This window comes from Podarcis erhardii (assembly GCF_964252035.2).
Source record: "Podarcis erhardii genome assembly, chromosome: 2".
NCBI lineage: Eukaryota > Metazoa > Chordata > Lepidosauria > Squamata > Lacertidae > Podarcis > Podarcis erhardii.
Window position 1 is genome coordinate 71,592,913 of NC_138498.1, and position 71,427 is coordinate 71,664,339.

A 71,427-nucleotide genomic window follows, 5' to 3' on the forward strand; every position below is an offset into this window, starting at 1 on the left:
TTATATCCTGCACTCCTGCTTTTTATGGGATCCAGTGTGTGCTTCGTTGTGGCCATGGCACTAAATGATAAATATATTATTTCCTTATGATAACATCCTTCAAGTTAACTAATAATCATTGTTAACTAATCTCCCCAGTGTTTACATTTTACTCTGTTGTGTTTGGTTGGGTAATTGCTGGCAGCAGGGGGAGAGACATATCCCAAGCAGGGACAGGAGGCAGCGATTGCCACCAACTTGGATGGCTTTAAAAGAAGATTAGACAAATTCATGGAGGAGAGGTAGCTGTCAGTGGCCATGAGGGATGTGTTCAACCTCCCTTGTCAGAAACATTGTGCCTCTGAATATCAGTTGCTGGGAGCCACAGGTATGCTGTTGGGCCTATGGCCTGCTTGCAGGCTTCCCATCAGCATATGGTTGGCCAACAGGATACTAAGTAAATGGACCACTGGCCTGATCCAGCAGGCTCACTTTGTGTTCTCCTACGCAATCCTTAACCTGGCTCTCCACAGCTAGGAGAACACATACTCTGAGATCAGAACTGGATGCCTTCAGAAAGCAAGCATATTTGTTTCCCACCTGTAGGAGAAGCATCAGGAAGATTAAAAGCTCAGGAGGTCTATCTATCTTTTTTTGGTTTCCTTTGTGCACAATTGTCTTGACTGTTCACACCTTCTTGTCACTCTCAAGAGGTGGCTTGTGAAACATTCATAGTGCAGGGATCTGTCACAGCAGGTGACACTTCTAAGGCCAGAGAACAAAATTAAGTTTTAAAAGCAGCTGCCAGGTGCCAGCAGGGGTGGGCTGTGAGCTGTTGCTGCTAATGTACTAGCAGATGTGAACAAGTCAAGTGTTCCCTTCGCTGGCCTGTCACAGCAAGAGAATAATATTGCTCCAACACTGTGCAGGAGCTCTGGATTTGGCTGTTAACTTCCTTTGCCCCCTGGGGCCTGCATTGAAACCATGCTGCATCACAGTGTAAGAAGACAACTGTCAGTCCCCCGTGCGCACACACACACACACACACACACACACACACACACACACACACACTGATGCCCCTGCTCTCTCTCTCACTGTGTGGTGCAGATCTCTTGAGACTTTAACATTTCAAACTGCAGATGAGGACACTGTTTGAATTCCACTCCCTGCCAGTTTATTTACAGGTCAAGAGGTCAGGACTTTACTACCTTTCCTTATCAGAACAAGGTAAGAGGTTGAGGCCATATTTTTCCGATTATTGACAGCATCCAGGAATTCAGAGTGATTCTCATTATATTGCATTTGTATCTACTTCTTGAATGTTTGCTGTTATCATTACATAACACATTCAAGTTATGCAATCTAAGCGTGATGAGCTTAGTGCTTTATGGAGACATGTCAAGCTACGTTTTGCTATGGCATCATTGTGCCAGCCTGCAAGGAAGTGAGATTGGATAAAAGGGTCAGGCTCAAGCAAAGGATTGATGTTGGATAGTTTAACTTAAGCAGGTAGAGTGAGAGGGTATAGTTTGAAGATAAGGAGGACTGGGCCTGGTCAGTGCCTTGATGCGAACTCCACATATACCTCCTTGGGTTCTAGGTTAGAAGAAGGGCAGAATAGAAATGTTAAGAAACGATGAATAAATGAAATGTCATCAAGTAACCTTCAGTTAAGTAGGAAGTTCTACGAGTCTTTCTTGGTTTCCCCCCCTTTTTTAAAGGAGGGATTTATAGCACTCCTTGTTTATTTGCAGGTTACTTAATGAGTTATCGGATATTGACTTGTGTGATCATTCCCACAGCCTATCATACCAACAAGGTTTGGCTGTTGCAAAAATACTTAAGTGTTCAATCAACATGATTGGCTGAACTTTCTTTGGTGCTCTTGAATTTAAAATTTGCCAGGCCTGAGCTTTCTAAGGGTCAATGTAAGTTCCTAGGGAGCTTTTCCTCATACAGGGCTCCTTCCTTTCACTTTGTTGCTTTGGTCTGTAATATATTTGCATGGAGATTGGCTTTTGTTTCTAAGACTTTGGATGCGACAGCTCTCTATTTGAAACCAGATGCATCCGTTCACCACATCACGACCATTACCATGGCAACAGAATTAGGCTTTGAAGAGAGAGTGAGGACCATTCTTCTGCGTTACTGGTGAGGACACAGAATGTGTGTCACTGCACTTGCCTGGGAGTAGTTTGAAGACCCACACAATCTACTTCTGTGTGCTCAGGGAATAAGTCCTTTAGGAGCACGAATATCTGGAGGGTATTTAGCTGAAATGTGCTGGAGGAAATGTGCTCAGTTTCCCACTGAGACCCTGGCTCTATATTGTCAGCAAACAGGCTGCTGTCTGTCTGGTAGAGCTGACCTAGAAACCAGCACAAGACACAGTACATAGCGATAAAGCACAAAACTTTACAATAAAAACCATATTAAAAAGTTTAAAACAAACATCAATTAACCATGGTGGAAGAATGTATTCTTAATTGCCTGCACAGGCCTGGTGGAATAGAAAACCATTCAACAGACATTTAAAATTTGGTACAGAAGGCACCTGTTTGATCTCTAGTGGCAGGGAGTTCCACAGGACTGGGCTGCTGATGCTTTAGGCTTGCTTTCTTGCTGTTGTCAAATGAGCCTCACCAACTCAGCAAACTACCAATGACACTCCTGTGGAAGATCTCAGTGAAAGAGTGGGGGTAGGTATTTACCCTCTGGGCTGGATTGCTCTGCAGTCCCAGTTTCCAGTCCTGCCCCTGACCCAATTTAGAGCACTGTAAATTTTCCAGCCCTGACAAAAAGAAAGACAACTATCTCATTCTTCTAGACAAAAGAGTAGGTCTGGATGTGGTTTAAAGTATATCTTGACATCTCAGGGCTCTCTATAGTCCTTGGATAAGTGATGAGGTGTTGCTTTGATTAGCTTGGGAACTGAAGGAGGACTGGGCATTCTTGATTTCAGTAGGTCCCATGCCAGGGTACAATGCAGTCTCCCCCAACCTGGTACCCTTCAGATGCTTTTATACAACTCTCATCAGCCCCAGCCAGCGGTCTGAGAAGATGGGAATTGTGTTCCAGAACATCTGGAGGGAACCAGGATGGTATAAGGGGTGAAGGCCCTCCTTTGTCTGTCTCAGAAGAAAGTTTTGATGGGAAACTTTCAAGTATACTTTGTGTTGAAGTTCCACAATCACTCAGTTACAACAATCCTAGAATCTGCCATGTAACAATGATCCGGGTGGAATCTACACACATGTAAAACGAAGTTGTGAAAATGCTTTCCCCCCCAAAAAACGTTTTGAAAAATATATTGAATTTGCCATAGCTCACCATTGCCATCTAGTGTCATATTTGTATAATGCCCTTTAGCTGAGTCCCAGATGAGCACAAAACTGCTGTGGCAAATGTAGAGATTAGCACCAACTGAATTTGTCCCAGTGGAAACCCAGGTATCTTGGAATTTGGCCTAGACAGGAGCAGAGTCTTCATCCTTCTTCTCACCACTGTTTATTTGCCTTGTTTTATTTTCCACCCTCCCTTTCTCCCCAATGGCTGTGATTTTGCATCTCTCTGGTAGCAGGTATGGTAAGTGGCTGGCTGGCTTTTTTCAGCTAAGACAGGACAAACACCAAAGCTTTCACTGGCTCCCTCAGGAGGATGTAATGGGTTTCTTCAGCATCATTAACTTGTTATCTTAAGGGGGGACAGACTTGCTCCTAAGTGCAATGCCCTGTTCCCTCTGAGCAGGCCTGGAGTGGAGAGGCACCTACTTTTCCTGGGCATCCAGCAGAAGCAATAGGGCAGCTTCACCAGCAATCTGGAAATAGACTTAACAGCCTGATTCTATGCAGGCTTAAGAGCACCTAAACACATTCATTTTAATGGGCTTAGGGGCACAACTGACTCAGCAGGGGTTGAGCTGTAGGTCTCCCAGCTGTTGATTAGAATGCTTGTTGAATAATATTATAGCATGGGACATTGAAAACAACCAGTTTTCCCTCCCCACTTTTAACCCATGTGCTTTGACGTTTAGAGCCACCACATTGTGAAAACTGACATACACAGTGAACTGTGTAGCCAATATTAATTGAGATAGGGAGATTTTTTTGGAGCTTATTTAATGTGCATTGACTGCTTAGGTAGGGAACTTTTGGCCTTCCAGATGTGTTGGACTCCCAGGAGCCCCAGCAGCAGAGACAATAGTGAGAAATAGCAGAACAACATCTGGAGGGCCACAGATCCCCCCTTCCTGGTTTAGAACATTAGATATTGTATTCCTATGGGAAATGTATGTGCATCTGCACAAACACACACACACACACACACAAACAAACACAGTGAGCTATTAAAATAAATAAGAGGATAAAGAGATTGCAGAGAATTTGAACGAATTATTTGCATCTGTCTCCACAACAGAAGAGATAGCACAGGTCCCAGTGTCTGAACTAATTTTTTGCAAGAAGGGATTCTGTGGAACTGATACAAATAGTGGTGACAAGAGACAAAGTTCTAGACCTAATAGACAAAATAAAAAAAACTGAAAAATCACTGAGTCCAGATGGCATCCACCTGAGAGCTCCTGTGGATCAGCAATTAGTTAAGTAACAGGAAGCAGAGAGTAGGAATAAATGGAAAACCCCAACAGAGGAATGTAGAAACAGAGTCTCCAAGAATTAATATTAGAACCTGTGTTTTTAAACTCATTAATAAACCATCTTGAGTTGGGGTGAGCAGTGAGGTGGTGAAGTTTACTGATGTTACTAAATTGTTCAAGGCAGCTAAAATAAAAACAAAAAGGATTGTGAAGCATTTCAAAGGGACCACTTCAAACCGAGTGAATGGATGATAAAATAGCAGATACAGTTTCATGCAAACAAGTGTCAAGTGATCCATGTCACAGCAAAATACCTCGATGTCAAAGATAAGGTCATGGGGTCTGAAATGGCAGCGACTGCCCTAGAATGAGACCTTAGGGTCAAAGTGGATAGATTGATGAAGAAGTCGACTCAGTGTGAAAAAGGTAAATTCCATACTAGACATCATCTGGAAATGAAATGAAAATAAAACTGCTGGTTTCACTATGCCATCAATGGTGTGACAGCATTTGGAATACTACATGCAGTGAGCTCACCTCAAGAAAGGAAAAAGGTTCCCCAAACAGCATCAGACTGATCAAGGGGATGGAGCAACTCTGCCATGAGGAAAGGTTGCAAAATTTGGGGTTTTTTAGTTTAGAGAGAACGCAAGTCAGAGGAGGCGTGAAAGGAGTTTATAAAATTATGCATGGCATGGAGAAAGTGACCACAGAAAAGTTATTATCCCTCTCTCACAACACTAGACCTCATGGACACTGAATGAAGTTGAATGTTGGAAGGTTTGGGACAAGCAAAAAGAAAGTGTGTATTCTCTTTAAAGCCTTAAACGGCCTCGGCCCAGTATGCCTGAAGGAGCGTCTCCATCCCTATCGTTCAATCCGGACACTGAGGTCCAGCACTGAGGGCCTTCTGGCAGTTCCCTCACTGCGAGAAGCAAAGCTACAGGGAACCAGGCAGAGGGCCTTCTCGGTAGTGGCGCCCGCCCTGTGAAACGCCCCCCATCAGATGTCAAAGAGATAAACAACTACCTGACATTTAGAAGACAACTGAAGGCAGCCCTGTTCAGGGAAGTTTTTAATGTGTGACATTTTGATGTATTTTTAATCTTTGTTGGAAGCCGCCCAGAGTGGCTGGGGAAACCCAGCCAGATGGGCGGGGTACAAATAATAAATTATTATTATTATTATTATTATTATTATTATTATTATTATTATTACATGGTGCATAGATAAACTATGGAGCTTGTAGCAAAGGCCACTAACCTGGATGGCTTTAGAAGAGGATTAGACAAATTCACGGGGGGTAAGTCCATCAATTATTACTGGTAACGATGGCTATATATTACCTCCAGTGTCAGAGACAGTATGTCTCCAAATACCGGTTACTGGAGAGCAACACTGGGGAAGCCTTATTTGACTCATGTCCTGCTTGCAGGTTTTCCATGTTGGCCACTCTGAAAACTGGATGACAAACTGGATAGGTTTTTGATCTGATCCCGCAGGACTCTTCTTAAGTTCTTATTTATGTTAATCCTTCTTCACCTTGAGGATGGACAGGGCTGCCAAGTGTTCCCTGCTGCTGTAACCCTCTAAGACCTCTTCCCAGCTGTGAGCCTCGGACTCCCCCTATGCATTCTTATGAGATTATGGTGGTTTGTAAGTTATTCTGTCCCCGTCCTCCACTCCCTTGTCCTTTATCCTGCTTTAATATTAGTAAATGAGCACTTCGTTGGCTCTCCCTGACAATTATTTTGATATATACACATTACCTGTGTGCATCCCGAGAGCTGCCTGGCTGGTAATTAGCTCGGTAACTCAGAGGAAACAGAGAGGGCAAAGCCTTTATGCTGCTTGAATTCAGGTTTGCAAGGCAGCAAAAGGAAGGCCGAGGCTGACTCAACAGGAGGCCTGAGTCAGGGCTAATGCTTGGCCTCACAGCTTTGCATCCACACATAAATCTCTTAACATGGCTTAGGAGAACTTTAGCAGTAGAATATAGCCAGGTTGACCAGACAGAAGAGAATACTTAAAAGATGTGAAAATACGAACAAGAGAGCTGGACACTAAGGTCACATATACAACATATATTCAACACACATTTGAAGCAAGCAACTCCCCCACCCCACAAGAAGCCTGGGAACTGTAGTATGTTACAGGTGTGGGAAACTATAGTTCTATAAGGGGAAAACTACAGTTCTCAAGGTTTGTTTTAGAGGAAATCTTGTGCTTTCAGTGTTCTGATACAGTGCAAAATGAATATGCAGACTGCTTCTGGGTGCAGTTCTGGAGATGCCCATAAGTGGGTTACCCAAACACTTTATGCTAAGGATTTATAAGTTTGAGTTGTGGCCCCAGGCCCCTTACCATTGCACTGCAGCAAATTAGCAGAAGAAGAGAGCAAAAGGGAATATATAGGAGCAAACAATGTAGAGCACAGTGTATGATGGTGCCTCTTTGGCTGTTGTAACACAACCTGCTGCTTACACTGCAGGGGTTGAGCTAGCTGCTTGTCCATTACTTCTTGTATGGTAGTACAGTAAGTCTTACAGCAATAGTTTTACTTCCAAACACAAGATAGGAGAAACATGTTAGGTTTGAAGGGGGTCACCTTACCCAAGGAAATACTCACAAAGGATGCCCCAGTTTTTGGAAGCTTCATAAATCCTGTCCATTTTACAGTCCCTCCATTCCCAGAAATGGGCTGCAACCATACTTGATATGTGGTATCATTTCTAGCATTGCTCCCAAGATGGTCATCAGCATTTCTGTTCTGTTACAAAGTACTGCCTAGCATGCAAATGGTTTGCAGTCATCTACAAATTCATCCTCAGAGGGATCTTCTCTTTCTCCTTACAGTGGTACCTTGGTTCTCAAACAGCTTGGAACCCAAACACTGCAAACCCAGAAGTAAGTGTTCTGGTTTGCAAACTTTTTTCAGAAGCTGAACATGCCCCATTTTGAGTGTTAAGCTTCTGATTTGAGTACCACACTTCCATTTTGAATGTTACACTGAGGTCTGTCTGTTTTTGCTATTTATTTTGCATTTTTGTGGCTCTTTTTGTTTTGTTTTTGTGACTGTGTGGAACCCAGTTCACCTACTGATTGATTGATTGTGTGACTGAAGTAGATTGTTTATTGCTTTCATTTTATGGATCAATGGTCACGTTAAATAGTAAAATTCATGTTAAATTGCTGTTTTAGGGGTTATTTTTAAAAGTCTTGAACGGATTAATCCATTTTGCATTACTTTCTATGGGAAAGCACACCTTGGTTTTGGAACGCTTTGGTTTTGGAACAGACTTCTGGAATGGATTAAGTTTGAGAATGAAGGTACCACTGTATTATATTTCAGTTTAACGGATGGCATCATTCTCCCTGTCCAGCAAATCCTCTCCACTTCCCAGTGGGGAGGAGTTGCAGTGGACCACGTGGCCACCCACTCCCCTCCGGGAGCAGGGGACAAAGTGCCGTGTCCCCTGGAGGTTCCCAGCCACGTCCTTTGCCTGCCAGCCAATCCGCTGGCTGGGGACGTGGCTGGGCCCCATTTAAACTGAGGCACAACCTGGAGCGCTTCCTCTTGGCTCACTTCCTCGATCTCCCACTCTCCCTCCCTATTTTCAGGTTTTGAATTTGGCCTTGCTATGGACCTCAGTTGGTCACCGTTGAGGGGCCTCTTAGGAACTTTTCCACTTGGCAAATTGGCATGGGCCATTTGGTTTTCACCTACCTCTTAGCAATTGTCACAACTTTGTAAGGTTTGGCGGTTAGGCATTGGTTGATCTTATGATGGGGGAGGGGAGGTGTGGCCATCACCTGCCCCTCCAAGCTTAAGGGTATCCCATTAAAGGAATCCGGGGGTGTGGATCTTGTCCAAAGACCGGGGCTGGGCAAGGGCCATGCTACGACCCTGTCGGGAACCCATTGGTTTGCATCGACAGGGCTCCCCCTACTGGACCCTTACTGGTTGACCCTTACTGGACTCCCTGCATGATGGGCAGGAGTCAGATATAATCGGGTCAATTTCAATGCCTAAGCCAATAGTGCTCACATTCTGTAACCAATAAAGTTGTGGCCTAAATTTGCCCAATAACATTAACCTAATATCTGTGTCCTTGTGTCTTATTCATCAACGCGGGGGTGGTCTCGGGGTCTCGACATGCAAGAGACATCCCAGGGCAGATGCACAGCCACTGAGGATGCAGATGTGCCATGGGATAGACAGGTGTACCCAACCTGGGGATACTTATTGGGACTCCAGCTGGGTGCTTTCTCTTTGTGAAGGAGAAGAGAATGCACATCCCTGTCCAAACAATCAACTGCTGGACTAGCTGTAAGACTGGACAATTGGAGACACAGTGCTAAATCAGGAACTATTCATTTTACAGCTATTATGAAAATCCAGGGAGAGCTTAGACTGGTGCATTACAAGCAAGAAGACACTTGGCTTAGCTTGTCTTGTTGGCTGAGTCCATGAGACAGCGAAACAGCACTGACTCATGCGCTAGCAGCATGTACATGACTAAAGTACAGCAGCTCTTCCAAACTGCTGTAAAGCAGCCCGAGGTTCATAGTGCTTCCATGAAGTTCTTTATGGTGGCACCACCGCTGCTGAAAAATGCAGTAATTTACAACAGTGCCCACGACTAGAGCTGAAGGGAAGCCATAGCGGGTTGCCAAAAGTCACCAAAGCTATGTCCAAAATGCAACTTGACTCTAACAGTTTCTGAAATGCAATAGCTGGTGCCTACCTACCAGACTAGACAAGAGGGATTCATCTACCTGCCACTGCTAGTTCACTTATGGTTCTGGTTAAGGAAAATACCTCACTACTGAAAATGGGAGAAACACAATTTAGAAAAATAGAAATGTCAAGGTAATAGTCCCCTGCCTAAAAATGGGCTATTATCTACTTTTACTCCTTAACAGAGTGATGGCTTTTTCAATGGAAAAAAAAAGTTTTGCTCTTTTTGAATGTAGATGTTGACTAGAATGTGTTAACTGTGTATATTAATTATACATTTAATTTTTAAAGTGTCTCTTTTCTGCTCTCCATCCCACATTAAGAACATTTGCACAAATAGTGCAAAAGAGACTCAAAAATGCCCTTACAGTCATGTGCAAGAAAATGTTCTCCATCATATCAAAAGCAACTCTAAAGATGTTCATCCAGTTGTATTTTAAAATGACAGAGGCATTAAAATTTCCCTTTTGTCTTAACTGTTTCTGACAAAGAGTCCCTGATCTCTTCTTTAATTGGAGATGTTGCTGAAGGCTAATGTATTAAATGAGACTGATTTTTCTCCCCAGGATATGTCACTCCAACTAAAAGTGTACAAGCAAGTAGAAGTGTTTTTTTGCAAAAGCCATTCCAGACCCATCACTCCCAAACAGCACATCCATTTAAGATGGTTGTTTATGCGAAGCAGAGATGGTGAACTTTTGGTCTTCCAGATGCTGCGGGACTCTAACTCCCATCAGCCCCTGCCAGGGATGATGGGAGTTGTACCAGCAAAATCTAGAGCAGCTTTTGCCAACCTGGTACCTTCCGGATGTTGTTGAACTCAGTGCTAGCTAGGCTGATGGTGTTGTGATCCAAGAACATCTGGAGCACAGCAGGTTGGCAAAGACTGATGGAGTGTGCCATGGGTTCCCAATCCCTGCTGTAAATAAACTGATATGTGGACTAATGGTGCACAATGCTGATTTGGGGGAAGCCGGACGAGAGAGCCAATTTCAGATTCAGAGAGTAATGGCTCAAACTTGGGTTCAGAGTGGGGACACTCTTGCAGCAGTAACCCTCAGTGGAAAACAGTTCCCTATTTTCCTCCTTGCTCCTGTCAGACTGTAAACACAAACCTGAATGTTCGCAGTACAAACAAACAAAATAAAATAAAAACTCCCTCTCAGGCATGTGTGAGCTTAAAAGCTTTCATGGCTCCGCTTGGTATAAATAGCCCTGCTTGCTTCTTACAATGGTTGGCTGGCAACTAAAGCAACACACGGCTGCTTGAGACATCAGCTGGAGTTTTGCAGTTAAAGGTGCAATGCTATGCAACTTTAACATCCAAAGTAGGTATTGTAAGCCAGCCTTTCTCCTTCAGGAGGTTAAAAAAAATATTCTCCTCTAGGCTGGAGTTTCATAGCAGGGGAAGAGATCCTTTTCAAAAGCCACCAGCTGCAGAGTGTGCAGTTAAGATACAGCAAGGAAAAGGAACATGACCTGTTTTGTGCCCTTGCTTGGTAGCTGGGACATTTGATACCAAGCCATCACAAATAAATGCAGACAATATTGTGAATACATTAATTAGTATTAGTATTAGGAGACAACCCTCCTGCATAGTTCACTGTTCTTGAGATGTTGACAGCAAATCTGACATTTCCCGTAAAAGAGGCCCATGTGGTTGAACAACCCATGGGTATGGTGTACAGGGGAGCTCAAATTTGTGCATCCTGAATATTTATCAGGACAACAACAACAGTAAAAAGTAACCTTTAATGGAAACAAATAACTTTCCATTGAGGCTTTGTACCTACTTCAGAGTTCTTTAGTTCAGGTTCCAGAAAGAGCAGGTGCTTTCAAAACCCTGCAGCTAATTTCATCTGTGTTAGTAGCATGCTTGAAGAGAATTCTGCCAAGGCAAAATATGAACTTTTCAACATGCACAAATGAATGATAAGTCATGAGAAGGAATGTAACTAGATCTTGGAGCCCGCTGTGTAAGTACCCCTGCTTTCTGTCAACTCGTACTTAGGCCAATATGTTCTGCAGTTTCTGAGCAGTAGAGCTCTAAATATCATCGGGGGTGAATTATCAGAGCATCATCACTGGCACAGAATAGATCTCTAATTAATTGCTCTCCAAACATAAACGCAGCTGTTTTCCAATAAATTTAAATATGACACCATCTGTCCAAATCTGGATTACAATACCTTACTCCACATCATTTGATCTAATACATTGAAGGCCTCAGGAAGTGCTGAAAATACTCACCATTTTTTATACCCCAAGATGCTGAGGAAGTAACTGGAGAGAGAAACATTTTCTGTTCGTCATGAAATAGTCTTGAGAATGTTTATAACTGAGAGGCTTTTAAGCATTGTGTCATGGATAAAATGGTGCAAAATGAAAGAAACTGAGTGTGATGTCCTAAGCTCAGGGTGGACAGCCTGTGGCTTGAGGAATGTATGCAGCTATCAGCCTAATTTTATGTGGCCCTGAGTATAAATTCATGTGGATGACAAGAGGTGTATAGATACTATACATCTAAACTGCATTTACTCCCTCCCAAAGAATCCTGGGAACTGGAGTTGGCCACTCACAGTTCCCAATACTTTTAAGAAACTACGTTTCCCAGGAATCTTGGGAGGGGTGCTTTAAATGTATGGTGTGTACACAACCAAGGAGTGAGAAAACAAGAAAAAGGATGGACATGTAAGAGGGTAAAGGAGTATTGGTAAATGATTTATAATGAATGGGAAAAAAATGTTTAAAATTACCTTCCCTCCAAAACCAGAGTCCTTTCTGTTGGGGATAATTCAGAATGAAATTCCCAGGTGTCAGAAAAGGTTATTTATTTGTGCGACAACTGTGGCCCATGTTTTCTTAGCCTCAAAATGGAAAATGAGTGAGGACCCAACCAAAGAAGATTGAAAACTTAAGTTGACAGAATATGTGTAACTTGAAGACTTAACATATGGAATAAGAGAACAAGAAGAACATATGGTATATTTAAAGAAGATTGGAAAACATTTATTGACTATATGGAGAATAATTGTGTACAGCTGAAACCGCTGGCAGCATTAAGATAAATTCAACAGTGTAAATAAGTTTTGATGGATGTAATAATGGAAAACTGATTGGTAGAGTTTTTGTAAAATATTCAGGGATATAATATATGTAAAATGAACCATGAAAAGAGAGGAAGGGAAGTCATTGATATCTTAAGTATGTGAAATGTTTATCTGAAATGGTAAAACAGAAAATTTAATAAAAATCATGTATATAAAAAAGAGAAAGGGGGTTGGCAGGAAGAGAGAGAGGAAGAAGGAGACAGAGAAGGAATATGGGTTGCCTCAGCCACCGCTGGCTCTGACAGATTACTCCTGAGGGAATGTGGCCCTTCAACAACAGCAAAAAGTTCCCCCTCCTGTCCTTAAGGAATAAAACTCCAGCAAAGTATGAAAGTTCAAATTCAACTTTTAAATTCTGAATGTGATTACATGTGAGGATTTGCCAAACATGCCTTCCTCTTAGCTTGTTTCTCACTTTTGTCCGGAGTTGTGCTTCTTCAAAGTCCATGACGCCTTTGGTAGAGGCTATTCACCAACTGGAGTGCTCGTACACCAGTGCTTCCCAATTATCTGTGCTTTTACTGCATTTTTTTTTTAAAAAAAGATTTGTCTTGAAAGTGTGAATGAGACAAATGTGTTTTCAAAATACATGTAATTACACAGGCAGAGAGCCAGAATAAGTTCTAGCTTTCTTTGAGTTTCCCACAATAATGTATGATGTTGTCCAGAGTAGCAAAACCAGCAACAAGACTGAAAGGGAATCAGGATGAAAGTCATAGATGAAGACTGGAATAGGGCAAGAGGTGTGAATCCCTGTGCAAAAAGAATCCTTCCCAGTTCAAAACAGCAATCTGAAGGGACATTATGAGATTTCATATTGAGAACTCGTATCTAGAAGCATAGTGTGGATACAGAGATAATACAGGATTTGAAAGGTGTAGGAAGATTCCTTTTACTGATAGATAATATTTATCTATGGGGATTTTAACTGGGAATCTGTTTATGAGAAAGACCTGATGAGCCCAGAAACACTGGATGTGTATCTGAGGACTGGAATTAGGGGACACTGGCTGCTCACTGGGTACCACACAGCCCAGCCCAGCCTCTTCTCAGCTCCAGCAGCACTGGCAGGTTCCCGCCTGCTCATCATGGACCTGCTGCTACACTTTCCTGAGCAGGAAAGTGACTAAATATTGAACAAAGGTTTGGCTGGAGTTTTATCCTCTAAATAAATCACAGGCTTGAGCGGCCGTCAACAGAACCTCGTTGTGCTGAGCTAAGGAAATCAGCTGTGCTTTGCCTTTGATCTTCCCTTGCAGCTCTACTCTCCCTTCTCTTGGTCTGTGGCATTAGAATAAATAGTTTGGTAAATTAGTTTGCTTTGTACTTTTATCACAGAACACAGAAGTACTTTTCATCATCTCTCTCCCCCCGCCCCCATCCTCGAGCTCCTCTCTCCTCTCTGCTCCATTCCTAAACAGCCAAGCCTTGAAAGAAAAGTGGCCTAACTTATCTGCTGAGTGCCCATTGAACGTGAAGCCTGTATGAGTCAGGACCCCATCTCTCCCTCTCCTGTTTCCCTGCCTTCATGTATTATAGATGGCTTGGCTGTCAGAGAGCCCAGCTCACTGCCTCAATAATTGATGCGCTGCAGCTCCTACCTTCTGCGGGCTCCTGGGTGCCTGCCACAGCCATAGCTGCACACTAGTTCTGGGGGACTTACTTATCCATGGCTACTTGCAAAGAGAGTGAGCAGGATAACAGTAAAGAAGCAAGCTCGGGCACGAGCTCTCATCAGAATGCAGAGATTTTGCAAAGGGAGCACCCAAGGTTGCTGGACTTTCAGCAGAGTTGATGGGGATGGTCTGAAGTTCTATCTCTTCCTCTCCTAGAGCCTGATGGAGCGGCTGCTGATGGATGGCGCTTGAGGGAGGAGTCTGGATGAAGATGGTCTTTCTGAGTGGAGCAGATGGAGAGGGCTAGTCATAGTACACAGAAATATGTAACTTGCAGCCAAGAGCCAGTCAGGAAACGATACCTGGGAGGCAGACAGAAGGTGCCTCAGCTTCTCGAGACTCAGCCCACCTACTTAGCTGAAGTGTTAGAGGAACAGCAAGGATAGATTGCAGCAGCCCAGTATTCAAGCTCTCTGCCTCTTCAGGTTTTGTTTTTCCCCATCTTCAGATTTCATCACATTTTTCACCACGCCCTCCTAATCTGGCTCCCTCGTCAGCTTTGTAAAAGTCTGCTTTCACAGCATTTGTTGCACGATCCCATGCATGCTTACTCTGAAAAAAGTTTCATTGTGTTAAATGGAGCTTCTTCTCGAATAAGTGTGCATAGGACTGAAGTCATAGTCTTGTTTTATTTTCAACACACCAAGAGCAAGTACAGATAATCCCCATAAAGAAAACCACTTGAGACTGAGGGATGGAAAGTAGACAACATGTAAGCGCCCCTATCTGGAGCCCTGTGTGAGAGAGAGTTCACCCAGCACTGAGTTGATGGGCTCCTCAATGCCAAGTATCCATAGATACATCCCATTGTGGTAGTCAGTTGCGAGAGAAGGGATTTCTCAGAGTGGAGCAGCAGGACCTTGGACAGCACTGAGATGGAAACTTGCTCCCAAAGATATCAAGTCCAGCTGAGATCCACACTAGAAACTATACCATTGGGCAACTGGCAACTGTATGAATGGATGTTAAAGAAATTAATAAATAGTGGTGGGGGGGATCTAGATATGGATCCTGTTGAGGGGAATAGGTACTTTGCCCCTTACTGAGGTCTTGACAGGCCCCACACCTGATTTCTGCATTAGGAAGATGGCTCCTACTGATCCTTATCCTACATTGACCTTTCCATTGGAAAAAAGCTCTTGTGGGTACCCCAAACTGAACCAGAACCACATCAAGGGGCAAAGGGTCCAAATCTGGGTCTACTTACTCTAAAATCAGCATCAGCCTCAGAATCATTATCCACCCTTATTTTAGTTCCTAATTGTGCAAATGGTGTCACATCTAGTTTGACCCTGAGCCCATATATTCTCTCCTAGGCTGACTACCAATCCTAGGTCCCACAGACTCCGGGGTGCATAAAGAGGTCTTTCTATTGCCTGGTGCTTTGTACCACATTGATCTTCAGTTGTCTTTAGTTAGCATTGTCGTATTCACCTGGTGTGGGGTAGAGTGGAGATCCATGAAGTCAGGGGTACTGCTTTCTTGAGGGGCCCCAGCCTGAAGCTTTCGAGCTCAGCAAGCTCCATCCCAGGGACTGGGATCAGGTGTGGTGTCAGCTTCTGCGTTTGGCATCTCTCTGGCTTGTGACACCAGACTCCAGGGTTCTCTGGGGCTTTGAGGTACCTCTTCTTCTGAAACAATGCTCTGATCACTGCTCCAAGGTGGGGCCATGGCACTCAAACACCTACTATTCAGATCAATGCTATCTCTACACTCTGGACTAAAGTTTGGTCCTATTAGAACAACTGAATGCAACCAGTTCTCCAGAATGTTTGTTGATTATTCTGACAGCTAACGAAGAAAATAGGTATGTATCCTTTGGAATGTAAATTATGCCTTCAATTTTAATCCAGAAAAAAATGCCCCAGGCAGGTATAGAATGTTATGAAAATATGCTGTGAAGTAGTGGGTATCAGGTGGAATCCGCAATCATGGGGTGGTTAATATGGGGATAATCTTTTACTGGTATGCCTTTCAACTGCAGTGCTTTAATCTTGTCTAGCACTAGCAGCATAGTCAGGATGAATGAAGCATTTGTAAAAATAGCCCATGAGCCCATACGGTTACTTACCAGAAGAAACTGGCTTTGTAGTCAGATTCTTGATTCTAAGACTGCTGCCATTTTTTAAAAGGAAAGTTGTTTCATTAACCCATTTAGAACAGAATTGCCTACGACATGACTCAGACGGGTTGCCCTGATTCTGAAAGTCAATGTGTGTAATGTTCACTGTCATGATCTCTGCAGTGCTACAGCTCAGGGATAAAGCATTAGGAGGACTTGGGCAGGCCTAATTCAAGCCTTGGTACTGCCTGCTAGGGGATCTGAAGACAGTAGTTCTAGCAAAGAGAACCACTTCCAGTCATAATGCACAGTACATGGGCCATTTGCCTGACTCTGTATGAGACAGCTAATGATATATCCTTTATCATTTCTTGTACTGTAGAACAGAACAGGCCCAAGCAGCATTGGAAAGCTTGCTGATTTTATTATTCTAATAAGACGAATTAACCACAGGAGCTCTTGAAAGCAGTGAATATAATGGAAAATCTATAATCTTAAAAACCATTGTAAACAGTTAAAACCATTAATAGGATTGGAATAACACTTCTGGCTTAATGGTGAATTTTGGACACAATGGAGAGGTAAAATATTTGATTATTATAAAAGATGCAGGGGGGAAATGATTAACAATAGGACCCACAAAACGGAGGAGGGAAGTCCAGGAGATTCCTTAGAATCTTGTTTCTATGTTGTATGTTGGAGATGTGACTGCAAATTTTTAATCTGAAGAACCAAATAAATAAATTTTTATATATAAATGAAAGCAGTGAATATACTAGCAGTATTTTTAAACAAAACTAAACAAAACAAACAGCAATTTAATTGCAGGGATTTGTCCCAGAAACTATGGTCTGTTACATTATAGGGTCCCTTCATACCTTCCCATGGTGATGGCCCATGATTCTGCAGTAATGCTTGAATGCCAAGACAGATAGGATAAAGTGCTTCATCACACAGTGCACAGTTAAAGTATGGAACAAACTCCTACAGGAAGTGGCAGTGGCCAACAACTTGGATGGCTTTAAAAGAAGATTGGACTAATTCATGGAGGATGAGACTATCAATGATGACTAACTTTGATGGCTATGTTCTGTCTCCATGGTTGGAAGCAGTGATGTTCTGAATACCAGTTGCTGGAAACCACAGGAAGGGAGAGGGCTCTTGTTCTCGGGTCCTGCTTCTAGGTTTCCCACAGACATCTGGTTGGCCACTGTGAGAACAGGATGCTGGATAAGGTGAGCCATTGGTCTGATTCAGCAAGCTGTCCTTATGCTCTAAAGCCAGCGCAACCTGACCAGGAGATCCACACACAAAACATGTCCTTTCCACATGTTTCTGGCTTCTAAACATTATTCAGGAAGCTAGCTGCCTTCTACTGACTCAAATCATTGGTCCAGCTTGTTCAGTATTCTCTACCCCAAATGTGAGTCTCCATATGTTTTTGGACTACAAGCAGTGCTTTTTTTCTTTAAAAATGTTTAGGGGTACTCTCATTTTGACTCAAGAAAATCAGCATTTTATTGTTCAAATCGGGGAAGATAAATACAGTACATGGACAAAAGTACAAAGATTCACAAAATGTTTAGGGGTATGCATACCCCTGCGTCTCCCCAGAATAAAAGCACTGACTACAAGTCCCATCATCCCTGACCACTGATCCTGCTAGCTAGGGATGATGGGAGTTGTATTTTAAAAACAGCTGGAGACCCAAGTTTGGGAAACCCTGGTCTAGACTGACTAGCAGGATTCCATACAGGGTTTCCTCCCAGCCCTACTGGCAGGTGTCAGGGACTGAACCTGAGACCTTCTGCATGCAAAGCAGCTGTTCTACCACTGAGCTACAACTTTCTCCCGTTGCTGCCAGTGGTGTGTGATGACCCTGTAACAGAAAAGTGCCTCCTCTACGGATGCAGTAAATGCAAGAGCTGCCTCCTGGCCATCTGACTGAGACAGGGAGTTTTTATTTATTTTATTTTTTTTAATAAATATTTATTAAAGTTTTTAAATATAAATGCACAAATAATAAACAATCTTACTTCTATCACAGACATAATTTCATCACTTCTTTGGACTCCCTCGCGTCTCCCGCTCCCATTTACATCGTTAAAAGTTTTTTCCAAACAAATTATCAACTTGTTTACAATCTCATGTCCACACATTCAAATATGATCTAGCACTTCTTCCAAAAAATTTTATATTTTCTTTAGTCTCACTTATCATCAAATTTCAAATCTAATTTAGTGGTGGCCAATTTTTTATAATCTAGCATCCTTCTTAACATTCAACCAAATTACAATGTTTTTGTAGATACTTCTTGAATTTCTCCCAGTCTTCCTCCATCTTCTCTTCTCCCAGGTCACGGATTCTGCCAGTCATCTCGGCCAGTTGCATATAGTCCATCAGTTGCATCTGCCACTCTTCCAGTGTGGGTAGATCTTGAGTTTTCCAGTTTTTTGCGATGAGTATCCTTGCTGCCGTTGTTGCATACATAAAGAATGTTCGGTCCTTCTTTAACACCTTCTGGCCGACAATACCCAGAAGGAAGGCCTCTGGTTTCTTAGTGAAGGTATACTTAAATACCTTTTTCAGCTCATTATATATCATTTCCCAGAAGACCTTCACCCTAGGGCATGTCCACCAGAGGTGAAAGAATGTTCCTTCATTTTCTTTACATTTCCAACATTTATTATCAGACGAATGGTATATTTTGGCAAGTTTAACTGGGGTCATGTACCATCTATATATCGTTTTCATTACATTTTCCTTCAGAGCATTACATGCGGTGAAGTTCAGCCCAGTGGTCCACAACCTTTCCCAGTCCTCAAACATAATGTTATGCCCAATGTCCTGTGCCCATTTTATCATAGCCGATTTAACCATTTCGTCTTGTGTATTCCATTTTAACAGCAAGTTATACATTCTAGATAATACCTTAGTCTTTGGTTCTAACAATTCAGTTTCTAACTTCGATTTCTCCACCTGGAACCCTAACTTTTTATCATTTTTAAAAACTTCTTTAATCTGAGCATAATGTAACCAGTCTCGCACCTTATCCTTCATTTTCTCTAAACTCTGCAATTTCCAATTGTCTCCATCTTTTTCTAATATTTCCCAATATTTTGGCCATTTGGCCTCCATATTGGGTCTTTTTAGGGCCTTAGCCTCCAGAGGTGAGAGCCACCTTGGAGTTTTATTTTCCAGTAAGTCTTTGTATTTTGTCCAGACATTAAACACTGCTTTCCTGACAATATGGTTCTTAAAGGCCTTATTGATCTTAACTTTATCATACCATAAGTATGCATGCCAACCAAAAGCATTGTTAAAACCTTCCAAGTCCAACACGTCAGTGTCTTCGAGAAGTAGCCAGTCTTTTAGCCAGCAAAAAGCTGCGGCTTCATAGTAGAACTTTAAGTCTGGCAGGGCAAAGCCCCCTCTTTCTTTCGCATCTGTTAATATCTTAAACTTAATTCTGGGCTTTTTGCCCTGCCAGACAAATCTGGATATATCTTTCTGCCACTTCCGGAAGCACTCCGTTTTGTCCACAATCTGTAATGTTTGAAACAAAAACAACATTTTTGGCAATACATTCATCTTGATAGCAGCAATTCGGCCTAACAAAGAAAGCTTCAATTTTGTCCAACTATCCAAGTCTCTCTTAATTTCAGACCAACATTTTTCATAATTATCCTTAAATAGACTCAGGTTTTTTGCTGTTATGTTTACCCCTAGGTATTTTACTTTTTTAACCATAGTTAGTTCTGTTAATAAAAACACTGGAGATAGAACCGAGAAGCAGAAAGACCACTAGCATCTTAGCTTAAAAACTCCCTGTCAGAACGAACGAGACAGGGAGTTTTTAAGCTAAGATGCTAGTGGTCTTTCTGCTTCTCGGTTCTATCTCCAGTGTTTTTATTAATTCTGCACAGCTCCTGTGTCAGAGGGCCCCCTTCCAAGCTCCAGTGCACACCTGATGCGCACACTCCGATGGCCCAGGTGGACACTGTGTTCTAACAAGCAGCCCCCTGCTGCTGTGCTGCTTAAACAAGACATCAAACATTGTTATCATCAGCCTTGGCTTCCCCAGGTTTCATCTCCCGGCCGTATTTCTCTATTGCACTGGGGCTAATTTGGGAGAACTGCTGTGTTTGATGGGGAAAGCTTTGCTCGAAATCAAAGTTTGGTTCAAAATTGGAACAGTCTTGCTGCCCTCGTAGTTCATACACCCGGTCTGTCTCCAGCAAGTAAAATGAGCAAGAAAGGGTTGACTGACATGTTTGAACTGCGGCCTGGAAAAGGTGTTGGAGCTCAGTGGTCGAGCACATCCTTCATACGCAGAAGAGTCTTGTTCAGTCCTCAGTAAAAATAATCTCAGATATGAAGGCTGCAAACCCTAGATAGCTGCTGCCAGTCAGAGCAGGCTGCACTAGGCCAGATCAATCCATGGTCCGACTCAGTATAATGCGGTTTCTTCTGTTTGATAACAGCACACATAGGGCTGTATATTATGCTGGTCCTTCTCACAGCAGACCCATTGAAAATAATGGCCCTGACTGACTTGGGACCAAGTCCTCTGAGCAGAACTTAGTTGGGAACAACCCATAATTTGTAAGTATTCCCAGATGGAGTTCTTGTGGCTTTCCGATTCATTGGAGGGTTGTTGCCTGTCAGATAAACATTGCTGACCTGAAGAAGAATGTCAGTATGATGAAACAAGTCCTTCTAATGACTACCTCATTGCCTTGTGTTACGTTCTTTGACTGAACCTAACAAACAAACTACAGTAGCTAAAAATGGAGAGCCATGGCTGTGTTCCAAAAGAGCCTCTTAGTTTGCCAAGTTAATTCCTATCTCCTTTTGTCTCAGTCACATTAGTTGTCCTATTTACCTTACCTGAGTTTCTCCATCCTGTTTTCTAGACCTTTCTGCACCACCTAATTTTCCCAGTTTGGGACAGGGAGCCCTTGGCTTGTTCCTTTCAACTTAGTGCTCAACTCTTGTCTGCAGAATGCAGACAATTTGACGCAGCTTGATGTAGCCCTCATTTTGCTGCAACTTGCTCCTTCCTGTAAATGCTGGTTTCAAACCAGCTATCCCTTCCTTGCTGGCTTCCCAGACAGATAGAAATAATGCAGTCTCGTCTGCTAGCATCTGAAGCATTTGTGTCAGGCACCTTTACCTTCCTGAGCTCCCTGGCATATGAAGTGCGGCTGGACTGCAAATTACTGTAGCTACAGCACACTCCAGTCTATTTTCTGCCATTGCAGCACATCTAAAAAACAGTGTCTTGAGTTTTTGTTCCATGTGAAGAAGCTGGAAAGTGCTTCATGCAGCCTGTTAAATACTTGTCCTTGTTTATAGATGCATCTCCCACAGAACTGTCACCATCTTCCCTAAAAAGGTCTCCTGTGCCTTTAAGCCCTGACTGATGGTGAAAAATTCAACTGCTGCTTTCCCTTCCAATGTGGTTCTATGACTAGAAAGCTCCACCTGTTGAGTTTCTTGCAGACATGCAACTATGAGAAGCACAGAGGGGCTTGGCATGTGCAGATGTAACTCATGAGCAGCCATGGTGTTATGTACTGAGCTGAATCCTAGAACAATAGGATCCAGAATGCAGCAGTCTGATTGGTCTGCAGGAGCCACCCAATCCCGCTGCAGGTGGAAGTGAATCAGTGACCTGATTGGCCTGCAGGAGCAGCCAATCAGGCTTCTGGAGAAGGTGAATCTGCAACCTGATTGACCTACAGAAGCAGCCCAGAATTAGCCAATCACGTGGGGCCCAGTGTGTAAATAATGTATATATAGCTAGAGGTTTGGGGGAAAGTTTCATTCATTGCTACTATGAGCTGAATAAAGAGCATGAAATTCAGACTCGACTCTGAGTATATTTCACATGGCTACATGTATGTATTTCTCCAACTCATGTGTGAGCACATCACAGGTAAGTGCTGAATCTTCAGAACTAAGAGCAAACATTTCCATGGGACCCAGTACTGGGAAGCAAAAGTACCTCTATGAAATGCACCTTTAATCTTCTTTGTGACAAAATGAATAAACGGAACTGAAGCTTAACATTTGCTTGTTAGCCTTCGAATCATTCTTACCATTTTTCTTTGTGTCCTTTGTATTCTTTCAGGGCCTTCTACACAATGAGACCAGCAGAACTAGGTACCGTAGTTTGCAATCCTCTCTAATATGAACATAAGTTGTCATTGTCTGGTTAAGGGCCCTGATAATCTTTGTCTCTGCTACAGCATGCTGGGAACTCGTGTTCAGTTCATTTTTCAAAATGACCTCTGAGCCCGCATTTTGTGTGCCTACATGCCTAACCTTGCCTCTGCTTCGCTAAAATAGAAATCAAAGAAGCCTTATTGCCGCTGAGTGGATAGAAACCTTTCCAAAGAAGAGCTTCTCCATATATGCCTCCTACAAGTAGGTTTCCTTTTGTCTCAAGTATTGTCTGCTGTTTCTCCCAGAGAAGTTGCTTTAAGATTATATACAAAGCCTCTGGAGTTAGCTGCTCTGGCTGTGGGCATGGAGCTGAATGGGACTTATGTGTCACTTTAAATGGTAAACACAGTGGCCCAGTTCACAGGTAATGCTGAGGTAACTCATTGCTTAGCATGAGCAAGCAAATGTGTAGGCTGCCAGAGAAGAGATTGTGTCCCCTTGACTCCTTCCCAGCTGTTTTGCTGTTTGGATTTTGCTGTGTTCCACCGGAACCCAGCCTTGTGGTTTATGTGGGATATCTAGCCTCATATAACCAACATGCTTAAGTCTGATTAATGCAGGAAGGGGTTAAGACCACAGAGTAAGCTGCCCTGCCAGGCTTAGCTCGCCTTAGGAAGGACTAGGTAATCAAGCCTTTGTTTCCCTCAAGTCTACCTTGTTAGTATAATGTGAACAATGGGTTAAATTACACAGTGCTTGGTCTTGAGGAGCACATTCACTATTTAGGGGGAAGAAACTCCAGTGAAAATCCTCGTTATTACATATTTTTACATGGCTGTTTATTTGTATATATTTTAAAATTTTACATATGGATGTTTTATGATAGCCTATATTTGTAATGCCTAATAAAGGTTTGGAGTACATCCTCCGCCCCCCATGTCTGAATGTTCTGAGGTAAGAGTGTCAGGTGCACTGAGTTACCATAGCAACACCAACAAGGTTAAGTGTATGACTTGCAGAGTCATTCAGCCTCCCATTGGTTCAGAAAATATGCCTGTGTGTAGAGATGGATATAATAGTCTCTAGGGTATTACTTTCATTATGTCTGGTCTATGTCCTATTGAAATGCTGACGCTATCCTGTTTGATGTCAGGATCTAGGAGCAGGAAATCTCTGAAGACTCTGCTGGGACTCCATATAGTTTGCTGATATGTCACACAGGTTGAGGTGTAGTGAACTACCAAGTGACAAGTCAGCAACGTACCTGAGAAGCTCAATGTATGAGGAGGTCTGAGCTGGTTGCTCTTAGACCACATGGCTTTCACAAGCTACTCTTGAGTTTCTATACCAATAATTTAGAAACTTTCACTACTGTAACTAAGTCAAGTTTTACTGCCTGTGCAACTTTTTCTGAACTCTGTTTGGAAAAGCACATGAAACTGACCTTTAGAGACTTTGTAAGTAAACTATTTTTAACGTACCAAATGTGTGGACTTTGTCTATGCTGGGGAAAGAGGGAAACTTTGGAAGGGTATATTTTAAAGGTCTAACAGACTGGTATTTCTATGCTTTAGTTTGCTTTAGTGCTTTTAAATCTCTGCTGGGGTTCTCTCAACAAAGAGTACTTGCCCCAGACTTGCATCTTGACATCCAGAAATTCTCCTTTTATACTTGTTTTTCCTTGCCACTAACATTTTAGCTCTCTCCAGACAAACCACAAGCTGCTACCATGGTTTGTCCTATGGTTTACAGCTCATGGTTTGTGTGGAAGAGCTAAACCATTAGCCTGACTTTTGACAACTTGCTAAGCCAAACCATGACTTAGCACAGGGTATCACCAAAACAACTTGGGAGGAGCAAAGCAGTTCTGATCTCCTCTCTGAGAGCCTCTGCATCTATTTACCTTAAAAAATATAGTTCTTGAAACATGCAGAACTTGCCAAGAAAAGCTGCAGTGCCCTCAGTAAATAGAAGCTTTCAACTGGGAGGAGCAAGGCTTGCATCATGTTACTGACTTAGAGCTACCAGCCCCACCCTATAGAGCTTTTGGTTGGAGGGCTCTTACCCAGTGGAGTTTGCATATACTGCCACAGCCCCACCCACTTCACTGAAGGCCAGGAAACAATATTGTCTCCCTAGACCAAAGTTTCTCCCTTGTGCCCAAGGCTCCTGGCAAGATCTGTGAAAAATTTGTTGCTGCTATGTGCTTCATCATGTTAGATTTACCCTCTGCTGCTAGTTTATGGTGGGTTTCTTATCCATCACCTTAAAACAAGAGGAAATGGCACTAAACAGGCAGACAAGGGCAGATACCAATTTGTATAATATTTGCATACTGGGAGATGATTCTTATAAAATGCATCTCAAGTAGCAAGGAAAACTGTGACCAGGTGACTCCCTGAGCCCATTCTGCCCACTGCCCAGGTGCTAACTTGATGGGCAACTTCAATGCCCCTCCTGCTCTCCCATCTTCAGGTTCTTTAAAGCAGACTTGAACCCAACAGCCCCTCCAAGAAACAAAGATAATAGGGCTACCCTAACCCCTTTACTAATTCAGTGAAAGCTCCAGCTTCCCCCTTCCTCCACCTGAGTCATCTAATATGACTGGCTGATAGGCAGAACTGCTCTTTCAAGGTTTTTCAAAGAGGTGGAAAAGCATTTGAAAAACATAGCTTAGCAAAAGGCAGTGCCTTCTCTAGGTTTGCTTATTGCTGTTGTTGGTTTTAAAAAGGCACCTTGGTTTCATCTTTTGGCAACCTCACTGTGAGTTCAGCCCTGAAGTAGGCATGATCATCCGTCTCCAGCATGACCTTTGAAGCAGTTTGTGTGGGGAGACACAAAATGCATATTTTGGCAATGTGTTCTAGACCCCGGAAAGGAGAATGTTACATAATGTTAAAGTAACATTCTCCAGCAATCTCCCACAAAGTGAAAGTGGGAAGCCACTTTAATAATTTCTCTTTCAAAGCCTTTCTACATGGGACTGGGAGATGGCAACTGCAGAACTCAGAAATCCCTCAGAGTTTCCTCAGAGATGCTAGGTCACCATTCTGCCTTGGAGCCTGGATTTTGCCCAGGGCTGCATTTGTGGCTGGCCACCGAGACTCACTCAAGCGTTGATGCTGCTTAATGTTCTGAATCTTGGTTTATTCATCTCGTACCTCCTTCCAGCATTTGCAGTACTTTGCAAATGTGAACCATTCTGAAAGGCACATTGAAGAAGAGCACATGTGCCTAGCAGGCTGCCCCTGGCTGCAGAGCCAATTGCACCACACTAAGCTTTCCTTGATATGCCAGAGTGCTTCTTCATCCAAAGAGCCCTCACTAATTCCTGGTATGCTGGGACCTGGTCAAAAAAAAGGGCTGGTTCCGGGCCGATGGTTAATTGGTTTAAGTCAGCAGTGCACATGGAAAGGAAGCTGTGGAAGTCAATGCATAAACATAGGAAGTTGCCTTATGCCAAGCCCTTGTTCCATTTATCCACTTAGCTCTCTATTGTCTACACTGCATGGTAGCAGCTCACCAGGGTTTCAGACAGGGATCTCTCCAAGCCCTACCTGGAGATGCTGGGATCTCTTGCATGCAAAGCCTGTGCTCTACCAGGTTTTCACAACCTTCCCAATGATCAGTCAAGGTTATCAAAAGGACCTGTGGAAGATGAAGGAATCATGTTGGGATCCCCCATCCCAGCCCGGGTCCAGGCCTGCATCCCCATTTGCCGAAACTGGGATGCAGTCCAGGATCCGGCTCCCGATAGGAGGTGTGGGCTTATGCCCACACCTCCTACCAGGAAGGGGCTCTGATGCTAGGATTCCCTCGTTGGGGCCCCTGTGAAGCCTCTGCCATCCCACAACCCCACCACACCAAAAGGAGTGAGCGGACTTGCAGCAAATCCACTGCCCCAAACCAGATGCCCGCAGGCACAGCCCAACATCATGGAATCCTTTTTGCCTTTTGTCTCTGCCTTTTCTCCCTTCCTCCCTCTCACTCTCCTTCTTTCTCAGTGTGTCTTTTTCTCACACTGCAGCTTCTGTGTCTCACAAAGCAACAGGCATAGAATTGCATGTCCATTCTCACTCACCATCCATTCCACACAGCCACTCCAATCACCCACTACCTCAAGCAGCGCCTCTACCAACCACACATACGTAAATGAATCGCACTCAACAATATTACAACCCACATATAAAGGGTCACTGCCAAGCATGCACGTATAAGATAAACTCCTAATATGAAGTAGTAATGGATTCATGCTCCACTCCCACTGTGTTGAACCAAAGGCGGACTGCAAACTCCATCTTGGTGGTCAAGATAATCCCACAATTAATTGAGCTCATATATGTTTATATTCACTTGCTTTGATATAAGCTAATTGGCTTATATAAGGCTGATCACCGAAGAATTGATGCTTTTGAATTATGGTGCTGGAGGAGACTCTTGAGAGTCCCATGGACTGCAAGAAGAACAAACCTATCCATTCTTAAGGAAATCAGCCCTGAGTGCTCACTGGAAGGACAGATCCTGAAGCTGAGGCTCCAATACTTTGGCCACCTCATGAGAAGAGAAGACTCCCTGGAAAAGACCCTGATGTTGGGAAAGATGGTGGGCACAAGGAGAAGGGGACGGCCGAGGATGAGATGGTTGGATAGTGTTCTCGAAGCTACCAGCATGAGTTTGACCAAACTGCGGGAGGCAGTGGAAGACAGGAGTGCCTGGCGTGCTCTGGTCCATGGGGTCACGAAGAGTCGGACACGACTAAACGACTAAACAACAACAACGACATATGTTATCCCTATCTGTGGGCTTGGGATGTTGGGCTCTGAGCCCAGAAAGTGGAACTATCTGTACGATTTGGGTATTTTCCACCTATTTTCCACGTGTCAGGTAAAATGACACGTGCTGCTTTGTGTATAAAGAATGTATGCATGTTTGCTTGGGCGCAAACAAGCCATCTCCTTGCTGCGGTGTCCGTCCCACGTCTGCAAAAGCTAGGAGAACTGGCAGACTGCTTTATTGTAAGTCTACATGTTTTGAAATAAAGCACTAGAAGTGGCCATTCTGATGTTTTGGGCATCCTTATTTGGTATCCCCGCATCCAACCATCCCAATGAGCCTTCTGTTTGGCCTATGGTTCAGGACACCCATTGGACCATCTAATACTCTGCTCCCATCCCTTACCTGAGAGGGGCCCAGATCTATAACAGAGCAGGCGCTCATGCTGGAAGTTATAGATCTATTTCCATCCACTCTTAGCTACAGAATCATAACATGCATACTATTGCACAACCTCAACACATGATGAAGGAACAGCTAGAACTGGTAGCAGACAGAAACATCAACCACACACTCAAGTTGGGGTATTATATAGGATTATATTACATTGCTACATGTTTAACAAATATTGTACAATGGCTAAATAAAGGAGAAATGACACCTGTTCAAATATTTATTCAAAATCATGACAAAATGCCTCTTTAAAATCTACCTTGGGCATACGATGAAACACATTAAGAGATAAATCGTTTAATAAAACCCAGCTTATTTAATTGGCATGACAAATATGAGACAATGGAACAAATATAAGAAAACCTTCTCACCTGATGTGTAGCATTGTCAATCATTTCTAAATAATGTTAATTTTCAGCTCCCTGGCAACATAGAATTGAGGCCTGAGTATAATATTACCACAGTATGTGGTATAACAAAAAAAGAGTCAATATTCCAGCTAAGAAGCTTTCTGATTAAAAATACTAATGAAAAAGCAGAATTAGAGCTGAAATGAAAAGTTAATCACAAAGGAAGAAGTGTGTGTGTGATCAATACTTGATTTAGTTGATAAAATAAATTTATTTAAACAGAAATGGCAAAGAAAGAAAGAAAGAAAGAAAGAAAGAAAGAAAGAAAGAAAGAAAGAAAGAAAGAACATTATATATTCGGAATCTAATCCCATATCTGTTGACAAAAATACAGTGGTACCTCGGTTTTTTAGTGTCTTGGAAGCCAAACATTTCAGAACCTGAATGCTGAAAACCGGGAAGTAATTGCTTCCATTTTCAAATGCGCCTCAGAAGTGTTTTTCAATTTTTCCAATTGAACTTGCTGCCAGCCCTTTGTGCCTTGTTTTTTGAACATTTTGGAAATTGAAAGGTCTTCTGGAACGGATTACGTTCAAGAACCGAGGTACCACTTTATATCCAAATTTTAGCAAAATGTGCTGGAAATGGGGGAGAGGCAAATATTGCACATTATGTATACATATGGTGGACATTGTGGAATGATCAAAAGCTACACACACACAGAGTGGTTTTTTTTCCTGGGGGGAACGCATAACCCAAAACATTTTGTGAATCTTCGTACTTTTGTCCATTTACTATATATATTTTTCCCGATTTGAACTATAAAATGGTGGTTTTCTTGAGTCAAAATGAGAGTACCCCTAAACATTTTTAAAGAAAAAAAAGTAGTGTGTGTGTGTGTGTGTGTGTGTGTGTGTGTGTGTGTGTGTAGGACATTACAGGAAAATCCTTGCAGAGCTACAATTCCCAACACCCTTTACAAACTACAGTTCCCAGGATTCTTTGAGGCATGAGGTATTTTAAATGGATGGTGTGTACATTCTCTTAGACAGGCTTGCATCTCACCACTGCTAGTCTTATTAAGCTCTGACTGCCTGACTTTAAGAAGTGCAGGGGCCTGTAAAATAATTATCCTACTAAACTCATTAACTTTCTCTTGTCATTGCTGCAATGAATAATGCACCAAGCCCCTTATGCAAAATGCATGCTCAGAACATTACAATTAAAAATCCATAAGTATTTAAAAGCTTAGAAATGGACAGGAGTGGTCATCTCCATCAATATTCCAGCCCTATTACACAATCTATGCTAAGGACATGTTTCACAAAATGCTCCTATTTATGACTCCTGGGATGGCTGCTACATTCTTCCATCACACCTGTCAGCAGGGAAAGCACTGCAAGAAAGCATTCATCAGCACTTCTCTGTGATGAGTAAGCAAAAAGCCCAAACTATATACAGCAGATGTTCTAGGCTGTGCCAGGGCCAGCTCACAACATTTGGACCCCAATGACACAGATCCCACAGCGTGTAGCTATCCCACTTTGATCCCCTCACCCTGCTCTCTCTCTTGGAATCGATGGTGCCTCTGCGCCTACAGAGCAGAAGAAACTTAAGGATCTAAGAGAGTGGCTATTTGGGAATGGGAATGAAAAGATGCTGCTGCTAGATGCCCTTGCAAACCTGCGCTCAAGCAAAGCAGGCAAGATGGAATGGAGAATGGTGAATGAAAAAGTGGATTGCACCCAGCAAGACAAGAGTAGGCAGAAAGTTCCACTGGTGCACAAGGAGACAGAGGGTTTCAACAATGTCCATATTTGGACATGACAATGCCCAGTTTAATGCCCCAAACCCCCAAACCCACCATATTTGTAGCTGCAGTCCTATATGTCATTCAAGACCCACAGAACACAAAGAAACTTACTTTTGATCTGAGTAAACTTACTGTGTTGCAGTTATACTTTTTATTTCTCTCTCCCAACCCTAGCCCATCACATCCTTTGGATGAGCATGGAGAATGTCACAAGCATGACAACCTAACCATGCTCTTCTGCCAGTGTTATGGGCCCCATTCTGACATGCACCAAGTGGAATGGAAGATCACACACTAGGGTGGCATGCATGTGGATATTGGAAGTTTGTGGCTACAGTCAGTTATGTGATATCTTCCCCCTCTGTACCCCCAACCCCAATAATCACCTCGTATAGGAGGAGGAAGCCAGTTATACAGGTGAAACGATTACCAAGGATGTTTTGGGACTGGGATGTTAGTGTGCTTGACTGTGGTGTTAAGTCATGCAATGCAGTGGCGGAGAGCAGGTGGGGATGGGGCTGGCGCGCATCCTGGGGGCATGGCGCATCGCCCGTAGGGGCGTGGTGCCCAGGGCAGGCAGGGACCAACCACGATGGCACCCTACCAATCTCACGCTGCCGGGGGCGGTGCACTCCCTCTGCATGCCTCTTCCTCCGCCAGGGATGCAATGAGGCCTTTTAGTAAGGATACCCTTATCATTTTAAATCTCAATGTGTTCTAATCCAATAACACCTAAGCACATATTCCTATAGCTTGCCATGAACACTAGCAAGTTCTGAGTTTTCGTTTTCAAAAGGCAAACTTTGAAAGAACTGCCTGAGGTAAGTTATGGGGAAGAAGAAGAATCAAGAATAGAAAAAGATCTCCAAAACATACACAAGTGTGCAGAGAAAGAGAGAGAGAGATATTAATAAAGTCTGCTCCACTGAAAACAAGCAAAATCATATTGAGTAGGTGACTGTCTGTCTATCTATCTTCCCACCCATCTATCTATATGTTAAAAAGCTTTGTTATGATAGTGTATCACGGCTCACAGATGGTAACATTTTTGATAAATGTTACACAAAGTGCTGAACAGCTAAATTGATCTGCTAAATCTGCATGCGTGTTGTATTCATTATTTTTTTTTAAGAGTGGGACCCACACTAAAAACCTGCACTGGGACCATCATCATCTACTTCCTCTGCTCTTCTTTGGCATTTATTGCCGACATTCTCCCCCCAATAAAATAAAATAAAAGGTAACAGAATGAGGATTTGACAGACACTACCAGTTCAGGCTGCCTCTCCTAGCTGAGAGTGGGCTGGCACCAGCATCTTATGAGTCACTTCCTCTGCTCTCCCAGTAATCAGTCCCGCCCACTTGCTCAGCACCCCAACATTGCCAAGGCTTCCCACATTGCAATCTCTACCAACTTTTGCCCTGAATCTCTCGACTCAGGTGAGGGAAGATGTTCACACTAGCTTCCTCCTCCCTCATCATTTGCATACTACATTCAACATGCACAACCTGTAATTCTTGAGGAGGGAATTTTTAGAGGCTGGTTAATAAATATCCTATGTATTGGCACCTGCACTCCTGCTGTTAGGAGAATTCCTGGGTGATGCCATCACCTGTAAAACAGCAAAGTCTAATGAGGAAGACGTCATCTAGCTCCCTCGTGTATGATTTACCCATACCTTCATATGGTATAATATTTGAAGACAAACATGGAAAAATATCAGCCCCTCTATGGTGCAACTGCTGGATTGGACTGGCTAGTTGAATCTGGCCACTAGACATCAATATGGGATCAGGTAAGCCTGTTTATATATGCCTGTTGTCTTTGTCCATGGAGTTTTCTTGGCAGGGATACTGGAGTGGCTTGCTGGTTCCAGCTCCTGGTGGATCACGTTTGGTCAAAACTCTCCACTTTTTTAAAAAAATTATGGTGCTGGAGGAGACTCTTGAGAGTCCCATGGACTGCAAGAAGATCAAACCTCTCCATTCTGAAGAAAATCAGCCCTGAGTGCTCACTGGAAGGACAGAGACTCCAATACTTTGGCCACCTCATGAGAAGAGAAGACTCCCTGGAAAAGACCCTGATGCTGGGAAAGATGGAGGGCACAAAGAGAAGGGGACGACCGAGGATAAGATGGTTGGACAGTGTTCTCGAAGCTACCAGCATGAGTTTGACCAAACTGCGGGAGACAGTGGAAGACAGGAGTGCCTGGCGTGCTCTGGTCCATGGGGTCACGAAGAGTCGGACACGACTAAACGACAAAACAACAACAAGCCTGTTTTTTAATATGCAGTCAAACCCAGATCAAACATGCAGGTTTATTGCACCAATATGTTGGGTTTATCGTTTGCCATATGCCAAAGACAGAAAAATTAGAACTCAAGAAATCAAAATCAAAATACTTGCCTTAACACCATATGCTGGTATTTACTGATTGCATAATAACTCCTGGAGGTCTATGGCAAAGAGCAGTGAGAAATCAAAGCCCCACTCTGCCCTTTTGGCAGAAAGTGCAGTTTCAGGAGTTCAGAGTACAGCTTTTGCTGCTGCTTCTCGACTTAAAAATAAAATAAAATACCTTGACGCAACCTTGACTGTATTCTGGATGGAAAATTAGCCTGAGAACTTGCCTAGGGGTGCATAAAGTGATGCAACAGCATAGAACAAAGGTGAAGGGGGAATGCACGATGTTCTGCTAAAGTTCTAGAAACTCAAAGAGGGAAGTTTCTCCCTCTTTGTCCGGACGCAAGATCATAGGATGACTTGGACATGTAAAAAGAGCTATTATGTATCAAACGCATAATAGAGGGCTTCCATATCAGCTGTCATCACCTTAGACACAACTGTTTTTTAACAGGCATGTTCAATTGTCAGTCACTGACTGATAAGACGTGTACATATATTTTTTCAGGAGATCCAATGCAAAAGAGACCATGGATTATATGTCCATCTCGTGGCTGGACTGCAGTGGCCAGAGTCCTCTAGCCTGTATTGTTTAACTCAGGGGTAGGCAATGTATTGCCTTCCAGATGTTGCTGGACTACAGCTCCCATCATCCCTGACCATTGGCTCTGCTGCCTGGGGCTGATGGGAACTGGCATCCCATAACATCTGGAAGGCACATGTTTGCTCCCCCTGGTCTAATTAGGAGCAGCTTTCCAGCAGAGCTCTTTCTAGTCACATGCCCTCTGGGCCTGTTCATTGGAGATGCCAGAGACTGAGCCAAGGATCTCCTGCATGAATTCTGCCAGGGTCCTTTCATGTGCCAGCCTATGTGGATGGGGGAAAGGAGATTTCAGCAGATGCAGATTGCCCTACAGTGATGAGAAAAACAGCGTAGGCTCAAATGGCTTCTTTCGCACCATTATTAATAGACACAGGAGTTCCTGTGTATCTGGACACCTTAAGAATGTGTGAATCAGCCCAGGGTCTACAGAATTTGGACCTGTAAATCTTAATTATAAACGTTGCTCTATGCTGGGGAAAGCTTGTAGTCCAGCTCAAGTCCTTGTTTCCTATCCACAGGGTAGGTCGATTAATAACTTCCAGGAATAGTCGAGTAAAAATAATTGGGGAAGTCTGGAGAGCGGACTGTGTTTGGTTCTGGAAGGGAAATGGTAAAGTTCTCAAAAAGCCTTCAGAACTTTAAAGTGGAATATTTAGTTTATGAACTGGAAAAAGCCCTTGTTCATTTCCCTTGCCAATGTGCTGCTGGAAATATTTATAGGTATCATGGATGAACAATCAGGAAAACAATGAGCACAAGCTTCTCATTTATAACCATTCTGCATGGCCTAATTAAGAAACATTAAACATTTAAACACCAGCCCACTTGATTTGAGGCTGTCATTAAAATAAAAAAAAGTTAGTAAGTATGATCTGTGAGCATGCAATTTGAACCTTACTCCCCCCCCCCTCCCGATTTCTGATACTTCTAAATTCATAATAATCCTGCCCCTGCTTCAGGTGAGATGGCTAATCTGTGATGCTCCAAGGATATTGCCCATTTTGAAGAATGCTGGGACTGAGTCACCTTCATGAGACCCCTTGACACAAAGAATTTCAATGGGCCTATACAAAATTTGAGGATATAGCTGGGTCAGGTATATCAGGTAAGACTTTAATTGGACCGGCCTCAAATTGCCCTCCTCTGCCAGAGACCTTAAGATTTTAAACTCTCATATTTCTGGACTGAATATAAAGCAATCCATTAGAGGGCCAACCAAGTCCTGCCCAATCAGGGAGGTTCTTTAAAATAATAATAATAAAAAGAATCAGTTACCAATGGGGGAGAAATTCAATTCAGTTCACATTTAAAGGCAAATTTACAAAATCAGTACCTTTTAAAACAATCCATGAACTGAAACAGCTATCCTTCAAAATTTGTATTTCTCTGAATTTTGCAATGCAGTTCTCCAGCCAAGCAATGTGTATAACAATGTATATACTAGGGCGAAGTATGCATATAAATGTGTATACTAGTGAAGAGGACATACAAAACCACATTATTGGGGGAAATGACTGAAGAGGCATCTTTTGCCCTGGCATTCACACTGGGTCAGTGCAGGAAAAGTTAGCCTTGTATCAGGACATCAGTCTTCAGTCTGATTCCTGTTGTAGGCTCAGGAAAAGTGCTTACAGGGTTTTGGCAGTGCACAGAGTAGTGGCAGGCAGGCAGGCAGATGATGAGAGTGACTAGTGTAGGGTCTCTAGCCCAAAACCAAATGCTTAGGAGCAGGTGGCCAAAGAATCCAAGCTCAAAGGCTTTTGGCACAAGGATTTCTCCGGATCAAATGTCAGTCTTCCTGGTCCCTCCCCAAGTCACGTGTCCTTTGAGCCCTTGAAATGCATGCATGCCTTAGTTTCCTGAAAGGTCTTCTTATCCCTAGTTAGCTGATCAAAATGTTCATGGCCATTCTGATTAAAGTGGTACCTCTGGATGCAAACAAGATCCATTCTGGAGCCCCGTTCACATCCTGAAGCAAATGCAACCCACATCTGCGTGGGACGCAATTCGCCGCTTCTGCGCATGCGCATGACGTCATTTTGAGTGTCTGCGCATGCACGAGCAGTGAAACCTGGAAGTAATGCATTCCATTACTTCTGGGTCGCCGTGGAGCGCAACCTGAAAACGCTCAACCTGAAGCAACTTTAACCCAAGGTATGACTGTACCAGGGTTTAGAGAAGCGCATGCAGAAAAGAATGCACGTTGATGGATTCAAGTAACATTTATTTCGGAGGGATAGGAGAGGAATGGTGTGTCTTGTTTCACAAATGAGAGGTGACACTTCACATATAGAGGAAGGCAAAGCTTCTCTCTGTTCCCTTGACTCCTTCCTTCAACTACAGCATCTTTCTCTTATTTCAGCATATCTTAACTGCACTGTGGTCTTTGCCAATATGCCTTCGAGGTACCATGGAACTGTTGAAAAAGTGTTAGAAGAACAGGATGCATAGCTAATTAAAGTGAATCCCAGGCTTGTTCACCAACTCCCCCACCAGTTTTGATGGGTCAAGGAGCCAGTGGTTAGTTTTCAAAAACATCCATCACCACATCAGGTAGGTCTAGCCATGTCTAAATAACACAAAGGGCACCTCTTGACTGTCCGACCTTACAAAGGTGGGAGTACTTTTGCCTCTTCTTTAACAATAGGGAAGAGGTTTGTGTGTGTGTGTGTGTGTGTGTGTGTGTGTGTGTGTGTGTGTCCTCCCATGTGTCAGTGTGATTGGATGCTGACCACAACAGTGCAATATTTCTTATGATCCCTCGTGTTGTGGGACCATTCTGCCTCAGACTGCTGGATCCTGTCCTAACCAAAGTGGTCTTCTTCCTTGCTCTCAGGGGGAAACCATGCAGAAGACGAAGGGCACATCCTCAGTTTGTTTGCATTCCAAAATAGTCAAGGGCAGAAGCTGTGAGCCTACCATCAACGGAAGCTGGTCCAACAAAAGTAACTGCTTTTCTTAAGATGTATCTGCGATGGGAAGAAGCAACTGTTGCATGCATGGACGTGCAACCTAGAAGGGCAACATCTGCTAAAGCATCAGATCACTGGATCAGACAGTGGGATAACCAATTCTGAACACTGACTTCAAAGACTGATTTCTGTAATTAAAAGCTAGGAGGCTTCTGCTTTCAATTTGGGGGGCGTTCATGGCGGGCGGGGGAAGTTGGAAGACGGTGTGGCGGCTGCGCTCTGTAATTACGGCTCGGAGATGATTTCTCTAAGGACTCAAAATTAAAACCCATCTCTCATTTGAAGCTGACATGCACCATCAGCTGCATCTTCAGTATAACATCTCTGCCTCGCCCGTTGCTTAAAGGCCTTGTTGGGACGGCATGTTGCTATTTGGAGCAGTGGGTGCTCCAGCTGCTCCATTGTGCTGGGAGATGGCCATCGCCCTTGGATCTGATCTGAAAGCAGCTGCTTGCATTTCAGAGCCCCGCTAGAGCACATCACGTAGCCCAGCTTGGGCATAATCACAAGGAGGTGCTATTTTTAAATGTGCAGTTGATCATTCATAGTGTGAGGTTTGTTTCCCTGGGCAGCAGAAATGGGGGGGGGGGAGATGATATCTGGACCAGCCAATTAACTTAACGAAGCTGGTGGAGTTGGTTTTGAGCAACCTCAAGGGAACTAACAAAAAAAGAAGTCAATAACTGGTTCTGCAGCATGATTTTCAAGCCATTCCAAATTCCATGAAAGAGAGACTCCACCTACAATCAGGTCAGAAAGGGATGGAGATATGATGGGCATCAGAAAATAATATATAAGACAAATGGAGGTGTATTGATTTCTCCTGGATGCAAGGAAGTACAGCACAGGCAGATTTGCTCAACACTTCTTGAAAGAACAAACCATTTAGTACTCTGAAATCCCAACAGATTGCTTTTATGTGTCATGTTCTTGTGTGTGGATTATTCTGGATTTATAGAAGTATGGTGTTTCATATGACTCTATGCTTCTCAAAGAAGAAGGAAATTCAGGGAGATGTTGCTTACCTCTCAGAGTTACAGTTCTCAGAATCATTAACCAACTTCAGTTCCCAGGATTCTTTGGGGGAAGCCATTCACTTTAAATGTATGCTGCTGATGTGACCACTGGCACTCTCCAGCAGTTATCCTTGTATCCATTAACCCTCTCCTGTCCATTTTGCAATCTGCCCCCAATAGTGTGGGGAGGGGCAGGAAACTGAGGAGCTCTCTCATATCCATACTCTGTTTCACCATCTCAGTTCAGGAAGACATACATGAGGTAATCTCATTTGATCTTCACAACAACCCTATGAGGAAGGTTAGGCTGAAAGAGAGGGGCTGGCTAGATCACTGTCACCCAGTGGTGTAGCGTGGGTTGTCAGCACCCGGGGCAAGGCAAGTAATTTGCGCCCCCTAACCCGTGGATTTGCGCACCCTAACCCTAACCCCCAGATGTTGCGCCCGGTGCGGCCGGCCCCCCCTGCACCCCCCACGCTACGCCACTGCTGTCACCCACTCAGCTTAACTGCTGAGCAGGAATTTGAACCCGGATCTCTCTGCTTTACGTCAAACACTGGAGCCATGCCACTGTGGCTCCCAACTAGGGTGACTAGTGGCAAAAGGAGAGAGAGGGTTTGTGTACTTTTAACAGTTGTGCAACAGAGGAGATTTCAACAGGTGTAGCTTGCCATGCATGCTATAAGTACTGAAATTTGTACTTCCAACACACTATAAAAGGGGCAGGTGTCCCCTATCCTCTTTGCCCAGCACTGAATCATGCCCAGAATGGCTGCAAAAAGTTGCCCCTATATCTTCTCAGCAAGTATGGCTGTGCAGGTGCTAGTTGCCCAACACCTGTGATATCTGGTCCAACTCTCTTAAGAGCAGAAAAAGTGCTTGCTGGATCACGCCCAATGGCCCAGCTAGTACAGCATCACTGGCCAGCCAGATGCCTGGGGAAAACCCACCTGCAGGACCCTTCCTGCAGTTTCCAGAAACTGGTGTTCAGAAGCATCACTGCCTCTGTCTGTGGAGGTATATTTATTCAGTTAGAGCCTTGCACTGGTCCACTGCAGAAGGAACTCAAAGGAATAAATGCCATAGTAGGAAACATTGGTCTAAACAGCCACTCTACCAGAAATGGAAAGCTGAGATGCACCACTTTCATCATTCCCAGTATTTTTATTGGAGGGGGGGACAGAGGGGTATGCATACCCCTAAACATTTTGTGAATCTAAGTTGGGCCTCATTGAGGGGCAGTGTTTCAATATAAGTAGGAAAAGGAGAGTACTCCTAAACATTTTTTAAGAAAAAAAGCACTGATCTTTCCCTTCTTTTGCAGTATTGCCAGCGGTGGGTCTCTCTGTAAAAATCTGAGTCAGCCACTTGAACCAGAAATGCTGGCGCTGCAAAGGATGGTTTCTTTCTTCCACCAGGAGAAGATTAGTTGGAAAGAGGACCTAGTCAGGAATGAAAGGGGGCAGATCTGTAGATGTTCTCCATCTTCTCCCAACTTTTACATCTCCCCCGCAGCTGGGAGGTGGTTGGGTCATCAAAGGGCCCTGTTCCACATGGAGTGGAGAGGGGGAAATCGCTCAGATAGGAGCCTGGAACATATCTCTGGTAACTTGTTTGTCTCCATCATTCCCAAACCAAGTGGAGATGTTGAGGACAGGACTCACGTGTGCACACAAACACGCACACACCGAACACTGATATAGAGCTCGGAGGACACCTGAGCACACTTGCTGCCTAAGAGCTGAATTAAACGTGATGCATCTGATGTGTCTTAGCATTTAATCTGCACTTTAAAAAATGAACAGGGAATGGCATCAGTTGGGGATGACAGTTGATGATTGTTGGGATCACTGCCTGCAGGAATGTGGCACCAGTGGGGAATTTCCCCCAACTTACCCTGCAAAGCTAATACCAGGTTCAGAAGAGGGCTTTCCCTCAGAGTTACATTCCTACCCCCTGCTAGCCATGAGCCTGATAATAACCTTCTCCAGCACAAAATGAAACTCAGAAAGGATGATATGAAAGGGCAGTGCAACATCCTATGGACATTAGGACGGACACACACACACACACACACACACACACACACAATTTACACTGCAGATGTGGAGTTGTGTTGACATTTTTCATATTGTCACAGGCACTGAAAAAGGTGGCTATGGCAATCGCACAATCCCATTCCTATTCCCACCTTACTGTTTGGATTACAGTGGGCATGTTTGCTGCGAAAGGAAGAAACTGAAATTCCCCCGGCAACTTAAGTTACCACTCTGAGTGCTGGGAATCCGAGTCACCTGCAATGGAAGCAGAGTACTGTGTGAGGACATGATGTGGATCATGCATATGAACTTAATAATGGCTTTGTGTATCTCTTCCTCCCTCCCTCCCTCACGCGCGCGCGCGCGCACACACACACACACACACATTGTCTGCAATGAATCACTTCTTAATGTCATGTGTTCTCCTGACATAGAAAGCTGGTGATTTTTCAAGCTGATCCTTGTTTTGATCAATATGACGTTTTCATTCAGTGGGAAATTTCTGTTAGACTTAAATGTCATTTATGGAACGACTTGTAGAAATACTGTTACAGTTTCCTACCAGATTTTTGTGAGGTGGGCTATTGGTGTGGGTCGCCCTGAGGCAATACCTAACTAGTGTCAAAGGACAAAGGGATATGATATGGGATGATGTTCCAGGGAAGTGTCTCCATGGAAGCTGAGGGGGTCAGGTGATCGTCAGAAAAGACGGCTCATCCAGAGTCTGCCACCCTCAGCCCCAGCCAGGGGCAAAGTTTCTGTGTGTGATAAGAGGAGTCCCAGGGTGGGCTGCAACATTAAAACATAATATTAAATACAGTTCAAAGCAACTTACAATCACAAAAATAAGGTGGGTCCTAAAAATATACGAAAGTGTCAAAAGTTGTAATTACTGCAATTGCTGTCCCCAGCTTGCTCTGGGTGTGTGATGTGATTTTTGTCTGCAATAACGCGACCTGCAGTGGCTTTCTGAAGGAGACTGGCTTAGTAAGCTGACCATAGCAGTTTAGTTTTAAATCACTGAGGAGTGTTTAATCCCAGTGGGATCTGCTTTTCCTTATTATAGAGTAGCTGCAGCTCAAATGCATTTAGAAGGTGGTGCTTGGCAGGGGTAGGGATTGAAGAAAGAGAAGCTATGCATTGGGTGTGCAGTAAGTAGAAGGGAGGTTGTGGACCCTCCTTTCTTGGAGGCTTTTAAGCAGAAGTTGGACGGCCATCTGTCATGGGTGTTAGATGACCCTCTGGGTCCCTTCCAACACTACAATTCTAGGATTCTAAGAAGAAACTGAGGCAGAGGTGGGTGTTTTGGAGTACAGTGGTACCTCTAGTTATGAACTTAATTCGTTCCAGATGTCCGTTCTTAACCTGAAACTGTTCTTAACTAGAGACGTGCTTTCGCTAATGGGGCCTCTTGCTGCTGGCACACGATTTCCGTTCTCATCCTGGGGCAAAGTTCTCAACTCGAGGTAACTCTTCCAGATTAGCGGAGTTTGTAACCTGAAGCATTTGTAACCTGAGGTGTTTGTAACTTGAGGTACCACTGTACCTCACATTGCTGGCTGTCCCCCCACAATGTGAAGTTGGGGCAGGGGGATTTGGCTGCCTCTCGGCTGTGCCTCCAATTATGCTCAACCTGTTTATGTGTAAATACTACACAGCACCAAGGAGCTTCCAGTGGCCTACTTCCAAAGGAACCCAGATCCACATAAGCTCTGCGCCCCTGGAGCTCCTCCCCATTTGAAGCAGTGGTGCGAGCATAACAATGCAGACTGTGTGAAGAAGGATGCTACTTCATTGTCACAAGTGTGTAATTGTTATGCAGAAATAGCTTGATAATATTAACCCTGCTCACTAACAGAGTCTTGGGGGCAATCATTTTACCTTTAAATCTTGGTATATATGTATATATGCACAAATAAGTGTTCACGTGAACATTTAGGTGAGTGTGGGTCAGGCATTTTGTTTACAAAGCAAAATTATCATTCTGGGAGTGGAGTGGAGTGGAGTGGAGTGGAGTGGAGTGGAGTGGAGTGGTGTGTGTGTGTGTGTGTGTGTGTGTGTGTGTGTGTGTGTTAGAGTTTCTTCCTGCATGCTGGGGTGGTAGTGATGATGCTAAGCTTATTGGCTTGCTCAGCTCTGCCAGGAGAAGCAAACAGTCCAGCCTACACACTCTCTCACTTGTTTCAGCATCCCTTCTCTTCTCCCAGCAGCCTCTCTTGATTAGCACAGGATTCTCCTTAATTTCCTCTCCTAAAATGATTTCCCCAATTCTAAAAGTAGCATGCTATGGATTTTATGCATGTAAGAGTTGCATCCAGCTAAGTTCTACGGAGATCAGCTGAAATGAATGGGCCTAAGATAGTCGTGTCTATTTATTTCAGTTGGTCTTTTCTGAGTACAACTAACACGGGATACAACCCATTATTTTTTCTTTGTTCCTTGGCTTCTCCAATCCCCTCCTTGCTTCATTCTGAGGAAAGGCCAAGGGGATCCTACATCAGATCAAGACATTCTGGGGTGGGGGTGGGGGTGGCGGCTGGTAGAGGACCTGTTCTGCCACTCCTGTGGTGGCTAAACATGTTGTTCATCATTTAAACCTTTAAATAATTTTAAGTGGTGTTTCTGACAGCTGTGGCAGTGCCGTCACCTTGCTTAGAATGCCTCACACTGAGGAAGTGACCCTTCTCTCCTTCCTCAGTGCAAGGGAGGTGGAGAACTTGGGTGGTTGGCTCATGGAGGCAGCAGCAGAGTCAGGTGAGTAGGGGACCACCAAATTCCCACCTCCATGTCCACTGCTGGAGATAATTGCCTCAGGTTGCCTCATGAGTGCTGGTCCTGCTGTCCCCTCTCTTCTCCCCGTCATATACCTACCAGTGATGTTCTGCCTCTCCTCCACGCCTTGTAAAAACGATTCCATTTTCTGCAAGGCTCCCACTACCAGCTTTCAAATGAAGCATGCCGATTGCATAAGTATATGCATAATTTATGGTGCACACAGAGCTGGTATTTTATTGTCAAACAAAAATTGATGATCTCCTTCTACCGGTCCACAATAGAAAGTGTCCTTTCATACTGTATTACAGTGTGGTACGCTGGTTTGACAGCCACGGAGAGGAAGTCCCTACAGAGGGTGGTGAACACAGCACATGATTTCATGGGCTGTCCCCTGAGTTCGCTAGATGACATTGCGGGAGACCACTGCCTCAGGAGAGCGAGGAAAATTCTTAGGGACGGCTCACACCCTGGCCAGCACTTCTTTAATCTCCTATCTTCGGGCAGGAGATACAGAAGTATAGTCAGCCGCACTAACAGGTTAAAGAACATTTTTTATCTGTGGGCTGTTGGGCTGCTGAATGGAAAAAAATAGTGGTGCAACTGACTTCCAACAAGTACACAGAGTGCGAACAAGACTGAGTGTATGTGGGGGGGGGGGCTCATTTAATTTCACTGCACACAGGTGGTGTAGTGACAATAAAGGTTTATTATGTTTATTCTTTATTTATTATTATTATTGGTGCAATGAACAACCACGATGACGTGAGCCAATGGCAAGCCACACACCTGAGCCACACTCATCCCAACAAGCAGAAGAGAAAGCTTTAAGGGACACAAACAGCTGGAGACACTATTTCCCGTCATAGATGGATGACCTGGAGGCCAACTAATTCCACAGTGGCAGCTGTAAACAATTCCTACCATTCTTTAGATCCCCTGCATCAGCTGTTTTCTATGTTTCAGCAGCCTAGCCTTCACGGCAGGCATCTATTCAAGCCCAAACTGCTTCAGAGAGGGAGAGGTTTTGGGCGTTTGCTATCATCATTGCCGCCTCCTCCGCCACTTGCCATCCTTAGGTTAAAATGCCAAGTTCCTACAGTCTTTGCTCTTGCAGTACATCCACCAAGGCTTCTGTGCATTTGCTGGCCTTTTTAAGTATTTCCAGTCGTGTTCCAGTTACGCCCCTACGGAAGACACATACCTGCATACACTCCAACATTTCTCTGACGAAAATAGGGACGTCCCTTTGGCTGACTGATATTCTATGGATTTTTATATGTGTTTGTGGGGAGGGAAGGTTATTATTTGTTGTTTTTGTTTTTACTTGTCCTTTTACCTTGTATTTTATTCTCTGAACTTGTGAGGAAGGGTGGTATGTCAATTAAATAAGTAAATAAATGCCCTCCAACATTGATGAAAATAGGGACGTCCTAAGGAAAAGCGGAACATTCCTGGATAAAATTGGAAACTGGGATGGCTTCTGTAAATCCAGGACTGTCCCTGGAAAATAGGAGAGTCTGAGAAGAAAGTTAAGCACCCTTTCCCCCAAGAAATTGCTCTTGCTCCCCCAGTCCCCACCCTCGCTCACCATTCCCTGCACTGGGAGAGGCAGTCTGCTGCAATTCTGCCTCAAGTGGCAACTGCACCCAACGTCTCTAATTGGCCCTTCATGTGAAATTCCTTATTGTGCATGGGAGGAGTGGGGTTGTTTTCTGATGAGATCAGTGCTTTTCCCCCTAAAAATAAAAAATAGGTGCCAGTACTTACCATGATGGTGTTACAGTAAGTGTCACATTTTTTAACAATAAAAAAGAGGTGCCACGTACCCTTAAAAGAAGCCCTGGGTGAGATGATGTGGACAAACTCCCCTTGCAATCCATTTTATGTTTGACAACACTTCCGAAATAGGCATGGCACACCAAACGCTTGGGACAGGTGTCAGCCCTGAAACCCCACCCAACAGGCCTCAATCCCTGGCACCCAGAAGCTAGAAAGCTATTGCAGTGCAGCCCAGATTAAACCTTTGCGCTCCCTCCCTGAAGCAAAGGCTTCTGTGCAGCCATCTCCGATGACTAAGTTTGCTGTAATAACCTCTACTTAGCAACAGGAAAGAGCAGCGGATAATTGCAGCTCCACTTCCCTTTCGCATGCCTGCATTGCCAGCTTTTCTTTTGCATTAGCTTCGGGATGAACAGTTCCAAGGTTGTGTTGTTTTGTTTGTTCCAATTTCCTCGGTAGCGATAGCAGCTTTGTAGAGGAATCCAGTTAGCACAATATAACACAGTTAACGCTATCTGGAGGCTTTTCTTGCTTTTGCTCGGCGCTCCCTTGCTACGAGCTTCGCAACCATCCTCCAAACGCATAATCAGCAACTTCTCTCTCTCTTTTCTTAACGAGATTATTAAAGCAAGAGCAGCTCGTTGCCAGGAACGGCATCAGCTTCCCTTTAGCACAAACAAGCATTCACAGCCGTCAGTGCAATTGAAAAAGCTTTTTATCATAAAGTTCCAGTCCAAAATCCAGCTCCTTTTCCAAGAACTCTTGCCAACCTTCCCTCTTCTATTCCTTGCTCATAGAAGAAGTTTCTCCAGGAATTTACCATCTTGGGTGCTGTTCAAGGGCTTTACAGAACCATTAGATGATAAGCTCCCTGGCTAACCATTTTCTATTACCCCCCTGGTTTTTTGGGGTGGGTGGTGACATTATTTTTTGCTTGAGTCTGGGTCCTTGGCATTGAGTACATTTCACTGTACACACACTTAAATGATTTAACACATGCCCATTAACAACAGTCAAGTTCCTTAGCACTGTTGAAGTCAGAGTAGCAAAATCACAGCTAAGAAGCTCAGATCATATATATGACTGACACCCTTCTTTGGAAATTAAACCAATGTCCAGAATTTAACATTCAAAAACTTTACTTGCAGAAACTTATAGATGAATTAAAACATAATATTTATTCACGTTTCTCCGAGCATGGGCTTACAGTCTCTTCTCCTAAATTCCAAACAACTGTATTTTCCTCTCTTTCCAGAGCTTCAGCCTGTGGTTTCTCTTTTTTTAAAAAAAATAATTTTTATTCAATTTTTAAAACACATAATTAAAAGACAAACACATCACAAAACACAAACAAACATAAACAAATCAAACATAAATAAATTCATAATCTTCTTTTCTTGTAACTTCTTTCAATCGACTTCCCCATACCTCCCTTTCGCTGCATCCTTATTTTAAAAAGAATTTTTTTTAGCAACCCTTTAGTCAATTTATCCATTTAGTTCCCTTCATTTAATTCCCATAAATTTGTTGGTTACAGCTGTAATTCCCTGCTTCTTACCCCTTGACATCTTAAGATTCATCAATTTTACAACAGTTTTTAAGATATATTTTAAATTTCTTCCAGTCTTCTTCCACTGCCTCTTTCCCCTGGTCACGAATTCTGCCGGTCATCTCTGCCAATCCCATGAAGTCAATCACCTTTGTCTGCCATTCTTCCAGAGTAGGTAGTTCTTGCATCTTCCAATACTTTGCCAGAAGAATTCTTGCTGCAGTAGTAGCATACATAAAGAAAATCCTATCCTTCTTTGGCACCAATTGGCCAACCATGCCCAGGAGAAAAGCCTCTGGTTTCTTAGTAAATGTCCATTTAAGGACTTTCTTAATTTCATTATAGATCATTTCCCAGAATGCTTTCACCCTCGGGCAGGTCCACCATAGGTGATAAAAGGTACCTTCATTCTCATTACATTTCCAACATTTATTACTGTGCAAATGATAAATTTTTGCAAGCTTGACTGGGGTCATGTACCACAGCCTGTGGTTTCTCAATTAGGCCATGCCTTGCAGTTCCTATGAGAGATTTCTACTTTTACCTTCTCCTGCAGCTTTGCTACCTCTATTTCAAGCACTCCAACACTCTTTTCAACTTAGCAATGTTCACAGTGGAATCTAAAACACAGGCATCTCGCTTCACATAAAATGGAGTCTCTTCTTCACTAGATACCTCCCATGTGACCAGCATTAGCCAATCACATGAGAACTGCTAGAGAACTCTCTAGAATTCAGTTACCAGCCAATTGAATTTAAAGACTTAGTAATGCATACAAGCATTTACAATTTCAGTGAATTACATTACTATACTTATCAACACCTACCCCTTGGGCAGAGGTAGCAACTAGGGGAAATGGAGCTTTCAAGCAGTTCTTAGGTTGGAGCCAAAGAAAACTCATTTTTCAGAGTGTTGAAGGTGCTGTGAGAGAGTCATGGTTGCTGGATATGTTTGTGTGTGCACCCATTCCATGGTCACCTGCAGTGAAAACGTGGTCCTGAAGGAGGTGAGGACAGGTGACCCCACCTAGGCCCGAAGTCACCCCCCTCAACCAGACCTCAAAACTGTCCAAAATTCCTCTTGTCTTCTAAAAATCCAAAACAGCTTTTCTCTGCTCTTCTCTGCTTTTCTCACAAGATGCATAGGAAAAATGTTATTCTTTTATCAGCACGAGAAGGCTTCAAAAAGCTAATGTTTTTTTCCACCCGAGGGCAAAGCTTCATAAGGCTACAATCCATGTTTTTGAACTGCAAGGGAAGAATGGCAGCTCAGTGGTAGAGCCCCAGCTTGGAAGGCAGATGCCCCCTGTTTCAGTCTTCAGGATCAGGGAATGGGAAAAGCCCATGGGAAAACCTCAGTGCCTCCGGAAAGCTGCTGCCAGTCAGTGCAGAGTAGTCGGTATGGAGCTAGAGGGCTAATTTGTCTGTCCTATGTTTCAAAGCCTTCAAAACATGCTTGACCCGGAGGCAAAAGAAGCATGTATACACCCAGAGCAACAATGTCTCTTATCACTTGACACAGGGAGATCAGTCTCTTTCAGTTCCACACCAGTGTTGCATGCACTCAGTCACAAGCTCATTCTGTCCCACTTTTTGCAATCTTAAAAAAATACGTACAGTGGTGCCCCGCAAGACGAATGCCTCGCAAGACGGAAAACTCGCTAGATGAAAGAGTTTTCCGTTTTGGAGGTGCTTTGCAAAATGAATTTCCTATGGGCTTGCTTCACAAGACGAAAATGTCTTGCGAGTTCCTGCGGGTTTATTCCCCCCCCCTTTTTCTAGGCCGCTAAGCCGCTTATCCGCTAAGCCACTTATCCGCTAAGCCGCTAAGCCGCTAAAAGCCGCTAATAGCACTAATAGCACTAATCCGCTAAGCCGTCAATGGGCTTGCTTCGCAAGACGAAAAAACCGCTAGACGAAGAGACTCGCGGAACGGATTCTTTTCATCTTGCGAGGCACCACTGTACTTAATATGTATGTATTTTATACACATTCTTGCACACACACCCCCAATAAAATACACATTTTTGTGCACATACTTTTAAACCAAAGCTGCATGATAAAATCCAACTGATATCTGTGTTCTGCAAATAAGTCCAGGATGGGCAAATTACTGTATTTTTCCATGTATAAGACTAGGTTTGTTTCCTAAAAAAATAATGTCAAAAATTAGGGGGCATCTTATACTCTGGGCCATCTCCCCCCCCCCATTTTCTTAAATCTGAGTCCCCCCAAATAGGGGGCATCTTATACATGGGGGTGTCTTATAGGCAGAAAAATACGGTAGCTTTAAAATGCAGACTGAATGAATTTCTTGCTCCAACCCTATCTATCACACCAACATTGTCTTTCTTCAGCCTCGGAAAGATCATTGCTTCGTGTATGTCCATTGCCCTAGGTGCACACTCAACAGGGAATATAATGACCCAGAATGAGAGGGCTGGTTGCATAGAACTTGAGCCCACAAGATGATTTTCTCCTAAAGGAACAAAGAGTTTCCTTAGCGTTACGTCCCCATATCTTTGACCCTCTGGGCAGAAAAGCATCTGAGGGAGAAAGCTCAGTGCTGTAGAGTCAGGTGGCTAAGAAAGAATGGGTTTTACAAAGCCCCTCTCTCAATTCATCTGTTGATGACCCCCATGGCCCCTTCCAGGAGGAATTCTATGATTCTCTGAGCCTGAGGCTGTGCACATGCAAGGGGGGGGGGGGAGAGGGAGAGGGAGAGGGAGAGGGAGAGGGAGAGGGGGGAGAGAGAGAGAGAGAGAGAGAGCGCTTTCTGGTGGAAATATGCTTGCATTTAATTAGCCAAACTGTTTCCATCTGAGCTGTGCACCTCTTTATTATTGTCTGCTCCATTTGGTAGATTTAAGAGGCTTTGAAATGTCAAACAGAGCCATTCAAGATGCATATTCACAATATTTAATACCTATTGTATATTTTCCATATAATCAAGCCACCCATCCAGCCAGCCAGACATGCAACTATGTCCCAGGTATAGTGCCCAGTGAGATCCCCGCCTACCTCCTTCCCTTTCTCTGATCCCATAGGGAGGAGAAGAGGGGCTGCTGCATATGTGAATACGGCATTTACATTTGCTCCCATAAACAAGTGTGTGTGTGTGTGTGTGTGTGTGTGTGTGTGTGCACGCACATGTGTGTTTTCCCTTGTGGAAACTGCACTGTGGCCCAGAGCTCTGAGTACCTAAGGCTCCAAATAATCCTGCACCCATTTTCTTGATAGTAGAACTGAGCTGTGTGATTGCCAATGTACAGGACTGGATGTTTGGCAGCCAATCCCTTCTCTGAGCTTTTTTTGGGAATATCATACATGTGTAATAGTACTAAACACCAACTGCTGTTCAGTGTCTGCCTCCCAGGAAAGTCACATGGAAGTGTATCCTATAGAAAGCCAATTGCATGCCCTGAAAAGTCAACCAATGATTTTGTACGCTAGTTATGACAAAGTGCCAAAGGGTATCGCCTGGCCAACATCTTCCCGGTTCCAAGCAATTTGTCCTGGCTGCCACTGCGAACCAGGTGAAAAACCTACCACTTAACAGCTGCTGCCTCTTTGTCCAAATGCAGAGCACATCCTTAGAGCAGTCAGAAAATGCTCAGAACTATTGCGACGGAGTGTGCAAGAAGCTGATGCTCAGGAAAACAAATGAGGAGAAGTGGAAGCAGCACAGTCTGCAGGAGAGCTGCAGCTAGTGAGGAGCTGCTGAAATCCACACACCCCTTTGTCTCTGCAGTAAAGAGCAGAGCTGGTGCTAGAGCAGTGGCAACAGGGTTTGGTGGGTGGGTCTGGCAGTGGTGGGTGAGATCTGGTATGTTAGCCAGGCCAGCACCAAGATGCTCCTTGGCTATCTTCCCATGAGGGTCTTAACCCTTAACATGCTCCTGGGCCCTTGTAAGCTCTTTTACAGTTATGCAGCAGGTGAAGGTTTTCCTAACATGGTAACATAAAGCTATCCTGCAGTCTTGTCAAGTTACTGTCCAAGGCACAGGTGCCATGCTGTGGTGATCAGTTGGCAACCTCACACATGCACAGGGGGGATGGATGTCTTTCCCCTTTAGGGGTCACCAATGTAGGATTACACCCTAAATCTCCTTTGCATTCATCACAACCTTTGTCTTTTACTATGAGCAGGGATATTTGAAATCCGCTGTAGCATATGGTGGGAGCTATAAGAGAATTTAAGTTCCTTTGCTGAAAATTTTAAAATGTGGCTTCTCAAAGCCCTGATCACATGGATGTAGGCTGCAGACTTTAAGAGGAGAAATCCATTCATGCACATTTTCAGATGCTTCCTATTCTGTTCCTAAGCACCTCCAGTTTTCGATTCTGAGAGCTCACTGTGTTTCTAGTCACCGCCACTAGAGAAGATTAAAATACTGCATTCTCAAACACAGTGTGGGTATTCGAATGCTTCAGTACATATCCAAAGTTTGCATTATAATGCTGTGAAGTTCATCAAAATGCTTGTCTGACATGTCTCCTTTCATTTACTGTACTTTGCTCCCCTGTTGCTTTGAAAGGTCCTTTTAAATAACGTCCTTTCATTCCATGTGCTCGGATTAACCAAGTGATGACTCACAGGTAACCTGGCAACTTCTCCTCAAGGCTGGTGAATCTCAAAAGATGCAGAAGCAGCTCCCAGAATGTATGAATAATGAAATGACCATTCAACTCAAAGATTCATATTTTTGAAACCTTGACAAACGACAAATGTGTTTTTAATCTAAACTGAAGATAATTCAGTGCATTTTTAAAATTTTGCCTAGTCTTTTCAGCTCTGTTGGTACCTACCCATCGTTACCTTGGTGACTAAGACACTGTAACCATGATTTCTTCCCAGCACTGAAGCACTGGTAGCTAAGGGCCATCTTCACTTTGGGATTTGAGCACTGTAGGGTTGTTGTCATGTGTTTGCGCTAACATTGGTTGTCCTTTGAAACTCAGATCCTGGTAAGCATTTATGAAGTTGGAAAATGGTGTTTTTCTGCTTCCTGGCTGCCAACCCAAATTGCTCACCCTCTAAATTGCTCTGCCCCTGGCAGAAAGACCTGTCCTTTGCCATAAGATCCAGCAAATACGAGCCTTGGCCCCAAGGGCTGCTTCACCACGGCTTTGATTTCTGCAGGCAGGGTACTGCAGAGCAAATCTTGCCTCATTGAACAGAACATTGCTGGAAAGAACATTGCTACAAGGTGGAGTCAGTAAACAGGACAAGGAAGCAAGGAGGAGCTGGTTACGTCCATTCCCAGGAAGAACAAGGTGAGACACAAAGGTTGGATTTAAGCAAGGGACACAACTTTATTAACTCTGTGGTGAGCAGCAGTTTGAATTCCTTCATTCCTCCTACCTGTGTTGAGGCAACAGAAGCCAGAAGACCATGCGACTCACCTGAACTCCTGGTGAGCTTGTCCTAATGGCTTGCAGAGAAGAACGGCTAAGGGAGCTGGGCATGTTTAGCCTGGAGAAGAGGAGGTTAAGGGGTGAACTGATAGCCATGTTCAAATATATAAAAGGATGTCACATAGAGGAGGGAGAAAGGTTGTTTTCTGCTGCTCCAGAGAAGCGGACACGGAGCAATGGTTACAAACTACAAGAAAAAAGATTCCACCTAAACATTAGGAAGAACTTCCTGACAGTAAGAGCTGTTCGACAGTGGAATTTGCTGCCAAGGAGTGTGGTGGAGTCTCCTTCTTTGGAGGTCTTTAAGCAGAGGCTTGACAACCATATGTCAGGAGTGCTCTGATGGTGTTTCCTGCTTAGCAGGGGGTTGGACTCGATGGCCCTTGTGGTCTCTTCCAACTCTATGATTCTATGATTCTATGATTCTACATACTAGTTGAGTTAAGGGGACAGTCTAAATATGGCAACCCTACCCAGGGCACACATGTGACGTCAAATCCTCTGCAGGAGGCCGAGTGCTCTGGCAAAGCTGGGCAATGAAACTGTGACATGCAACAGGCCCTGGGACCCCTCAACACTGAGGAGGCTGGCCTCACTTGAGGGTGCCGAAGAAATCTCAGCCCTCTAGAGTTGGCACACCTGGCAGGCCTACCTGCCTCAGGAGGGTTCTAGCCCTACATCCTCCAGACCCCTAAGTGTTGAGGGGTTTTTCCAGAGAAGCTCATTCTTGTGCCTCAGGCCATTCGTCCTTTACCTCCACTTTCCTGCTAGTTGTGGTTGGTCTAAACTAGGCCCTATTTAACCATGGCCACCCATGACTACAATCCAGCTTCCCAATCTTTCACAGTACGCAAGGTGTAGAAGATGTTACTCAGCTTTGTAGTGACCAGCTAATTTTGAACTGCAAAGCAAACTTGGTAGCAGAATGCAGACTGCTGACTGAACAACTTCTGACTGTCATGAACTGGCAGGACACTGAGGAAGGGGAAGAGGATCCTGGCAAGAAGTGTAGCCATGACTGGTATACACCGGGGCAAGCTGAAGATGGGGAAGGGGAGGTTGGGGATTTAGGAGGTAATCACGGGACATCAGAGGATGTGACAGGGCACCTGACAGTTCACAGGAGCCAGGGGAGGGGGAACACATCACCGGAACCAGAGGAACCCCTATCTCCACAGACATGGCAGGCACTGAGGCAGACACTGACAGCAGGAGGTGCACTCTAGGAGATGGAGACAGGCAAGGGAACACAGCCCAGCTCACTAGTTGACCAAGTTGAGATCATGGGGCTTGTTAGGTCTGGGAGGAGGTTTGTGGTCACTCAGCTGCATGAGGCTCAGAGCAGGTGAGGTCCACGTGTCTTGTCAACTAATCTGTGCATCCATTGAAGCTGCTTTTATGCTAAATCAGGACTTAATCTTTTTCAAGTGATTTATTTCTTTTATGGACTGTGTTTTACCTCTTCTTCTGGAATTTACAACTTTATTGAGAAGCCCAGGTAGTGGATCTGCCTGATTAATAGAACTGTCAGAGTGCAGACTTTGATACTTTGTAACTTGGGTTTGCTACAATCTGAGTTTTCGTGGATTTGCTACACTGAAGCATCCTTTCTGGCACTTGCTAGAGACATTGTAGTGCTTTTTAAACCAACTCTGCTAACCACAGGAATTGAAGGTTCTTTGGAAATTAATTTGGACTGTGGAAATTAACTGGATTTTAACAATTTGGCTTTTTCCCTCAAGACATATTTGAACTCCCTCTAGAGGTCTTTGGATTTATAGCTGTATGTGACTTTACTTTCTATTTCCTTTCCTCCTATTTGACTGTTTATTCTCTGGGCTGCTGGATTCTCATGGGAACAATTTAGTTTGACCTTGACTTGTAGACAAAACTGGAATGAGTGGCACTGGGAGAACAAGAGCAGCTAGGGTGAAAGCTAGACAAACAACTTTAAATTTAACTTCACAGCCGCGCAGATCATCTGTCCCTACTGTTTTGTCAGCAGAAGAAGAAGAAATTGAGCAACTACCGTTGGAAGATATGGCTGCAGGAGCATCTGGCTCAGTATTAGAGAAAATCTTTGAAAAATTGGAAGCTTTGGACAAGAAAGCGGATGAACAAACGGCTAAGATTGAACAAAATACAGCCAGTGTAAATAAATTAACTGAACAAGTTGCTTTGAATACTCAATCAATTGGAAAGTTATTTGAGACCACTGCAGAAAACCGCAAATTGGCTGAGGAAGCCAGCCAAAAAGTTGAAGAATTAGAACAAGAGGTAAAACCACTGTATAAACTGGTTGGTGAACAGCAGGCGTATTTGTCTATGATTGAATTGCGGAATCGGGAGAATAATTTGAGATTGAGGTCAATACCAGAACTTGAACAAGGGAATTTAATTGAGTTCCTGACAAAAGAATTTTCCAAGTTTTGTCCTTTGGAGGAAGACAAGGACTTTAAAATTGTGACTGCTTTTAGACTTGGAAAATTAGCAAGGAAAGACAGGCCCAGAGACTGTTTGATTACTTTGAGATCTAAGGAGGAAAGAGATAAAATATTAGGCCTACATTACGGAAAGTCACTGGACATTTCGGACAAAAGAGTTGAAATTTACAAAGATATCCCAAAACAACTTTTGGACCTTAGATCCACCTATATTGAGTTAGTAAAATTGCTGAGGAGCAACTCAATTGTTTTTAGGTGGGAATTTCCCCAAGGATTATCCTTTACATTTAGAGGGAAGAAGGTCAAAATTAAAACAGCCGAGGACAAAGATAAATTTTTGAGCGTCTACGGAGAGGACCTTCAGAAAGGGATTGAGAGACCTTCAGGGTCTGGACCATTATCTGTACCTGCACCTTTGGGACCTGAAGACTCGGAGAAAAAGACACCACCACCAGAGGAATAACAGATTTGTTCAGGATGTCTCTGCAACTTCTGAGCTGGAATATTAATGGCTGTAATTCCCCGGAAAAGAGGAGAAGAATATTTCATATATTGAGAAAAGAACAATTGGACATTATTTGCTTGCAAGAAACACATGCGACTAGGCTCCATAGGAAAGTGTTAATAAATAAAAGATTAGGACAAGAATTTATCTCTTCGGATCGAGTTAAGAAAAGAGGAGTGGTGATATATGCAAAGGAGAGCCTTTCACCAAAATTTTTATTTAAAGATGAGCAAGGAAGAATTTTGGCAATTGAGATACAAAATCAAGGAGAAAAGTTTTTGATATTAGGAATTTATGCACCAAACGAGGGGAAATCGGAATTTTATAAGAAGCTGCATGAGATAATGCTGGACTATCTGGACTATGATAACATCATTATGATGGGAGATAAGAATGGGGTGGTGTCAACCAACATGGACAAGTCTCAAAGCCAAAATGTGACAAAAGACGGCAGACTACCTAAAACTTTTTTTGAACTGACTGACAATATGGACTTGATTGACATTTGGAGGGACTTCCGGAGGCGGCGCGAAACAGCGATGGCGGTCCTCTTCGTCGTCTGAAGAGGGGCTCCGCAGAAAAGGGTCGTTCGCTGCGGCATAGCGACGACCCGCTTGAAAAAACCACGGGCAGAGGGAGCCCGTGGCCGTGGGACTCGGCGGGCGCCAGGAACTTCCCCAGAAGTGCGGAAGGGACCCCGTAAGGGGCTCCGGAGCGCGAAAGGGGGAGCGGCGCTGTGAGTTCATCGCTCTTTCTGCGGGAGGCGAAGCCGCGCAGCTGCTGCTGATGAGCGTCGACCTTTCTTCCTGTGAACATCAATTTGGCAAGTAACATACCCGTGAGTAAAGTGAACTACAATTTGGACTTTAAATACCTTCTTTCCGGGTTTGAAAACGGGTGACGAGTAAAAGGAAGTCCGTCTCCCGATACTGCTTACAAGATCAAAAGCAAAAGTACAGAGGAGCGCTGAGGCGCTTAATAGGAACTTTGTAAAGTGGAACTATCGTGCATTTACAGAATTTGCAGTCTTCTTATTTAAAAGACCAAGAGAGACTTTATTTTTGCCTATGGGATTTATATCTGGGACTTTGTTTTAAGAACGCAAGTCGTCGGGCTGTCAGTATGTAACTGAGCTGTCAAACTGCGGACTACAGTAACAAGATTTTAAGTTGCTACATATACTGAAACTTTAAACGTTTGAAATACTGTTGCAATTACCAGTCTGGCTCCTAGTGGCTTTAGCTTAAAAAGTAAAGGACTCTGCGAATCTTCCTTTTTGTCTTGGAATTACAAACTAAAAAAGAGATTACAGAAACTTTAAATGGCGGAAAAACCTCTTCCTTCCCTGAAATTTTAAGATACTCCCCCTAGAGGACTGTGGAGCTATAGAGGCCTGGGAAACATTTTTTGTTTGGAATTTTTGTGGTTTAATTGTGTGTACTCCGGACTTGCTTTCTCATGGAATAAAGGATAACTTGACCTTGAACAAGAGGCAGGTGTGGAATGAGTGGCACAGGGAAAACAAGAGCAGCCAAAGCTAAAGAAAGAGAAAAAGAAAAAGAAAAAGAAAGGAAGCCTGTGCAACTTGTCCAAACAACTTTAGCTCATCATCGCAGATCATCTGTTCCAACCGTCCTGATAGCACAGGAGGTGGAGGCCGAACAGCCTGCTGAAGAGGACATGGCAACAGGAGGATCTGACACAGTTTTGAAACAAATTTTAGAACAACTAGCAATTTTAAATCAAAAAGTGGACAGTCAATCACTAAAAATAGACCAAGCAACAACTACTATTGGCGTACTTTCTGAAAAGGTCTCTCAGAACACACAGGCAATTGAGAATCTACAAGGAGCTACAGCTGAAAATCATAAATTAGCTGTGGAAGCCTATCAAAAAGCGGAGCAAGCAAGTAAAAAAGTTGATGAGATTAAAGGCGAAATCAAGCCTCTGCAAAGACAGGTAGGGGAACAACAGGCCTACCTGTCGATGGTGGAATTGAGAAACAAGGAGAATAACCTTAGGTTGAGAGCTGTCCCAGAATTGGAGGAAGGCAACTTGGAGGGATTTTTGACACTTTTATTCTCCAAATTTTGGGGAATAGAAGAGGATAAAGACTTTAAAATTGTGACTGCATTTAGACTGGGCAGATCGGTGAAGAAAGACAAGTCCAGAGATTGTTTGGTTATTCTGAAATCAAGAGAGGAAAGAGACAAGATACTAGGCCTACATTTCAAAAAATCTCTAGAGATAGAAGGTAAAAAGGCTGAAATTTACAGAGATATACCCAAATTGTTATTGGATCTTAGAGCCTCATACTTAGAACTGGCAAAGTTGTTGAGAAACAACACAATCCCTTATAGGTGGGAGTTCCCGCAAGGACTATCATTTAGTTATAAAGGAAGGAAAACAAGAATCAGAACACCAGAGGACCAGCAGAAGTTTCTTCACGACAACGGGGAAGACCTCCAGAAAGGAGCAGTTGCGTCTTGGCCACCTCCACCACCAGGAACTAAACAGCCTGGAGCTGGACCATCACTGCCACCGCCGGGAACGGGAGATCTAGACACCCCATTGTAAGGCCTACAAATTGATTCAGGATGTCTCTGCAACTTCTTAGTTGGAATATAAATGGCGGAAATTCTCCAGAAAAAAGAAGGAAAGTATTCCATATATTGAAGAAAGAGCAATTGGACATTATTTGTCTGCAAGAAACACATGTGACAAGGCTTCATCGGAAAGTGCTAATCAATAAAAGGCTAGGCCAAGAATTTATTTCTTCGGACAGAGTTAAGAAAAGAGGAGTAGTGATCTACGCAAAGGAGAGCCTGTCACCGAAATTTCTATTTAAAGATGAACAAGGCAGAATTTTGGCTATTGAAATTTACACACATGGTGAAAAATTTTTGATATTAGGAATTTATGCGCCAAATGATGGAAAATCGGAATTTTTTAAGAAGCTGCATGAGACTTTACTGGACTATCTGGATTATAACAACATTATTATGTTGGGAGATATGAATGGGGTTGTCTCTGTAAATATGGACAAGTCGCAGAGTGTAAATATAACAAAAGAAGGCAGACTACCTAAAACTTTTTTTGAAATGACAGACAATATGGATTTGATTGATATATGGAGAGTCAAGAACCCCCTAGGAAAAGAAGGAACTTTCTTTTCTGAAGCTCATTTGTCATGGACACGAATCGACCAAATATGGATAACTAAAGGACTGGCACCTAAAACTAGAAAAGTGGAAATCTGCCCAAAAACTTGCTCCGACCATAATGCTTTGAAAATGGAATTGAGACTAAATATAACCGGATCCTTCAGATGGAAAATGAATGACACTTTACTCAGAGATCAGGAGATTGTGAAGAAGGCCCAAAAAACTTTGAAAGATTACTTTGAGATAAATCTGAACACTACGGTGGAAAAAAGAACAATCTGGGACGCAAGTAAAGCGGTGATGAGAGGGTTTCTAATACAACAAAACACTGTAAAGAAAAGACTCTGGAATGAAAAGAAGCAGAAGATATTGGAGAGAATAAGTGAGGGTGAAAGGAAATTAAGATCTAGGCCCAAGTCTAAGGAAGTGCTGAGAGAAGTGAAATTTTTCCAGGCCCAATATATGAAACTGATAAACCAAGAAGTGGAGTGGAAAATTAAACAAATGAGACAAAGATCTTTCGATTCAGCAAATAAATGTGGGAAACTGCTAGCATGGCAGTTGAAAAAAAGACAAAAATTAAATACAGTTACAAATCTAGAGATTGAAGGAAGAATGGTTCAGAAGCCTGAAGAAATTAGGAAATGTTTCCAGAGATATTTCAAAGATCTCTATGCACAAGGGCCGCAGAAAGAATCTGAGATAGATCAATTTATTAAAACTAACGGATTACAAAAAATTCCTCAGGAAATGAGAACAACCCTGAATGTTAAAGTTACACAGCAGGAAATCGAGAGTGCCATACAGAACCTCCAATTAGGCAAATCTCCAGGCCCTGATGGACTTACCTCCAAATATTATAAGGTTTTGAAGGACTATTTGATACAACCCTTGATGGAGGTATGTAACCAGATTATGGAGGGTAAGAAGGCGCCAGAAACGTGGAAAGAAGCTTTCATCACATTGATCCCTAAAACAGAAGCTGAAAAGACTCAACTTAAGAACTACCGTCCCATCTCACTCCTAAACGTGGATTACAAAATTTTTGCAGACATTTTGGCAAATAGATTTAAAAAGGTATTGAATGAAGTGATTCACAAGGACCAAGCAGGCTTTCTCCCGGGTAGGCATTTGTTTGACAATACGAGAAACATTATTGACATCTTGGAACTCTTACAAACAAATATTAACACTAGAGCGGCGTTAATTTTTATTGATGCGGAGAAAGCCTTTGACAACATTTCTTGGATGTTCATGAAGAAAAATTTGGAAGGGATGGGAGTGGGACGGGGGTTTGAAAATGGTATAGAAGCAATATATTCAGACCAAAAAGCTAAATTGATAGTAAACAATGTGGTGACGGAGGAACTCAATATTGAAAAAGGGACACGACAAGGGTGCCCTCTATCCCCATTATTGTTTATCTCGGTCCTGGAGGTGCTTTTGAATATGATTAGAAGGGACCGGTCAGTTCGGGGCATTGAGGTCGGAGTGAAACAATATAAACTGAAAGCATTTGCAGATGATTTGGTACTAACATTACAGGAGCCAGTTTCTAGCACAAAAAGAGTTTTGGATTTAATATCTGATTATGGTCGGGTGGCGGGATTTAAGTTGAACAAGCAAAAGACTAAGGTCTTAGCTAAGAACCTAACGTCTACAGAAACAGACGAGTTTTTGAAAGAGACAGGATTAAATGTGGTTAAAAAGGTAAAATACTTAGGGGTGTTCTTGACTTCTAAAAACTTGAATTTGTTTAAGGACAACTATGAGAAATGTTGGTCAGAAATCAAAAGGGATTTGGAAACTTGGACAAGACTAAAACTTTCCTTGTTAGGCCGAATAGCAGCTATAAAGATGAATGTTTTGCCGAAAATGTTATTTTTGTTTCAGACCCTGCAGATTGTGGACAAAGTGGTATGCTTCGAAAAGTGGCAGAGGGATATTTCTAAGTTTGTTTGGCAGGGCAAAAAGCCCCGAATTAAGTTTAAAATACTAACAGATGCGAAAGAAAGGGGGGGATTTGCCCTGCCAGACTTGAGGTTATATTATGAATCTGCAGCCTTCTGCTGGTTGAAAGACTGGTTTTTGTTAGAGAACACCGATGTCCTAGATCTGGAAGGGTTTGATAACGCTTTTGGGTGGCATGCGTATTTGTGGTATGACAAGGTTAAAGTTCATAAAATGTTCAAAAACCATATTGTTAGAAGAGCAATTTTTATGGTCTGGACAAAATATAAAGACTTATTGGAGAGTAAAACACCAAGGTGGCTTTCACCGGCGGAGGCCAAGGCACGTAAGAGACTTAACATGGAGGCCTACTGGCCAAAATATTGGGAACTAATTGAAAAAGATGGTGACAATTGGAAGCTGCAGAGTTTTGAAAATGTAAAAAGTAAGGTGCGAGACTGGTTGCATTATGCTCAAATTCGGGAAATTTTCAAAACAGACAAAAAGGTTGGGTTCCAGGTGGAAAAATCGAAATTAGAGACAGAATTGTTAGAACCTAAAGACAAATTACTTTCAAGAATGTATAACTTGCTGCTTAAATGGAATACACAGGATGAGACAGTCAAATCCGCCATGATAAAGTGGGCACAGGATATTGGACATAACATTATGTTTGAGGACTGGGAAAGGTTATGGACCACCGGATTGAAATTCACGGCATGTAGTGCCCTGAAAGAAAATATTATGAAAATGATATACCGGTGGTACATGACCCCAGTCAAGCTTGCTAAGATATATCACCTGTCTGATAATAAATGCTGGAAGTGTAAAGAGGCGGAAGGGACGTTCTTTCATCTCTGGTGGACATGTCCGAAAGTGAAGGCCTTTTGGGAAATGATCTATAATGAGTTAAAAAAGGTATTTAGATATACCTTGCCTAAGAAACCGGAGGCCTTCCTTCTGGGCATTGTAGACCAGAATGTGTTAAAGAAGGATAGAACCTTTTTTATGTATGCTACAACAGCAGCAAGAATTCTCATCGCAAAGTGTTGGAAGACACAAGATTTACCCACACTGGAGGAATGGCAGACGCAGTTGATGGACTATATGGAACTGGCGGAAATGACTGGCAGAATCCGAGACTTGGGAGAAGAAAAAATGGAAGAGGACTGGAAAAAATTTAAGGACTATTTACAAAAATATTATAAGCTGTATGAATGTTAAGAAAATGCACTTTTTAGGAAATATTAGCCCCAGCAATGGTAATTAGGTGAAATTAAAATTAAGGCACAAGAAAAGAGAGGTGAAATTAAGAAAAATCTTTATTGCATTACGTTTTAATCACAATATATAAGATCATGGTCACAATAACTTTGACTTTGGTAACATGAAATTGAAAGATACAATAATGAACTGAAAGATACAATAAGTAATGAAATAAGATAATAAATAGCTGAAGATTTTGTATTATGAACATTGGGTTATAAATATATTGAAAAGGGTAACATGACAAAATGAAAGATACAATAAGTGATGAAATAAGATAACAAAATGCTGAAATTGGTATTATAAATAATGCAGATTCGGGAAGATGTGGGGAAGTCCAAAAGATTCTGTAAAAGAAATATGATTTATGAAACTTTTGTATTTTATTCTTTGTTCTTTTTTATTCTGTAAAATTAATAAAAATATTTAAAAAAAAAAAAAATGATTGACATTTGGAGGACAAAGAACCCCCTGGGAAGAGAGGGAACATTCTTTTCTGAAGCCCAACTGACATGGACAAGAATCGACCAAATATGGATAACTAGAGGTCTGGCACCTAAGACGAGAAAGGTGGAAATCTGCCCAAAGACCTGCTCCGACCATAATGCTGTAAAGATGGACATGAGACTAATCCCAACCGGCTCCTTTAGATGGAAAATGAATGACAATCTGTTCAGAGATCAGGAGATTACCAAAAAGGCCCAAAAAGTTCTGAAGGACTATTTCGAGATAAATTTGAACACCACGGTGGGAAAAAGAACTATCTGGGACGCAAGTAAGGCGGTTATGAGGGGGTTTCTGATACAACAGAACGCTGTAAAGAAAAGAGCACAAAATGAGAAAAAAGACAAGATTTTGGAGAAAATCAAAGAATGTGAGAAGAAGTTAAGATCAAAACCAAAGTCAAAGGAGATTTTGAAAGAAATTAAATTTTACCAAGCACAATACTCCAAATTGATAAATCAGGAGGTGGAGTGGAAAGTTAAGTTAATGAAACAAAGATCATTTGACTCGGCAAATAAATGTGGGAAAACTGCTAGCATGGCAGTTGAAAAAGAGACAAAAATTAAACACAATCACCAACCTAGAGACTGAAGGAAGAAATATTCAGAACCCTGTGGAGATAAGGAAGTGTTTCCAGAGATACTTTAAACAACTATACACTCAAGGGCCGCAAAATGAGGCTGAGATAGAACAATTTTTGATAAAAAATGGACTACCAAGGTTGACGCAAGAAAATAGATCAATCCTGAACTGTAAAATAACACGACAAGAGATTGAAGTTGCCATTCAGAATATGCAATTGGGCAAGTCTCCAGGACCAGATGGGCTTACCTCCAAATATTATAAGATACTGAAAGACTATTTGATATACCCACTAATGGAGGTTTGCAATGAGATTATGGAGGGGAAGAAAGCACCGGAAACGTGGAAAGAAGCTTTCATCACATTGATACCTAAATCAGAATTGGAAAAGACACAACTCAAGAATTACCGCCCCATTTCCCTTCTAAATGTGGATTACAAAATTTTTGCAGACATTTTAGCAAACAGGTTTAAAAAGGTTTTAAGTGAAGTGATTCATAAAGACCAGGCAGGCTTTCTCCCAGGAAGACATTTGTCTGCTAATACAAGGAACATTATTGACATTTTGGAACTTCTGCAAACAAATATTAATACTAGAGCAGTGTTAATATTTATAGACGCGGAGAAGGCCTTTGACAACATTTCTTGGAAGTTTATGAAGAAAAACTTGGAAGGGATGGGAGTGGGACGGGGATTTGAAAATGGAATAGATGCAATATACTCAGAACAAAAGGCTAAACTGATAGTTAACAATGTGGTGACAGAAGAGTTTAAAATTGAAAAAGGAACATGACAAGGTTGCCCTATTTCCCCACTGTTATTCATTTCGGTCCTGGAGGTGCTCTTGAATATGATTAGAGGGGACCGGTTGGTGGAAGGAATTCAGGTCGGAGCGAAACAGTACAAACTTAAGGCTTTCGCAGATGACCTAGTTTTGACCCTACAGGAGCCAGAATCTAGTACGAAAAGGGCATTACAACTAATTCAAGATTTTGGTCGGGTGGCGGGTTTTAAATTAAACAAGCAAAAAATGAAGGTATTGGAGAAAAACTTGACAGTTTCAGAGTCAGAAAGGTTTCAGAAGGAGACAGAGTTAAACGTGGTTAAAAAAGTAAAATATCTAGGGGTGAACATAACAGCAAAAAATCTGAGTTTATTCAAGGATAATTATGAAAAGTGCTGGCCAGAAATTAAGAGAGACTTAGAAAGTTGGTCAAGACTGAAACTTTCCTTGTTGGGCCGAATCGCTGCTATAAAAATGAATGTATTGCCAAGGATGCTGTTTCTTTTTCAGACTTTACAGATTGTGGACAAAATGAAGTGTTTCGGGAGGTGGCAAAGAGATATCTCTAAATTTGTCTGGCAGGGCAAAAAGCCCAGAATTAAGTTTAAAATATTAACTGATGCTAAAGAAAGAGGGGGGTTTGCCCTGCCAGACTTAAGGTTGTATTATGAATCAGCAGCTTTTTGCTGGCTGAAAGACTGGCAGCTTCTTGAAAACACTGATGTGTTAGACTTGGAAGGATTTAACAATGCTTTTGGATGGCATGCATATCTGTGGTATGACAAGGTTAAGATTCACAAGAACTTCAAGAACCATATTGTAAGGAAAGCAGTGTTTAATGTCTGGACAAAATATAAAGACTTATTAGAAAATAAGACCCCAAGGTGGCTATCACCTATGGAAGCTAAAGCTGTGAAAAGACCCAATATGGAGGTCAAATGGCCGAAATACTGGGAAATACTAGAAAGTGATGGAGACAATTGGAGATTGCAGAGTTTGGAGAAATTAAAAGATAAAGTGCGAGACTGGTTACATTACGCTCAGATCAAAGAGGTTTTTAAATTGGATAAAAAGTTAGGATTCCAGGTGGAAAAATCGAAACTGGAAACAGAATTGTTAGAACCTAAGACTAAGGTACTTTCAAGAATGTATAACTTGTTGCTGAGGTGGAATACACAGGATGAAACGGTTAAATCAGCTATGATAAAGTGGGCACAGGACATTGGGTATAATATCATGTTTGCTGACTGGGAAAAGTTATGGACCACCGGTTTGAAGTTTACGGCATGTAATGCCTTGAAAGAAAACATTATGAAAATGTTATATAGGTGGTACATGACCCCAGTCAAGCTTGCAAAAATATATCACCTGTCAGACAATAAGTGTTGGAAATGTAAGGAAACTGAAGGAACGTTCTTTCACCTCTGGTGGACTTGCCCCAAGGTTAAGGCCTTCTGGGAAATGATATATAATGAGCTGAAAAAGGTATTTAAGTATACCTTCCCTAAGAAACCAGAGGCCTTCCTTTTGGGCATTGTTGGCCAGAGGGTGTTAAAGAATGATCGAACATTTTTTATGTATGCAACAACAGCAGCAAGGATACTTGTCGCTAAATATTGGAAAACTCAAGATTTGCCCACGCTGGAAGAATGGCAGATGCAACTGATGGATTACATGGAGCTAGCAGAAATGACTGGCAGAATCCGAGACCTGGGAGAGGAAGCAGTGGAAGAGGATTGGAAGAAATTTAAGGACTACCTACAAAAACACTGTAAATTACACGAGTGTTAAGAAGGATGAGGGATTTGAAAATAATAGGGCACCATAAAGTTTGGTGAAAAGACTATGAGATTGAGTGAAGTTTATGAGAAAAATAAATTTTGAATAAATATTATGGTAAAATTAGATATTTAAGACCTAGATAAAAATATTCAAAGTTAGGGACAAAATATTGGAAATGTGTACAATAAGAATGGAAATAAGGTGATAAATTGCTGGTTAAAGTTTTATAAATTTGGAAAGTAGGAGCGAGAGACGTGAGGAAGTCCAAAAATGAAGAAAAGTTGGTTATTACACGATGCTAAATTTTATGTTTGTTTTTCTTTTCTGTTTGTTCTTTGCTTATGCTGTTTTTCTCTGTTTATTGTATTAAAAAAACTCTTAATATTTTTTTTTAAAAAAAAAAACACAGAGCAGGTGAGGTCCACGTGTCTTGTCAAGTAGAGAGGCACAGCTGCTCAGCTGGAGCAAACCCAGATGTGCCAAGATTGGAAAGGTAGAAGGGACGCAAGGCAGAGAGTCTGTGTCTGCTCAACGTTGTATGACAATGGACCATAGCTTGGCTGCTTCGGGAATGCCACTGGGCTGTGACTTTGGGACTGACCCCAGGTTTTCTGACCCTCAATCTTCTGCAGAGGTGGGAACCTGGCCTTCCTGTTTGATTTGGGCTTTACTTGCTGTATTGGGTTTTGAGCTTTTGGACTGTGTAACTTTTCTCTAGCATTGCCCTTGGGACTGTGTGCACTAGCAGGATTTACCTCCAAGTATTCTGAGGTTCAGGACACTGACTTGACACTTGAGGTGCTGGAAGATCTTTGCCTGCACTGCTCCCCTATTGGCCGAGCTGCATTGGCCCTTTTGTCTCACTTCTGTCCTGAGGCCAGATGAAACACCGCTGCTCCTGACAGCTGCACTGCTAGGAGCGGCAAAACTGGGCTGTAGCTGAGCAATATTTCTGGACAGGCTTGATTCTTTCAATCACAAAACTTCCTCCTCCGATCCCTATGACTTTAAGAGAGCTTCTGACTGAAAAACAAGCAATCGCTATCCGCTACTCTGGGCGACTTGGAAAATAACTTTTCTGAAGTCCGCTGAATTCTTGTTCCTGTTGACCCCAGTATGTGCCACAGGTTGTAATAAGCAGAGAGTAGCTACAGTCAGCAAGATTTGAAGTGATATTTTGGGCCGGAACTTTCTGAGAGATTCCGGTGAGTTTCAAGGAATTGCAGCCAAAGAACATAAACCAGGCACAGCCTGCCGCTCAAGAGGCTCAAAATTACCTTTGTGCATGTTTCCTAAGCTTCCCAAAATCCTCCCTCAGCTGGAATAACAGAAGGCTCAAGTGCAGGAGCATTACGCATATGGAAACCAAGCTGAATTGAACAATGCCAGAGCCAAACCGGGATCCAAATTTCAAAAAAGAACAGAATTCAGTACAGTGGTACCTTGGGTTAAGTACTTAATTCATTCCGGAGGTCCGTTTTTAACCTGAAACTGTTCTTAACCTGAAGCACCACTTTAGCTAATGGGGCCTCCTGCTGCTGCTGTACTGCCGCCACACTGCCGGAGCACAATTTCTGTTCTCATCCTGTAGCAAATAGTACCGAAGTACTATTTCTGGGTTAGCGGAGTCTGTAACCTGAAGCGTATGTAACCTGAAGTGTATGTAACCCGAGGTACCACTGTATAAAACTGAAAGCTGAGATGGAGACACAGAGGGATTGTGGTTTTTATTTATTTATTTAAACCAACAACAACCAGTTTTAATAGGGAAAAATAGTAGAGATGGGTACAACACAGAAACTAGGACCAAAAAAGTTCATACTGCTGAGCCTTTCCAAACTCCTCGCTGTACTCCAACCTTATTTTAAAGTGCCACTTCCTGCTCAATGCTACTCTCTATCATAGAATTGTAGAGTTGGAAGGGACCCAGAGGGTCATCTCGTCCAACTCATTGCAATGCAGGAATCTCAACTAAAGAATCCAAGACAGATGGCCATCCAAACTGTGCCTTAAAACCTCCAAGGAAGGAGAGTCCACAACCTCCCAACGGAATTCATTCCATTGTCAAACAACTCTTATTGTCAGTAAGTTCTTCCTGATGTTTAGTTGGAATCTTCTTTCTTATAACTTGAAGCCAATGGTTCGAGTCCTACCCTCCAGAGCAATTGTTCCATCTTCCATGAGACAGCCCTTACTATTCTCAAACATCTGCCATTGTTTAAAATTGCCACTTTCCTCCTTTCAGTGTCTTTCCATCTCTGCTTTATTCAAACCTCTGCTGTTGTTTAAAATTGCCATTTTCCTTTCGGTGTCACGGCATCCCAGCTTTACTTTCCCTCTTTCCGTGTCCTTCCCTTCTCACTCCCATGCCGTGGTCACTTATGTTACGCAACCTGCCCTCATTTTTGATCCCCTACCCCATCCTGACTTCCTGAAAATCCAGGACTGCAATGAGGCACTACAAATCCTCCAATGGGAACTGTGCAACGACAGCCTAACATTTTTATTATATAGAAAGATAGAGATAGGTATATTCTTGCTGTTGGCCTAAGTGCTGTCAACTTTGCAATGTCAGCCTTTCCAATCTGAACTTTACTGTGAGACTCATCAGACCCTGGGTCCAGAGAGCTATTCAGTCCAATATAAAAGCTCTCTGCTTTTTCAAAAGACATAGCTTGCAACAAGGCTTTCAAAGAAGGAAGGTACTATAATTTCCTGAAACTGGAAAATCCCCCGAAAACAGGAACACTAAATTTCTCTGACTTACTGCTGACTTGAAAGGTTCTAGTGTGGGCATGGATCAGTGGTGAGATGTTCCTGCACATGTAATCATAAAACTGGTCCCTCAGCTTCCTATGGGGCTATTACAGGAAACAGCACTAGACTGGAACATTGCTACTATAAAAACCAACGGGACAGAGAGCTTTCCAAACTCCTAGCTGCCTACCCACCCCCTTTTCCCAGAAATTATCAGGACTGCAGAACAGATTACTGGGAGGGGACCCCCCCTTTTTTCATTTCGGATAACATCTTTCAAATAGGTTAGTAAGAATATTTTAGGATATAAAATGCACAAACTGTTCCAAGATCAGTTGAATATTCTGTGCAATTTCTTGTCAGTACTGCTTTTCCTCAGGTCAGGTCAGCCAAAGATGTGGGGGGTCCTTCTACATTTCTAGCAGCCAACATTATTATTATTTTAAATTCTGGATATTCTTAGAGGAGTTGAATAAATAGCACCTTGTCCACAGTTTTAATGAGTTATTAGTTCAAGTTGGTGATGCTGTATATTTCTCTTAATAGTTCACCATCTGGGATTGCTTCACTGATCATTACTTCCCATTTGCGAATATGACCTATCTTCATCCTTATGTAGTGTAATTTGGGACAAGACAAAAATTTCTTTTGTTTTTCAGACAGTCTTTTTTTAAAAAAAGCATTCATCTTGATAAGACCAATGAGAAATTACTTGTTTATATTATTGTGGCAACAAGGACACTGTATGTAAAGTATTGAGAGACAAAAGACCCTCCCCAATTAAATGAATAGAGTATCCTGGTTTTGGGACTCAACATGTTGGAGCATATGAGACAAGCAGAAAACGTCGCTCAGTTTAAACACAGCCTCAAGAGGAGGAGGGGAAAGAGTCAATTATTGTTTCATAGCTAAAGAGAAACATGCAAGTTCTTCATTTTATATGTACGCCGCTTTTCCGGGGGGTGGAATCATGTTCAAAGCAGCTTACAACAAAGAAATCAGGAAAGCATTTCAAAATTGAACAATGCAAAAAGAATTTCATAATAACAGAAGACAACAACACAATAGCAAATATAACTGCGTACCAAAGAATCAGCATTTCAGCGCTATAAATACAACAAGATTACATTAACAACATTACACCTCCTGGCAATAGCAAGAATAACATGGGAGCTTGACAGTTTCACCTTGGTGTCCTCTGCCACGATGCTGCTCACAGTCCCTCTTCTGAGGCAGCTTCTTATAAGGCTTCCAGGGGTGGCGGGGGCGGAGGGGGGGTAGCTGGAAACACCCCTCCCATTATGTTACACTTTGGAGAAAAATGTGGAGTAGAAATGCAATAAATAAATATAAATAAATAAGGCTCCAGATTGTTCAGGAAGGATCCAAAGACAAGTTCTCTTCTTGATGGATTGGCTAGCACCGTGTGTCAGTTAAACTAACTTTTGCTGGACCAGATCCCAAAAACTTCCCACATCAAATGCATTACAATACCAATGTCAGAACACATTACACAATACCCTTGGAAACTTAATTCAAATAAACACGATTTCTTCAAAACTTTATTTAGGTCGCAATCCTAATTATAGACACTTATTGGGTTGTTGTTTTTATATTATGTATTTTGTTGTTTTATATTTTTATTTTATTCTGTGAACCGCCCTGAGACCTCCGGGTATAGGGCGGTATGTAAATTCCACCGATGTCTTGGTATATAAATTCAATAAAAATAAAATAAATAGGAAGCCCCTGTTGAGCACACTGAGACTTGAATGCATAGGATTATACCTCATGACATCAAAATAGAAAAGTCTGGAAGCCTAGAGAATGACAGAACAGACCCTTGAGGGAAGAGAGATGGCAGGAAGGAACTTGTTGCTAGCTTAGGAAAGAGATGGAGGATTCAGCTCCTATGTGCAGATTGTAATTATTTTAGCCAGTTCCACTTTTCTCCCTGATGAGCACTTCAGGAAGCTGCCACCTTTCTTTATACTGTAGGACACTTTTTCTCTTACAGTAACTTGAAGTTTCCTCCGGAGGGACTGGAGGAGTTATCAATGTGGAGACCATTCTATCCACCAAACATTGATTTGCTGTGTGGGTGGCAGTAGAGTAAGTAGGTGGCCATCACTTGATTCTCCCTATTCTGTTTGGATCTTTTCTTCTCTCCCTTGCTCCTCCTTTTTCCTTCCCTCCCCCCTCCCCAGGAGCCACATCTTACTGAGTTCACAACCTGTAAATCCTTTCCCTTAAAAGGGAAGGAGAATGAGAAGAGAAGGTACTTTGCAGATACAGTAAATAGGAGAGGCACTCTTCTGAAGTGAAGAAAAGAAAAGAATTCCAGGGCTAAGTCATTTCCCTAGCATTACCCCCCCTCCCAAATGCACAAAGTTCTGAGGCAGAGTAAAGGTGAGCTCTGGCAACCCCTACAATAAAATATCCTTCCAATGAGTTAAGACTATGCTGTAGAGTGGGCAGTTTCTCTTGCTGTGGGGTCCCATTTATCTATTCTCTCTGGGGCACTGCTTTGAATTCCTCTGTTGCCTCTTCTGAAAAATGCACCACTTACTTTTGTACCTGAGCCAAGGGTCTTATATCTCTTTCAGAAACGAGGTAAAAAGCTTTTGTGCTCTGCTAAATGACAAAGAACAATGAGTCTGTATGCTCCTGTGCAGCTGCGGGAATCCAAGGCTAACCTGGTCCGATCAAGGCCTTGAGAATGAATGAAGCTATTTTTGGTCCAGGCAGTCCTTGATGTACCTTCAAGTGGTTTTGCCCTTCTGGACACCTCTGCTTAATTCTCTTAATAATCACAATACATCTCCGTTAGGTGGTCGGAGGGAGGTCTTAAATGCATGTTCTCACAGCTGAGCCTTCATCTCACAAAGGGATTGATGGACCCATTGAAGTTTGGTCCATACCAGTTCTCAGAAGGGACAGGACTAAATCTGTTTCCAAGCAGATTTTTAGGGGGGGGGGAATCCTTAAAAGAGAGTGGGGGGAAGCAGAGTGGGCAAAACAGTCCAATTAATACTGAGCATGCTCACTGGCTGCAGAATGCAGGGTATCTGTTGGGGTGAAACCAGGGGTGCAGAATGAAATGGAATGGAGTGTCCTGGAAAAGGTCTTAGTGGTGGGCTGGCATCCTTCACGTCAGCACTCCGGATTGCAACACTTGGATGGATGCCCGTCCTGCTTGTCAGAAAGAAAGATGCTTGGTTGACATGGGATGTAACAGGAAATGAGAAATGTTTGCTATATTTTTTGACCCGTTTATTAAAACATTTAATAAAATGTTAAAAACAGTGACAGACGAGATGGTTTCACAGTGTCTAAGAAGAAACTTCAGTTAAGAACATAAGAATTACTTTGCCGGAAGCAGAGCAAGCTTCCATCTGTGCCACCAGCGGTCAGCCAGATGCAGAAGTGGGAGACCCACAAACAGAGCACAGAGGCAATACTCTTCCCCTGCTGCTCATCTGCTCTCTTCTACACTGGACATTTGGCGGTTCCATCTCACTGTGTTGGCTGTGCCCACTGATAAGTTATAACAGGAGGGACTTCAGGCCTGGGGGTGGAGGGCAAATGTAGCTCTCCAAGCCTATCCGGCCCTTGGGCTTGACTCCAGACCACACCTCCATAGGTCAGAGCTTTCCAAACTGTGTGTTGCGACGCGTTAAGTGTGTCGGCTGCAGTGTTTAGGCGTGGCACAAGAACACTCTTATAAGGGGTTAGTTTAACCGCTGATTTGCTAATACAGTGGTACCTCGGGTTATAGACGCTTCAGGTTACAGACTCCACTAACCCAGAAATAGTACCTCAGGTTAAGAACTTTGCTTCAGGATGAGAACAGAAATCGCACGGTGGCGGCGGCGCAACAGCAGCAGCGGGAGGCCCCATTAGCTAAAGTGGTACCTCAGGTTAAGAACAGTTTCAGGTTAAGAACGGACCTCCAGAACAAATTAAGTTCTTAACCCGAGGTACCATTGTACTGGAAAACTGAATGACTGTGTCACAAAATGATGTGTGTCTAAAAAGTGTGTCACCAACATGAATAGTTTGGGAAGCTCTGCCCTAGGCCATGGCCTTCACTAACCCTGCTTTGCATCCATTTTTGAGTTGGTTTTGCCTAGCTAGAAGGTGTTCTTGAACCCACAATGCCTTTTCCTTGCCTGGATGAAGGAAAGAGAAGGGTGTGTGTGTCTGCAAGAAACTAGCCCACTGTGCAAAGGTAAACTGTACATTTGTTGCTCCACCTATTATTGCTTCTGGCCCTGCCCACTTCTGGCTTGTGGTCTCTGGAATGTGGCCCTCAAGCTGAAAACAGTTCTATACTCCTGAGTTGTTGAAAAATGCCAGAACAGTCAGAACTATGCGAGCTAGGGATTAAATTTTCTGAAAATGTCAAACTTATCCACATGGAGGTTTTTTTTTCTAATTAGAGTTACTATTTTTTAACCTGCTCAGCTAAAAATACAAACTATTCTCACATTAATATTAAATGCACATTATATGCATATATATGCCAGGTCTCCTAACGTAGCCAGCGCATAAACTGACACATATAATAATGCATAGCTGTATAAAAATACTTACATATTAAAATAATGCTGCAGATATATAGGACTACATGAGGTGTATTTTGTGGATAATTTTGCATATGATTAGATTTTTTAAAAAAACCAATGCACTCCTATATAAACAGACACTCGGTGCAAGAGGTGTTGCAAAGTAGGCAAAGCTCAACTGGGCCACACCTGCCAAATTCCCTGAATGAATTCATTTTAAATGGACTCCTCCTCCATCCCTAGCAATAGCCATCTCTACAATTTACCTCATTTATATCCAGTCTTTCTTCCGAGTTTAAGGCATTTTCCATGGTTCCTGCTCTGTAGCCTACCCTCACAACAACCCTGTGAGGTAGGTTAGGCAGAGAGCAAAGATAACCCAGTGAAATTTTGTGGCTGAATTTGAACCCAGATCTCTTTCCACAGCCCTAGCTTAACCATAAAATTTGCGTTATGCTGGGGGGGCTACTAGGGGGCGCATCAGAAGATGGCTGACAATAACATCTCTCCGACCCACACGAGGTAATTTGGAGGCTGTGATGGGAGTAAATAGCCTCCCTACCCCCCCCCCCGGATTGTGGGGTGGGACTGCCCTTGCCTGCTGTGCCCTATACCACCCCCGAATTTGTGGGGATGGGGGCACTAGGCACAATGCCCTCCTGTGGGATTTCGGCGCCGTCTTTGATCCGCGCCACTAGCTGCAAGAACTTCAAAAGAAACAATTTGGATGAAGCGAATGCACATATTTCAAGGAAGAAGGGGGAGTAAAGACTGCTAACAGAAGAGATCTCTGATAAAACAAGAAGAGTCAAAGGAGCAAGTATAAATCACGAGAAGATAC

The 71,427-nt window shown here is 43.0% G+C and overlaps 2 long non-coding RNA genes across 2 annotated transcripts; one reads left to right on the forward strand and one right to left on the reverse strand.

Annotated features, from left to right (window-relative positions):
• Positions 1-32,465: 32,465 nt before the first annotated feature.
• LOC309335998 lies at positions 32,466-35,989 on the forward strand. The gene is made up of 4 exons (XR_014153848.1): positions 32,466-32,497; positions 33,693-33,829; positions 35,096-35,286; positions 35,570-35,989. It is a non-coding gene; the product is annotated as an uncharacterized lncRNA (long non-coding RNA).
• LOC309335999 lies at positions 35,596-45,526 on the reverse strand. The gene is made up of 3 exons (XR_014153849.1): positions 45,350-45,526; positions 43,362-44,578; positions 35,596-35,702 (listed from the first exon to the last, which is right to left on the reverse strand). It is a non-coding gene; the product is annotated as an uncharacterized lncRNA (long non-coding RNA).
• Positions 45,527-71,427: the final 25,901 nt, after the last annotated feature.